This window comes from Sturnus vulgaris, chromosome 15, assembly GCF_052056855.1.
Source record: "Sturnus vulgaris isolate bStuVul1 chromosome 15, bStuVul1.hap1, whole genome shotgun sequence".
In the NCBI taxonomy this organism is placed as follows: Eukaryota; Metazoa; Chordata; class Aves; order Passeriformes; family Sturnidae; genus Sturnus; species Sturnus vulgaris.
In genome coordinates this window covers 6,288,274-6,349,221 of record NC_142257.1, presented here as the reverse complement: position 1 = coordinate 6,349,221, position 60,948 = coordinate 6,288,274, and the positions used below count along the sequence as shown (strand labels likewise).

Below are 60,948 nucleotides of genomic sequence, written 5' to 3'. Positions count from 1 at the left end.
AAAGAAAAAGAGAAGAAAATCTTCTTCGCCCATTTCTTTACTTGGCTACACTTCCCAAAGCAAAAGCCATCCCTGGGTGCTGATATGTGGATGTTGATACCACTCACAGAGACCCATAAATATTCCATGTGAGCCTCCCAAGTCCCTGTGGAGGCTGGATTTATAATGGTGTCTCAGACTCCATGAGTCCTTCTAATGAAACCAACTGGAGCACCTTTTTCTCCCACCACAAGTGTCCGTAGCTCCCAGGTGCAGCCCAGTGCCACTTGTAGGTCCTGTTTGGCTCCAGAGGTGACACATCCCCTAAGCCAGAGTTTAATTTGCTTGAGTCATAACCCAAGGAGTTGAACACAGCTGTTGAATGCTCTCTGCAGTGGATTAGTCATGGCTCGCATTGAAATTGTACTGCTGCTGGTTCTTCTCCTAAGGAAAAAAAAAAAAAAAAAGACATCTGGAAAAAATTTTAGAGAGGGAAAAAAAAAAGAAGAGAAAAGAAACCACGACTTCTCTAACTGACAACGTGGCAATTGCTCTGCACTGTAGCCTGAAGTTAAGCCCTCTACTAAGGGCTTAAACAAATGATAGTGCCACAGAGATAATTATAGCACGGATTTCTTTATGGATGTGGTGGCATAGACCTTGGTCTGAGCGAGAGCAAAAAGCAGTGATGCAGTCACATCTGGAAATGGCCCCCAAGCTCATCCAGCAAGCCCAGGGGGCTGGGAGTGAGGGTGCTCATCGTGATCCATGCACATGGTGGGGACAGCCAGGTCCTGCACCTTGGGAAGGACAAATTGCCAGGCATCAGCAGTGGGATGGAGGGGGATCACAAAGAGCCTGGAGCAACTGGCTGGCTCTTTAAACTCAGCAGCTTTAAAGAGCTCCAGAAATAACTGAGTGCTTGCAAAGGAAGTCCTGGAAAGTCCTTTCCACTCTTGTAAGGATTAGTGGGGTCATCAAAAAGGAGAATTTGATGTCAGGCTGCCAGAAGGAAAAGTGGATCTCACACATATTTAGAAAGCTGTCTTATGCCATCTGGGGCACTGGATGGGCAGGGGATTGCCCAAGGGGCCTCCTCAGCCCTGGGAATCCTGGCAGGGCTGCAGCAGGTCCAGCTCAGGCTCCTGGCCATGTGCCAGTGGATGCTCTGGGCACAGCAGATGAACCCCAGGGCTCCCGGTGCTCGCTCCCAGCTCAAGTGACTGCACAAACTGCGATGGAAAGAGCAAACAGGGCAAGACCCTTTGAGGCTTGAGCTCATTTTACAGCAAAGCCAAGAGGTCTGGAGGGGTGAGGTTTGAACTCCAGCTAACCTCAGTTCAAAATCCAAATTTCTTCATCCTGCTTTGAGCCAGGCTGGGCAGATCTGGGCTGGTGCAGTTGAGAAAACCTTGGTGCTTTCCAAGAGGGGAACAATTCTGCTGTAAGAGATGGAGAAAAAGGCAAGTGAGCAGCTCTGTAGGAGTGATACAAGTGTGGATTAATAATCCTGCTGTCCCTTGCTCACAAGTCTATCAGTGTGAGGAGCCTTTCCTTCCCTCTGCTCTGGGAGGGATTCCCTAATGAGTTTTCTCTAGAGGATGTGTCTGCATTAATTTCTGGTGGATGCTGCCGCAAAACAATGAACTCAAAGTGCATATAAATAAACAGGATGCCTTGGAACCACGATGGGAATGTAATTTGCTAAGTCTTCATCCCTGGGTGTATGGCTGAAGGCTGAGCTCCTCACACATGCAGGGCAGTGTGGGGGAAGTCAATGGCTGCAGGGGTGGGAGTCCAGCACTCAGCTCAGGAAAATCTGAGAGTAAATGCAGAGCAGAGAGGAATCTGCTTATCCCAGGAATTTCCCATCTCTCCTGCTCTCTGGGAGTGTGTCAGCTGAAGGGTTTCTGTTTTTTTCCATTTCAGCAGCAGATCAGAGGCAGAAGGGCTGTGTTCTCTGGGCTTGCACTAAGCAGATACAGGGCCACTGAGAGCGCCATCTGCACAGGGCAGGATGAACACAAAATGCCCTTGGAACACGCCTGAGAGTGGCTGTGAGAGTGGCTGTCTTTATCCTACATGGGGCAAGGAATTCTTCCCAGTGGCATGGGACTGTCCCTCAGCTGAGCTGTTGGACTGATGCCTGGTTCAGATGGAGCAGATGGACACTCACAGTCTCTTTCAATGCCTGCACTGGGGTGCTGGTCAGAAGCAGATCGAGAAGGAGAAGTGGATGTCATTGCAGATTCTCAGCTGTAATCCAGAGGCCAGCAGGGCAGGAGATGGAAAAGCAGCTGTGCATGGCTCTGCAGTGAGTCATGGCCTGGGAACAGGCTGCAGAGCTAGACAGCAGAACAGGATTACTGTGGGATGTCTTGTTCTTTCCATGGTGTGTGTGGACTCACAGCTATCCCAGGGCTCTCTGGTGGAAGGCTTTTCCATGCCCCATGGTGAAGGTCTCTCCTCTGCCTCTTTCGAACTCCTCCTGCATTATCATCTCACTCACTTGGAAATGTGTGGGGCTGCAGGCTTGGGAGAAGCCTTTCTGTCCTCCCTGAAACCAAACTGAGGCGAAAGAAGCAGGGGAATAAAACACCCAGAAAGTGTAGTGAATGGAACTCCTCTGGCTGTAGCCTCCCACCCTGTCCCTGTGGCAGAGTCCCCACAGCTCTGCCTGGAGACATCACACTAGGCACCAGCAGACAGGACATGTCCTCAGCTCATTTGAAACTCCCAGAACATCCAGCCTGGCTGAGCTTGGTCCCAGCCCAACACCTACAGTATCCAAAGAACCGGAATGTCTGTCCCAAAAGGGCTCTCCCTTGCTGCAAGGGGCTATTCCCCATCTGTGTTGGGCACAGGGATGTTGTGTGCCTGAATTACAGTCGGGTGTCTCAGCCCAACTCTACTGTTGCTTGAGACCTTGTGCTGTAGTTGTGCCTGTGACTTGCAGAAGGTGAAATAAAACTTCCAGGAGAGAAGTGCTGCTAACTCCAGGTAGTCCCACCTTGCTCCTGGTGTTTACCTACGATGCACTTTTAAGTCCTCTTGAGCCTGACAGATGCGGTTTGGCTGCTTCTGAAGGATATGAATAGAACTGCTTGAGGAAATAAACAGGAATCTATTCTCAAGCCCCTGGGACATGTGGGGAGGGGAGCTCCTGGGCTGCAGTGGCAGCTCTTTTCCATGGAGAAACACAGGCTAAAAGGCAGCTTTGATGGGGATACCCAGGTGAATCTGTGCTAGCCCCAGAATATCAAATGCCATCTGGAAAAGAGTGGCAATAACCATAGGTGAGGAAAAGACCAGGAAGGCAAATTCCGGGGTTCTCAAGGCTCTCTGGGGCCAGTTGCATTTGTTTTTTTGGGTCATGAGTGTGAGGTCCTCTAAGAGAAGCTCGATTCTCAGATGAGTTGGCCACTTACCCCACAACCCTTTTTAATTTAATCAGCCATACCAACTTACATCTAAGGGATGAAAGCCACGTTTTTCCTGGGCCATGTCTATGCTGGGAGCCCATTTACAAAGCTCCCCTTTAGGGACCTGATGCAGTGGTCAGGCTGGTGAGTGCCCGGTGGGGCCAAGCAGTGATGGGGCAGAGCTGCCACGGATTGCAGCTGAGGCAAAGCTGGCAGCAGTGTGTCCTCAGCATAACTCGCTGTCCCCAGGATCCAGCAGCTGAGAACATGGGCTGTAATCGAGGGCTGCCTTCGCTCCAGGCTTGTGCATTGCTGGAGGCAAAGAGGAAAAGCCTGGCTTGGTGAGGGCACACTGGTGACAGGCAGGCTAGAATATGAGTTAAAGCCTGGAAAGTTTAGCAGCTTCCCGTTGAAGCTGAAGTACAGGACTTTAGTGTCCTCCTGTTAACCCTCATTGCTGACAAAACCCTATGAAAATATCCCCTCTCCCTTACAGTACCTCGGTGTGTGCACACTCCGTGCCCCAGCTCTTCCCCATCCCTGCCCTCTGCTCAGCCCTGCGTCCTGCTGTCACACAAGCCAGCAAAGGCTCTGGGCAGAGCCATCCCAAGAGGCCACATCCCCTCCAGCACTGCTGGTGGATGAGCTGCTACAGCATCCCTGGGTGGGAGCTGAGCTGTGCTGGAGCTGTGGCTGCATCCAGGACACGGTGCTTGAGGTTCTCGAGGTGCCTGGGCCACCCCTGGCTGAGGCTGCACTGATCCACCCTGAGAATCCACATTTTTCTGTCTATTGCTCTGACACTTTCTACTCGAGCTGAGCTCACTTCAGAACAAGTCCTGGCTTGAGAGGTACCAGACGACTGAGCAAGGCTGCTGGATGCAGGAGGCTCCATAAACAGGGTGTCCCTTAGAGGAGACAAAATGGGATTGGTTTTGGCAACATGCATTTGGAAGGGTTGGGTACAGAGGGAAAAGCAAGCAGCTGTGTTGGAGCTTGGTTGCCCACTGGGGTTACACCACCATAGCTGGTCACAGGCAGCCTTAGAAGCTGGCAAAGAAGATATTAGGGGAGACAGTAGGAAATATTTTTTGACAAAAGTGTGGGCAGGATATCTTGTGAGCCTGAGCCACTCCTGTCATGCAGGAGCTGTGTGAAGGATTGTAGGGTCAGGTAGGCAGGGCTGGTAGGGGCAGTGCTGGGATTTTAGAATCTGGTGACTGTGATTACAAACATGGCCACTCCAGGCTAACACCAAGTGCAAGCACTGACTTCCACACCATCTCTGCTTGCTGGCTCCTTTCAAATCATCTCCTGTGCACTTTTGAACCTCTCTAAGCTCCCCTGTTCAGTATGGATTTTACTCTGGGGAGTTCAAATTCCTTAAAATCTTCTTACCTTGTGCAATTCAGATTTTTAAGGCCATGTACAGGCCCTTGCAAGGGCCAGTCACTGGAGGAATCATTTGCATCATCTGTGTGAAACTTGATGGAATTTCACTGACCAGGGAGTAAAGGAAACCCAAGAGGACACGACCCCCTTAGCTGGGTGAAAATACAGCGGACATATGTGGGCAGAAAATACCTTGTCCATCACTGCTTCGGTGTGATGAGTTCTGGGGATCTCAATTTAGCCCTGAAGCTTGTTTACTTCCCCTCAAAAAACCGCCATTCCATTTGGCCAGGGTTTGGCAGGAGCAGTGCTGTGGGCAGGAATAGCTGGGCTGTGGGAAGGCTTGGGGCTGATGCCACTCTGTGTCTGTGGGCTTGGGGCAAGGTGGGACGTGGGCAGCCCCAAAATAGCGAGGTCATGTGGGGCCCTGAGCAAACGCTGTGACTTTCCATCCTGTGCCTGGCCCAGAGCAGGGTCCCTCCCTCAGGACCTGCTGCTAAAATTAGCAGTGCTTCCCCAGGCCGTATGCCCTGCATATGTTATCAGCAGCTGTTTAAGGAGATGGAGGGACCAGAATCACGGTTTAAAAAAACCAAGCAGATTCAGAGAAGTCCCCTTTAAGCTTCTATTTTATGGGGAAAACAGAGAGAAAACATTCTTCCTGAAATGTGGGAGAGAACACTGGACTCTTTTCTGTGTGATGCTGCTGTGAAAATACTAATGAACATTAATTATATCAGGCATCTGCAAAGACTAACCAGAAAATTGCAGAGATGAGACACAAACATTGGTGATGTTACCCCCAGTCCCTTAACTTCAGACGTGCCCAAAGGTACCCACTGCATCCTCTCTCCTGTGCCTGCCCACGTCACCCCAGGGATGAAGATTGCCCAGGATTTACTACCAGGATTGATGGAGTGGATTTTTAATGGCATGAATATTCAAAATATTCTGTTGTTCACTTAGGGGGAAAAAGTGGGAACTGGGAAATTAAGGAAACAGCAGCTTTCTCAATTGAGTGGGGTGGTGCAGAGAATTGTCTGGGCCTCTCTGGAGGTACTCAGCTGCAGAACAGGAGGGAGACCACACTGTGTTTTTGGATTATTGATGGCCACCCAGCTGGATCTAGGCACCAAACCTGTTGTGGGGATGTTCATCTGTCCCCTTCACTAAGGCACACAGAGGCTGATTAAGCTGTGGACAGTGAGGGCATCTGGGCAGCTGTTGAGGGAGTTTCCAAGGGCTTCTTTCCTGCTTCTCTCCCCCAGGCAGCTCAGGAGAATCCTAGAACCATACAAGAGTTTGGATTGGAATGGACCTTTAAAAATCATCCACTGCAACCCCCAAGAACAGAGGTCCTCGCTGCCTGAGGTGTGCCTGGCCTGACACTGATGCCATCTCTCTCAAGGCTGGGCCATTCATGCTGTTTTTCCTCCAAAGTATTAGAAACAGCAAGTGCTACCAAGGGAATCTGTGCTGCTTCCAGATGGAAAGTGTGGGTGAAAAGGCTGGATAAGAAGTGACACCTCTTTCTCTGACCTCTTCTCAAATCTGTCTGTGTTCAACCATTTCCAGTGGAATCAGAAAGTTCATCCCTCTCCCTGATTTTCTGGAGGCTCTGAAAGAAATGGAGGAGTGAGACCTCATCTCCTCCTCCCTCTTTTTGCACCTACCAATGGACATCGGGAGTGTGGTCCCAGCCTGACGTGTCTGGGAGGGGGCTCCAGCTGCTGGTCCCCAGCCTGGGAGCAAGGTCCCTGCAAACCAGGGAGGGCACACTGCAGCTGGCACTGTGTGACCCTTTCCCTCCTGCTCCCCCACATGCTGTGAGGCAGAGACCGCTGGGGACAGAGGGACAATGCCTGCATGGGGAGCAACGCCTGGCTTTCAGTTCTACACAGACACACAAACAAGTTTGCAGCTCCGGCAGGAATTGGCTGCTCCTCTGTTGGGGTTACAAATCTGGAAATAACAGCTGGGGGTTTTCAGCATTAGCCAGTTCTAGGGATGAATTTTAAAACCCTCGGGCACTGGGTTGGGCCTATTGTTTTCCATGGCAAAGAGCAGTTCATGCCAGCTCCCTTTGCCTCGAAGTGGCTCTTCAGCATTGATCCAGAGTGCAGCTCCTGCTGTACATTGGATTTCTGGGTGGCCCACAGGGAAGGTTTGTTGGCTTCTTGCAAGGCCTGGGGTGCAGCTGAGCCCGTGCCATTCCACTGGTATGCTGAGACCCTGTTTGGAGGAATTGCGACCAGTTCTCTGCCAGGGAGAATGAAAACAAAGGTATGGCAGGAAGGGGCTGGAAACACTTTGCTGAGATGATTTCTGCACCTCATGTTTCTGGTTTTCCTCTGGACACACCAGGACTTGTATCTTCAGCTATTCCTAGCAGAGGTGACCAGCACTAGTGGCAAAGGATGATGATTCATACCTGGGGATACACATCTGTGTCCTCAGCACATTGACCCTTGGTGAGAAGCTCAGCACAAAGCCTTTAGAGTCAGAGCTGGCCTCCTGCCTTCCTATGCTCTTGCTTTGGCCATACTTTGACATATTTTGACCTCAGGGCAAGGCAAGCTTGGAGGGCTGCTCCTGAAACTGAAGAGCTAAAAATCCCCCAGCAGTTGTAAAGGCAGCTGGGAGGACTCTGGATGTGCCACATCTCTGCTTTTTTGGCCTCTTCCCTGGCAAAGGACAGGCTGAATTAAGAAAGCAAACGGAGAGGAAACTGTGGAGAAATAAGAGCGGCTCTGTGAGTCGAGGACACTCTGGACTCAGTCCCATCCCAGTTGCCCTGGAAATTGGATCACTCCCACCGAGCTGCCTGCTTTGCTGGCTGCTCCTGGGAGGGCACAAGCATGGAACACTGGACAGATGCAGGGGAAGGAAAGACCACAGGGAAATAGAGATGCAAATGCTGGTGTCAGAGTTTTCTCCACCAAAGGGAGACCCTTTGAGGGGGATATAAAATATCCCCACAATATATCCCATGCCTGTGGGGATAACAAAATAATAATACAACAATAACCAGCTCCCACCAGCTGACAAAGGCAAGGGAAAAGCCAAAGGACCTTATTTGTAGAGGCCCAAGCCTGGTGTGTGGCTTGTTCATAGAACCTGGGACAGCCCCAGGGACCCCAGGGCTGTTCCCTGCTTGTCCACAGAACCCAGGACAGCCCCAGGCACTCCGTCCTGAGCTCTGGAGACAGCCTCGTGTCCCAGGCAGACTGGTGATGCAATCGGTGGGATCACCCTGACAATAGCTGTGTGGGCTGGGGTTTTTTGAAGCTGTGCACAACAGATTAAGCTCGAGGCCCCTGTTGTCATTGTTGGGCATTGTGCACCCTGCTGACATTGGCTTCTGCGGGCCAAGCTCTGCCCACAGCCCAGCAGGAGCTTCAGAGGGGGGGAAATTGCTCCATCTCAAATGGAGCAGGAGGGTACGTGCACACAGTGGATTCCTGCTCCATCCAGGCATCTCTTTTCATTTACAAGGGGGTGAGCTGTGTTTGTTGTTTTAGCATTTTCTCCCCCATCTGTTGAAAAGAGGTGAGCAGCTCGCATATGGTCTGAGAGGGATGGTCCTGCCCTGGGAATTTCAAGCCAGCTGGAAATTGTGGAAAAGTCTGAAATGCTACAAGATCTCTCTTCTGGCTGTGTCTTGCCCCAGTGACAGTAACCCTCTAGTCTGGACTGGCTAAGAGGAAACGTGAACCCAGCTCTGCAGCACCCAGCAGGGCTTTGGGAGGTGCTCAGGAACAGACCTGATGAGCAGAAGGACAATAGCAGGAAGGGCCAGGCTGAAGGCTCCCATCTATGCAGACCAGTTTCCCTCATTCCTTCAGGGGACCTGGAACAGGCCCTTGTAGCAGGAGTCAGAGGGCAGATCTGCTCCCCCCAGAGCAGCCAGGGTCCTTGCTTCGTGTCCTGTGTATCCCACAGCACCTCTGAGGGAGCTGCTCACTTATCAGAGCTGGCTCCCACCCACTCCCTGCTGCTGCCCCAATGTGCCACTGCCTGCAGCAGCTGTGGGGCTGTGAACCTCGGCTCTCCAGAGCCCAATAAATTAAACCTTAGTCCAAAAGGGGCTTGGGCTGTCTTTTGCAAACAGAGGCTGCACAAAAGCTGCCTTTCTCCCTCTCGTTTGACTTTGTTTTCTCTCCCTCCCCATCTGCTTTTAGCCAAATGGTTGAATAGCTTCAGTATATACTGTGGGAGCCTAAAGCCAAAGCCTGGAGCATGGGGAAGGATGCAGAACAGCAGTGCCCTGTGGCCGCTGCCTTCCGGAGGGGCTGGGAACTGTTTGCTACCCTTGCTCTGTAACCCAGCCTCGATCACCTTACTGAACACTTGGAGAAAGCAGCTCCAAAAGAAAATATTTGTGCTCTGGCAAGCACACGTGTGCACATTTCCTGCTCTTGAAGTCCTTAATTAAGCCTGGTTTTTGTTTGTTTGATTTGTTGGGTGTTTTTTTTTTTCTATTTATGCTGCCACAGTCTTGGAGGGGGAGTCTGTCAGAACCCTGTGTGTTTTCCTGTTTTGGAGGGGGAGTCTGTCAGGTCCCTCCGTGTTTTGCTGCTTTGGAAGCTGCAATGTGGAAAGCTGCCTGTGATAATCACTCAGGGAATCTGCATGTATCAACAGGGGAGTTGGGAACCAGCCAGGCCTTTGATATTGCTCTGTATGTCAGTGCTGCATTGGGACAGTGCTGCAAATCACAGAGGGGCCTCGGCCCAGCTGTGGCCTCATGAGGAGCTAGATTGGGTCTTTGCAGACCTTATTGAAAAGATTCAAGACCAGCACATGTAGTTCAGAGAGACTACTAAATTTTTTCCAGCCAGTTTGGAGTCCTTCTGAGGGACCATGTCATTTACAGAGATGTTTGACCACTTCGGGTGATGCTTTTGACTTTGAGCACCCAGCCCAGGGCAACTCCAGAGCCAGATGCACAGTTTTAGCTCAAAGAGCAGCTGTTCAGGGCAATGTTGCTGATGTTGACCCTAAAGTGTGGGGGTATGAGCCTCCCCATCAGTCATGGTGCTCATCACCTCCCAGCTCTGCCACTGCCATGCCTGGGCTGGGAACAGGCAGGCAAGCCAAGGTGGAAGCCGGGGCTGGGTTGTTTCTTACAGCAAACATTTAAAAGCACAGTAAGACTAGAAAATCCCCATCTTTCAGTAATGAATCCTCCGTGTAACCATGTAACACGCATCTTAACACCCAGACACACCACGCCTGTGAAATTCTTGAGATTGTTGCAAACTGAACCCTTCTTTCCCACCCTGAAATTTCACAGCAATTTACTTCTCCAAGCCACCAGGAATCACCATTTGCAGGCACTCAGGGGGACCTCCTGTCCCTGCTTTCTGCAGTTCCGATGCTATTTTGGAAATTCTCTCATTTACTGGGTGGTTCGACTGAGTACAACTGCTCCTTTGGCTAAAATCATCCCCTGCCTGTCATCAGGTAATTAGAAATCACCCAAAAGCCAGTGGTGCTTAAGGCGGCCCTGGGATAACCACGACTTTTCTTTTGTGGACAAAGGACTGGCCTTTGGAGGCTGTAGACTTTTCCACCGAAATTAAGATTTTTGTTTAAAAAGCGGGGGAAGGTAACATTGAGTGAAAAATGACACCCAGAGGCACAGCAGCAATGCTGCAAACACACAGAGATGGGTGAGAAAAGCAAATGCTGTCTGCTGGAAACAATGTGGAGGGGGGTCGGGGGGAAAGATCATTTTGAGGCAGGAAAACAAAGGAACTTTTAAAGCTTGTCCCTCAGGATTTGCCCAGTTCTTACTGGTGCTGCAGCTAGAGGCAGTTTGTGGATTCTCACAGTTCAGCTGGAGATGGGCTGAGACCCTTCAGAAAAACACAGAAGTGAAGAAATTAAACAAAAGAAAAAAGAAACGAGCCGTGAAGTCTCCCTGCAGCTGGGATGACATATTCATGGATGGCAATGCACCATGGACCTGGCCAGCTGCTGCTCATCCTGCTGACACATCACTCTTCCAGCAGGTCACTGGGATGTCCTGCACAGCCTGGGTGTCTGTGGTATAGGAAAGCTCCCTTTCCAAGTGCCACCCTTTCCTGTTTGCATTGCAAACTGAGCATTTCCTTGTCTGAAAACAGCCTCACAGCCTGTCTGGAATATTGTTTCCTGTGGAAAATATTGTGGCCACGTTATCCGTGTGGGCTTGTCAGGGTCCCTCTCCATGAGATGCAGTGAATTCAGGCTAACACGATAAATGAAGATGTTGCAGTTTGGGCAGTGGTGGAACAAAGAAACTCTGCTTAGGTAGTGGTTCTCTTATTCTTTTAGTCTATGAAGTTGTTTTTTCTCCCAAAGCTTTTCCATAAACCTTTCAGGCAGTCACTCTGCAGGCCTGCAGCTCTGTTCAGACTCAACTATCCTGCCCCAACTTCCCTATCCCATCTGTATTCAGCCCAAATGCAGCCCACACTCCAAAGTGAGGACTGTCACAGGGTGTCATTACTCAACAGGCCAGAGTCTTAAAGCAGTGTCTGGCCTCTCTGCCTGCACTGAACAACAGTGGGGAGAGCTGAGAGACTGCAGCCTTGCAGATGGGTGCTGGAGCTTCAGGTATCTGCATAAAGCTCCTGGCTGGCTGTGGGTAGAAACCTTTCTAGATATTTACCCAAAGCAGAGCAAGGAAAAGGGAGCAGAGCAGCCAGGGGAGCGTGGACAGCATAAGCTGCACTCCAGATACCAAGGACAAGCAGCCTGGTTTCAGCAAGACAGAGTGGGAGTTGTCCTGTGTGGGCACCACACTGCCACCAGCCTGGCAGACAGCAAGTGCCACAAGGACTGCTGGCTCCAAGGCCACTGTGCCATCCAGCTCCTCACCAGGCTGCCAGCACACGTCCTCCTCCAGCCACTGCCACCAGAGCTGAGCCACTGGCTGGGCACTGGCCAAGCCTGGAAGGAAGATGAAAGCAATAAATAATAACTGAGATTGGCAAACACCAGCTCAGGTGTCTAGGGAAAGAGATTCACTCGCTCCCCAGGACCCTGGAGGAGTCACACCGAGCATCTGAATGCATGGACAAGAAGCAGAAATAGGTTGTGGTTCTGGGTCTTGGCTCTGGAAATTTCCTGCCAAACTGGGGAGACTTTAAGGCAAGAAAATAAAGCAATGATGTTACACTTGTAACCTTTAGCTTCCCTTAATTTAAACAGTAATAAAAGGTGTCTGCAACACATTCCTTGAAGTGCCTCTCCAGCCCCCTGCAAGTGCATCTACAGTAATTAATCATGCTTGGATCAAAGGTAAAGAAGGACTTTGAAGCAGTAAAGTACTCTAAGAATGAATAAATTGCGATTATGTCAAAACTAATCTGAATTAGTTCCAAAAAAATCTCTAAAATATATAGTAACATTTTACTCCAAACTTTAGTTGCTTTTTCTTTCTGTAGAACAAGCTCTGTGTGAGTGGTAGGTGTAGGAGACATCCCCCATGTTAAACAAGAGACAGCAGACTGGGACACACACATGCAATCTCTCTACTGGGCTGAAAAATTAAATGAAAGCAACAGTACAGTCCAGAAGACTAATCACTGGGCCAGGAAATAAGAGACCTTGGATATGCCCACACCCTTCTCCTTCCTCCATCCCTTCTGTATTTCTCATCAGCTCAGGCATTCTCTTTTGCACACTTGTGCCTGAAGGCCACATCGAGCTCAAAAGGACACTTGGTTATTCTGGACTTACAGGGGCTGCAGAAGTCCCTTCTTCCCAGCACTTGTATTCCAAATGGAGAGTTCGTTTGTTCTTTGATGGAAAAACAACTTCCAAGATGCAGATTCCCTGAACCTAAGTGACGTTCAAGCACAGTTCTCCTGAGATGTGTCCCTCAGGCAGAGGTTGCAGTCAGCTTCTAGGGACAGTTGAAATTTCCTGGGAGACCTGTCTTGCATGGAAAGGGGAGTTTTCCATCCCTAAAAGCCTCCTCTTTCACAGAAAACCACTCAAAGCAGTACAAAGACACACAGGACACACAGACATGCACTGAAAGTTAAAAGCAATGCCTTGATTTACTGTGGGACTGAAAACACAACACAACCTCTTCCTCCAAACCCCTCCACTTCTAGAACCCAAGGCCCAGCTGTCTCCTCCTGCCAGCCCTCTGCTTTCCAACATCTGGCAAAGGTCAAATGACACAGCAAGTTGGGAGACATGCAGACAGTTAAGCCATCTTTTTGCTGAAGTTATGTGTGAGTTCCTGCAAAATAAATACATAAGTGAATAAATGAAGGGAAAAGAACAGCAAGGCTCAGAGGAGATAACGTTATACAGAGATGCCCTCTGCCGGCCAAGCAGGAAGAGGGCCAAAGGAAATGTATCCATCAGAGCCAAGGGTTTGCAACTTCCCTCCCTCCTCTTACAGATGGGCCCCTAAAAATATTCCCTATGTGGTGTGCAAAATCTAAATTCAGAGGATTTCTAGCCTGACTGCTGAAGTGATCTTGCAAGGGCAGCCCAGCCCCCCACTCTCCTCTGTTCTTGGTCTTAAGATACTTGGATAAGTCAAAGAGCTTCAGTTAAAATGCAACAGGAAAACAAAGGCATCCAGAGAAATGTTCTGCCACGCTGGCCAGCTGAACTGACTCACCGGCTGCCTTGATGTCATATAAGGAAAGAAATGGGAAAATTGGGCCAGGAAAAGAGACACATTCCCATTATTTGAGACTGACTTTGCTGTAATTGTTAAATTCTGCAGGCACCTGACACATAGTCCACTCCACAGGTTCCTGCAATTTTAACAGCCCTTGCAGTCAACACTCAGAAACTGAAATACACTGAAAACTATTCAATTCAAAGCATGCCTCCCTCTGTTGAAGTGGGGTTGTTATTTGATTACAGCTGTGATTTTAAACCGTTTCTAAGAAGCACTGATGAGAGCTTGCTCAAATGATACAAACTGCAGATTTTAAATCTATTATCAGCCTATTAAACAATGCAGATCTATTGCACACACATCACTATCAGCTCAGCTCTTTCTTGTATCAGTTTAATTCCTACTAGTTTAAATCCCTGATTTAATTTACTGACTGGGAATTAAATCAGCATGAACTGGTTTCAGTGCATCTGTGCTGGGTATTTGTGATGATCCAAGTACACCATTAAAAAAAAGGTCACCGGATCAGAAAGCTCTACTCACAGAAATAAGTTCTTAGGAGATGCCATGTAGTAATTTTGCACACTAAAGAACAATACATGCAGTGAGTGGGCAGCCTTCTCCCACTTTGTTCTTTTCCACTGAAATTGAACCTTGTCTGCCAATATATTTTACAGTCAGCAGAGTTTTGTACATGTCTTCATAATGCTGGAATTCTGGGAAAATTGACAGGCTGCAACAATCAGGCTATCACTGGGGTAGACAGCTGGGGAGGGAATGTGTGCACTGGGAGTTATTCTGGAACCAAACATTTTACATCCAGAAGAGTGCCAGGGAGCTGCTGTTTCACTGTCCTTGAGTTTAGTGGAGGATTAACAGCCTTATCAAGAGAATCAGCTGTTGAAAGTCCTTGTGCTAAGAGCTAACCCACAGCATCACACATCCAAATTTGTCTTCCATCACCCTTCCTGCTATTGCTGGGGCCCACCACTCTCTCTGGCTAGCTGTTAAGTGTGTTTGAGTTTTGTTTTCATGCACAATATGCTCTGGCAAACTCTAGGTTCACCTGGGAATGGCAAGAGGCTGTGTTCTACCTCTCCACTAGAGCCAAGGCTGGGATCACACAGGCTGTGCAGAACAGCTAAGGGGTCCCTGTGTGTGCTCCATCTCCTTCTCTGATATGAGGGGTTTGCTGAAGCTGGACCTGCAGTCTTTTTAAATCTGTGCTTTCCAGGAAGATGCCTGTTTTACTGGGAGAGCTGGAAAAACCTCAGATATCTCTCTTCCACACTGGATACAGCTGGTATATACCTAACTCTTCACACCAGGCAAGGCTACTGGGCAGACTTCTCCCCGAGGTAGGAAGCATTCTTTCCAGTCTTCTTGAGGGTTTCCAACAGGGTGTCAACATTGTGCTCTGAGTCAATATACACCTTCTTGTTGGGCAGGTCAATATCAAAGCTGACACCTATGAGGAAAAAAATTTTGCATAGTTAAAAGCATCCAAATGGTGTAAGCACAGGGAAAGCTCACCTTCACACATCTGTGCTCCCCAGGGCATCAGTCAAACATTTATCTCCTGCCAGCACACTCTGATACCACCACCAGCCAGCAAAACCAACCTGGTGTCCTGCCAGCAGTGGTATGAAGGAAGTCAAATCTGCTCTAGCTCCACATCAGGCACTACAGTCTCTCAACTGCTTTAATCTGCTCACCCCACCTTGGATCAACACAATCACTCATGTAGGAACCAGGGTAAGCTGAGTTCAAACCAACCACTAACATTTCTATCCAGCTCAGTCTGTGCTCTGGTTTAGTGTGGACAGGGCTAGGAAAGGCTCAGGACAAGATGCCTAAATTGGTAGTACCATCTAACAGCTGCAAATAAAAGGAAGTACAAGTCATTTTACCATGTGGATTTCCCAGTGCCTAAGAAAAGTGAGCCACTCTCATCCCAGTGAGAGGAACTGGACATGCAGTCTCTATCCAGTTATGTATTTTCACAAAACGTGTAGGTATGTATCAGCTTTGAGAACTCTGCCACATCATCACATGAATCTGACACTGGCCAGTCTGTTGAAGAGTGATGGAAATGCTGACAACCATACACAGTGAAAATGTAATTGTCACAGCCTGGTAATGGGGTCTGGAAGAAGTTGCAAGGCCTTTGCCTTGGTGGCTGGAAGCTGTTCTCCCTCACAACTGATGAGTGCAGGCCAGATCCTTCTCTCTTGGAAATGCCAGCAAACAGGAGACATGGGTTATAATTTTCCAGGTGTTATTAAAAATAGGCTATACAGACAACCACCAAACACTCTGCTCAGCAGCTCTTCACTGTGACTGCCGATGACAAATCTTAGGCAGCACCACAGACACCCCAGGCCTCCTTGGAAACAAGGCCAGGCAGGACATTCACCTCCCTTCCCTCTGGCAGCCTGAGTAGGGGTCTACCAGTGTCCTTCCCAGAGGGTTCAGGGTGGGGCCCTGGTGACTCAGAGCCACCTGCAGCCGTGGCAGCTCCTCCCTCCCTTTACACTCCTCTGCAAACAAACCAGCGACTTGTTACCAGCTAAGGAGCAGGCTCAGAGCAGAGCAAGGAGAAGTTTCCAGCTTTCAACTTTTACCCACAGTGTTATCCTTCAGGATGGAGGTCCCCAGGGCACTGGCCCGGAGCTGGCTGTCCCACACCCAGCACTGACTCACCTCCCAGCCTGTGCAGGACACGGGTGACCGCATTGGAGCAGCCTTCACAGGTCATGTCCACGAAGAACTCGTGTTTCTGGAAAGAAAAGAGGCAGTCGAGGGGTAAGGGAGAGCACAGCTGGAAATACACCATGAGCACTCCATCACTTGCCTTTTTCCTTGGGGAGGTGAGTTCAAAGCTTCCCAAGCCAAAAGGACCATACACATCCCACTAAGGGATCCTCAGCAAAACAGAGACCTCTTGGTACTCCTCCCTATGGTCCCCCACAGCATAATCCTGAGAGGCCTTTGGAGATGGTGTGGCTGCCTCCAGAGTCAGCACAAATCACCATCCCCATGGCCTCTGCTGTACTTATTCAGCTTGTCCAGGGGAGCCAAGGAGAAGCAAATCTCCTGCCTCCAGCTACTCGCTGTCCTAACTTAAGTCTGAGAGGTTTTCAGTGCTTCCCCATCCTATTCCTTGTGTGTCTACAAGGCTTCTGGTCCCCAACATAATAAAAATACAAGCAAAATAGAAATTTAATGAGCATTAGTGCTGTTTTTTCACCCCTCCAGTCCACTGGGGCCCCAGTGATATCTTCACTACTTGTGAGCAACACTGGGTCAACAAAATGCTGTTTGCCTGTAACTAAGCACTGCCTTCAATCTTTGGCATCAGATGGGTCCTAATTTCCTGGTCTTGTACGTGCTTTTTACTTTCCTCAAAAAAGAAAAGTAAGGCTATTGTTCATTTGTTACCTGCAATCCATATTTCCTTCTATTCAGAACCACCCTGTGCCCCTGCCACTGCAAAGCTAAAACCCTCTTGGGATCATTGACCCAGGAAGGAGCTTGGGATGGAGGTTCCCATTAGGGCTTTTTCAGTATAATTGCTATTTTCTTCGTTTTTATTTCCCAAAGGCCCTGGGTGCTTTGGGGAGATGTGCAGGCAGGGGGGAAGGAGGGTTCCATTAATGCTGCCCTTCTGTGTCCAAGCCCTGGGAGCTGGGGGGGGCGGGTGGGGCTGGGTTTTGGGGGAGTTTGGGACCGGGGGTAGTCTCGGAGTTTGAGGGAGCTGCAGGATCTGGGGGAACCTTGGGGGGCTGGGGGAGCCTTGGGGTTTGGGGGAGTTTGGGACTGGGAAACTGGGGGAGCATCGAGGACTGGGGGATCCCTGGGGGCTGAGGGAGCCTTGGGGTTTGGGGAAGCTGCAGGATCTGAGGGAACCTTGGGGGGCTGGGGAAGTCTTGGGGTTTGGGGGAGTTTGGGATTGGGGGAACCTCGGAGTTTGAGGGAGCTGCAGGATCTAAGGGAACCTTGTGGGGCTGGGGAAGCTTTGGAGGGCTGGGGGAGCCCTGGGGAACTGGGAGATCCCTGGGGGAGCCTCGAGGACTGGGAGAGTCGGGAGGCTTGAGGGAACCCCAGGCTGGAGGAGCCTCAGGGGGCTGGGGGAGCCTGAGGGGCTGAAAGAGCCCCGGAGGCTCGGGGAGCACCGAGGGTCGGGGGAGCCCCGCGGCCGCTCCCGGCAGCGGGCAGTGCCCTCCCTGCCCCGCCACGTCCCCCAGAGAGGCCTGGACCCCCGCGGCCCCCGCACCCACCGGCATGGCGGAACCGCGCTCCCGGATCCCGGATCCCCGCTGGCGGCTGCGGGCGCGGCGCGGAGGAAGGGGCGGGCCGTGCCCGGCCCCGTGGCGCGGCCGCGGCCTCGGGAGGCGGGGATGGCACGGAGGGTGAAGGGAAAAGCGCTGGGGAGCCTTGGGATGGTGGCTGGGCCGTGTGGTGCTCTGCTCGCTTCCAGGCTAAGGATCAGCACGGAGAAATGGCTGAGGGAGGGAGGTGGGGAGAGCCATGAAGATGGGGCCGGGCTGATAAAGAAAGCTCGTTCCTCTCTATCGTTTGAGGTTTTGAGATTTATTGGCTTGGGAGAGCTCCGGTGGACTGAATATTGAGGGCGGGAGGATTGGGGGGAGTCTCTAGTGCAGAACAGGCTGAGAAGAAGGATGCTGGTCTCTGAAGATGTGTCTGCTTTGGTGTTTTTTTTGTTTTTTTTTTTTCCCTTCCCTGGCTGTATGGCCCTTTGAAGGAAAAATGAGCCCTTTTCTGAAAAAACTTGAGGAGGTGGAGGAGGCTGTGGTGGGGGCCGGGAGCAGCTCGGGTGCTTTCACGGGGAAGCTGGAGAGGGGACAGAGCATCACATCAGGGCTGACAAAGAGCTGGTTCTTCTGGAGCTCAGGTGTGTGTGACACTCCTGACCACGTGCTGGGTGTAAGCGTCTTCCCGTTGAGAAGCCCAGCCTGTAGCAGGGAATGTAACCAGCGTGTTTCTTGTTTTCTGCCACACCAGCTGGGGGTCAGGGCATTTCTTTGGAGGTGCACAGCACATGCTGCTGCTGTTACCGGTGGTTTTATAAAGGAGGAATACCCTGCCCCACTATTGCAAAGAGATGCCCTGGATCCCCTGGCAGAGCTTATTTGGGATGGGCTGTTGTGCTGGGTCACTGGGCTCACGTTAAACTTTGTAAAAGTCTGCAGTGCTGATTTATGAACTGGCAGATTGCAGCGTGGCTTAGGCTAAAAATAGCCAGGAGGTATTGGGGGAAGATATTAATGCTGAGCGTGGCCCCATGCCAATCCGCTGTCTGTATCTCTTGCTGCAAGGCATGGCAGGGAAGGGTTTAGGCAGAGCTCAGGGATGTGGTGGTGGGCAGGAAGTCATTTTTATAGGGTGAAATCTAACTCTGAGTGCTTCATGTCATAGATACATGTGGGATGGGACGTGATACAAACAAATGGAAAGCTGTGGCTGACTGGAAGCTGCTTAGCTCTGGCTCACTGCCTGCTCCCATTCCCTCCTGCTCTCCAGGGTCCCTGGACCAGCACCTGCTGCTGAGCTAAAGGATCTGAGAACTTCCAGGCCTTTCTCCTCCTTTGTGGGTGTGTTAGAAAACACCTTTTCTCTGGGGCAGATGATGCTGAGTCTGCTTTGCTCAGAAGCTGTGAGGGAAAAGCAGCAGCTGGATGAGGCTGCCAGGATGGGCAGGGGTCAGTGACCACCACCTTCTGCTTCGCGGGAGTGGCCAGGGCTGTGTGGTGGAGCTGTCTTGGGTGAGCAGCTCCTTTTGCCCACCCCCACTGGGGGTTTCTCTCAGATGCATGGGCCAGGTGAAGTCCGAGCAGCCTGTGGAGACACAGCCAAGGCGGGTGGCCACTGCCAGTTCAGTGCTGGCAGTCCGCATGCCTCGGCCCCGCACATGGCACCCGCCGCCATGCTAGCGCCGCCCTCCCTCCAGCAGGGGGCGGTGCGGAGCGCGGGACACCGCCCCGCGTGGCCGCCGCCTGCCCCTTTAAAAGCCGCGGCGGAGGCCTGTCCGTCAACGCCCGCCGCGCCCTTCCATTGGCCGCCGCTCCCCGCGGGACCCGCCCCATCCATAACGGGGTTTACCAACACCTTCTCAAGGGCGCTGCAGTGCGGCTCAACCACACTGCGGCGTCCGGCGCGCGCCGCCTTGCGCGCCTGCTGGCGCGGGGACCGTCGTCCCATTGGCCAAAGGGCAGATCTATCAGCAATCACCCGCCGCCCATTGGTTTTCCCGTCTGTCAGTCACTCTCACCGCCCCGCGGAGTGTTGCCGTATGGTTGGCTGGTTGAGCTGCCCCTCAGCTCTCCGCCCGCCTTCTCAAGACTGCGGGCCAATCGGCGTCCGAATGAGAGCGAGCTCCGCTCTCTGATTGGCTGAGCCACGCCCGCTGGGGTAGGCTGCGCGCCGGATATATGTAGCCGGCGGCAGAGCACGCCGCTGCGTGAGGCGCTTCTCGTCCGCCGGGCCCTGTGGTGAAGCGGCGCCTCCGCTCCCGTCCCGCTCTGCCCACAGGTGAGGGGGATGGGGGGCGCGGGGAGTTACCGGCGCGGCTGCGTCTTCCTGGGGGAACCGCGGGCCGCACGCACCGCCCCGGCTCCAGGGCGCCCCCGGCTCTCAGTAGGCCGCGGGCCGTGCGGGACGGCGCTGCCGGCGCTCTCCTCCCCCCTCCATCCCGCCCGGTCTCCGCGGCGCTTTGTGGCGGGCGCTCTCCCGCCTGACCCGCGGCCGCGCAGCCCCCGTGGGCGTCCGGAGCCTTCGCTCGTCCTGCCGGTGCCGCGACGGCCTCGGAGCTCCCGGCGGGAGCGGTGCGGGGCAGGGGGGGCGGCGGGGGATCGGCTGCTCGCGGGCCCGCATTGTGCGAAGCGAGGTGTGCGGGTCGAGCTTTGTTCTCGGATTTCCAGTGTCGGAGGCTTTTTCGCCCTCTGCTTTTGCGTTTTGTTATGGGCATGTGGGGCCGAGGAGTAGCCCACCCAAAGCCAGTGGTGTTCCCGCTCCGTAGCGAGTTTTAAGTGAGGATTGAGGGGCAATGCTGGGTGCTCGCACGGCCCATACCTGGCTATGAGCTCGAGGTAGGTCCCTTGGTGTTAACTTTATTGGTGGAGGAAGTTATAATTCGAGCAGGAGAGCATGGATAAATCCTGTTTTACCGCATGACCTTGGCTGAATCCGAGATTAGCTAAGACTTAAATGCGAACTAGTGCTTGTAATGAGACTTTCCAGCATCCTGTAAGGCCCCAGATGTACGTGCTGGAGAAACCCCAGAAAAAAGGTTTCGATTCATCTTCCAGTACCTCCTAATGTTGATCTGGATCTTCTAACGTGTTCCTAATTCTCAGGGGGCTTACCTATTGACTTTCTATGTTAAGGCTTGCATGCATATAATAATTACTCTTTACCAAAAAAAGGATTTTTTTGTTCCACCATCGCAGCATTTGCAGCAAGCCGCCATGTTTCCAGTGTGTGCTATTTTTGGCAAGCCCCTGCTCTCACAGCCAGGAGTGACAGCTTTAGGAAATCTGGACACTGCTATCAAGCTTTGGAAGCTGATGCTTCCAGATGCCATAAATCAAACGTGGGGAGGGGTGTGTTGGATTATTTTTTTTTTTAACGAACAAGGCTTGTTAGATTGATGTCATAAAGGGAAGTGCAGAAGTTGACAGACAAAAACTGCATTTCATACCTTTCCTGATACTCTTCCCTCCGACCACATTTTCACTTTTTATTCTCCTATTCTCTATCTGTGAAGAATAAGCCGAATCATTTTGCTAGATAGCTCTATGATACTTCTGTGATGCTGATGATAGCATCTTCTCATCCTGTGAACTGAACTCACCTTTCCTGGGTGTTTCAGGCACCATATGTAATCATGTAAAGTTGTGAGTCTCGATTTTTGCTTTTTTTTTAAAAAAAAGCTTAGTGGATGGCATATGTAGCTAATTTGAAGGTTGGCAGGAATTATTCACGTGCTTAAAGTCTTACATCCTTTTCTTAATGATGGAGATCTCACGACCTCTTTGACAGCATCACATGTTGCAGGGACTGGTTTGCCTGAAAGGCAGTACTGAAACTTGCTAGAAAGTGTAATTGTACAAAGATTGTTAGGAAAAAAAATCAATGCTGGGACCTTTTACAAATGTATATCATCATTTTATGAATATAAATATTAAAAAAACCCCTTAATCTTGTATACATCAGGGGGTAAAGAGTGGCCCCAGTTCCTGACTGATGTGAATTTGCCTGATTTTTGTAGGTTTTGTTCTTTTAAGTGTGGGCTTCTTAAGTTGAAAGCAAAATTAAAGTAGAAAACCTGATGGACAAGACTTTGTCTATATGTGCCAAGCACATCAGGATCTTCTGTTGGGAATCCTTGCATTTGCAGTCTGAGAAACAACAAAAGCACACAAGAGGATTTGTTTGTGCTGTGATGGTAAGGGCACTGCTCTGCTGCTCACTTTGCTGCTGGCACAACAGCATCAGTAGAGTTCAACCCAACTGATGCAGTTTGAACATCTGAATTTTAAACAGAATGTTTATGCACTCAATGAAACAGCAAATTCTTTGTTTCACAGCTTTATTTTTCACCTTGCAAATTGTTAAGCAAACATACAGTGCAACACTTTTTCCTGAAGGGAAATAAAGGAAAGGTGATGTTGCTTTAAATATATCTTGATATTTCTGCTGAAAACAGTAGGATCTGATGAGAGAGCACTCACAAGACTGGCATAAATGGCGTGATTGAATTAGAAATCATTCTAGTTTTTAATATTAGCACCTAGGCCTTTTTATCTGACTAAGGTGATGACTGACGAATCAAAGAGGAAATCCAAGCAGAGCAGGACTTCAGCAGGGTGGTGCTAGTTGCTGTGCTGGCTGCAGTCTGCTCTACTTGGAACAAACCAAAACCAAAAGTGATGATTTGCTCTAGAAGACTGGGTGGTATTTTTTTAATGGGTGCCTATATAAAATGTGCAGAGTTGAAGTAATTATTTGTCTTCCTGGGGTACCTGCTAGTAGACTTGATAGCCTTAAGCAACCTCATAGAGAAATTAAAAAGAAAAACTGAAGTCTGATCCTTAGGTACTGTAAAAGAATCCTTAAACTTTGCAGGCAGTGAGTGTTGTACTGGCTTGAGGTCCCAGTTTTGCTATATTAAGTCTGGACCTCTTCCAGGAAGACATGGCTGGTGCAGTGCTGCTTTCAGAGCAGGAGCCTGGCTGCTGTCAGTTACACAGGAGTGATCTGTGATGAACCTGATTCCTTGCTGAGGCAAACGTGCAGCGCTGCACTGGAAAATGCTGGTGCCCATCTTCCATTTTCATCTGCTCTGCCCTGTGCTGTTTCCTGGCTGCTGCTGGGCTGGCTTTCTTTTGTTTTTAATGTAACAGTGCTGTGATGGGTCAGTCCTGAGTGCCAGGATACAGCTGATACATCAAGTTTAAGTGTCTTCTGTGACCTAAGCGGGTAGAGGTGAAAGAGTTGATTCTCTTTGCAGTTGTCTGTTGCTTGGCATGCAGAAAATATTTTGAATTTTAATCTTGGTGATTCTAATCTGAGTGGCATGAAGCTTGAATTTCAGTGTAGTGTTAGTGTAGCTCAGGGTTCTGATCTACCTCTTCTGACTGCTGATGAGTAACGTTTGCTTTTTTACTTTAAGAAGCTGCACTGGAGCCAAATGGAAAATTTGCAGACCTAAGAGAAGATGACTGGACCTGCTGCCAACTTCATCGAGATGTTGGAGCAGCTCTTGGATGTCAAAACAAAACCTGTTCTAATGGCAAAATCACAGGGTCTAAATAACTGCTTTATCATTAAGTAGTCTGGAGGGCAGTATAGGCAAAAAGCTGACTTACTTTTTATTAAAGAAAGAGTAAACAAACCATTCAGCACAATCCTACTGTCTTTTAGGATGAAATTTGTGTGTTTAAAATGTAATTTTGCAGAAAAACATTACTTCTAGTTGAGGGGTAAATGAGGTAGAAATATGTTCAGTTAGAAAGGCAAGTCCTTCCCTCACGTTTGAGAGCCCTTTTAGGATAATCTGATTTTAAGATTATTAAAAATGTAGAAATATTTCTGGGAATTCTCAGTTCTTTGAATTTTCAGAGAACTCAGATTTTGAAGAGGAGTTCCTTTTGGACTTTCGTCATATCACAAGGGCCATGTGTTTTTCTGTAGTGCTAAGTGCAACAGAGCTCTCTTTTTGTGAGGATATGAAATGTTGCTTGTTAGGCTCAGGACAGATCACCTTAGCTTAATGTTACAGCAGATAACTGCTGAATAAAAGTAATGATTGAGTGATATCAAGTAGAAACTTGGAAGCCAGGTGAAAGGAAAAAAATGCAACCCCTCACTATATTAAGTTCAGCACCTAGGGAAGGCAAAGTTTTCTGAGGGATGAATAAAAACCCTAAGCACCTTGTTGAGAATTTCTTACTATATCACTTAGTTTTAATAGCAAGTTTTCAAGATTTTTCTGGGTTAATTTTTTTTTCTTCTCTTGTTAATAGGACCTAATTTGCTGTTTGCCTTTGGTACTTTATGCTCTTAGCCACAGGAATAGTGTGTGATATAATTTTCCTTATCCAGATGAACATTCACCCATCACTGTAGGGGTATGGATGCTGATCTCAAATGCACTAACTTACACTTCAGATGATCTTTGTGTTTTTAATCTGCTTTTGAGCTTAATGCCCTGGAAATAACATTTCTCCAAAATGATCTCTTTTCTTTTAGATTCTGACTGAAAACATTAGAAGTCTTCAGTTTGTCTCTTTCTTACTTGGTAGGGCTGGATACAAGAAACGCTCAATTTTGTCTAAAAAAATGGCAGACTCCATCATATCCATCAACTTGTGGATCACACTTAGGTTTGTTAGCAAAAACACAGGCAGGCTTCTACACTGACAGCTCTTCAGCAATTGCTGGTTTGTTTATTTGTATTCTCCCAGTGTTTGAAGGGCTGTGCATTGCTGCTGAGTAAGGCTTCCCATCTGCCACTGGCAAGCAGAGGGATTTTTTGGTACTGGCATAGGCAGTGCTGAATGTAATTCTGAATTATTTTTTAATCTTGTGATGAAAACGTTGGGGTTTTTTTATTGTGCTTAAATTTTGTTTGGTTGCTTGGATGATTTGATAGAAAATAGTTAATCTTGTAACTTAATTTTTCTTATCCATATGTTAGTGTAATATATGGCTTTCTAGAGTGTCCCTTGTCAGTGTGTCTCAAAGCCTCAGAAGAGGCTCAGGTGTTGCTCTGCCTTTTTGCTGCATCTGGATAATTAAACAGAGAAGGCTGTTTGCCTGGTGATTCTGGTTGCTGTGTGATTATTTTTTTTTAGGATCTAGTTCCCTGTAACACCTCAAGTATCTTATGAATGTAGGCCCTGCCTGTCTCTGTAGGTTGTGTGGGTCATACAGTGGAGATGAGTCACAAGTGAAAGGAGAAATAGCTGTGCTAAGTTGGACAGTCTAGATCCACGTTTTATTAGGTGTTGGTTTGGAAGATTATTAAAGACTCCTCTGTCTGCTTGATCTGTCTGACACTTCATTCACACTCACACATTCAAGTGCCTGCTTCTGGAAGCTCCTGGTGAATACACTCATCTTACAGACTATCTCAATGTTTCCTGGAGACGCTAGTAAGAATTGAGTGCTGCTAACTTCCAAACTTGTCCCAATTTGATCCTCAAATATTTATTTATTGCATAACTTATCCCATTATTGAGCTTCCATTGACTGTGGCTACCAAGCATCTTGCCTCCTGTGGAATAGGGCTGACTTAGGTAACTTCTTCCAGGCTGAATACTTTGCCTCTGAATCTGTCAAAAGGCAGAAAAGATGAACTGTTACAGGTAGGCAGCTGTAATGGCTTGTGTCTGAAATACACAGGGCTGTGCTGCAGTGACATTGTCTTCCTCTGCATCCAGTGGGAGGCAAATAATGAGACCTGTTTTTTAAAGCAGATTAGTGTTTTGGGACTTCATTTGCCTGCTTATTTGAGGTGCATATTCAGCTCTCTATAATTTAGGCTCAGGTCAACAACTGGATTGTTTTGAGTTTCTTTGTTCCTCTTGGATAGTTAAAGCTGTATTAAAATAAGGGTATCTCAGTGTAGCTGCAGTCTGTGTTTTAAATACACATTTACTTAATGTCACTCTTCCTACTTGAGAGCAAGCTGGTGTGATGATATTAATCCCCAGCTGGCATGGGCCCTGGAATTTGCCGTGGGGTGCAAGTTTAGCTTGTGTTCCATTGTTCACTTTAATGTTTTGCATCATGGTTTGCACAGGTACCAGCCTCATGGGTTTTTTTTTTTTTAATTGCTTAGTCAGCCTCAGAGCAGATGCTAGTCATGTAAAATGTGTGGAGAATTGGAATTAACTGTATTTGTTGTGTTGTTGTTAAACTTTCAGTCTATATCATGCCTCTTAGAGGCCTACTGGGCATTTTCGTTCCTTTCTTTTTGTTGTCCGTAACAGCAACAGTAACTGCTTCTGGAGCTGGTTGTTCCATCTAGATAAATGGTCTGTGGCTTTGAGCATGCTCACCTGTTGCTAAGCAACTTGGAGAAATCCCAAATTACACTTAATTATGCAATCCTATTAGCTATTGACCAGACCTTTAATTTCCAGCAAAATTGCTGTTTGCCACATTTGTGGTGTGTTGTGCTTGGATACAGACACTTCTTTTCCATGTGAGTTTCTCCTGCTGTTTCTTTTGTTTCCAAAAAGCCTTTTTAAGTTAAGGGATTCACTGATACCAAAATGAGAGAGTGTGGTAGTGTGAAAAGTTCTGAATGGCTGTTTTGGCGCCCTGTAAACTCTACCAGTTTGTAGAGATGGAAGGAATGGAGTTCAGAGGGTCACCTTATAGCACTCGAGTAGCCAAAGGAGAAGGGGTGAACTGCTGTGTAATATTCCAGAATGCATTGTAGGAACTTTGGGTTTCTTAAGAAGGTTCCTTGTATTGAAATGCAAGTCAAAAAAGGTAATTAAAGATGGCGGAGAACAAAGAAACAAGGCTAATGTTAAAAGCACATCAGAGCCTGTTAAAATTATGATTCAATTTTAACTTGTCTTCTTGTTAGTTCTAACTTTTTTCTGGACACAAGATGTTTAAAATTGCCACACTCATTAGGAAGTGAAATGTGGATTTTGGTCCTTTGGCTCATTACATCAGGCCAAGGGGCTTTTGCATGAATCTTGGAGGACTGTTTGTCCTGAGAGTCCAGACATCGTGTGGTGTGCATAAGACACAATTCTATTGTGTAGGAGGTCCAGTAGAAGCAATATTCAGGCTAAACTTGTCTAATTCAAAAATTTAAGACAACCCAAATCAACAAAAAAACCCAAACAAATTGAGTTGGGACAGCAATGATTAGTTTGCTTTCACCATGTTGCAGTTTGGTAAAAAAACAATAATCAATGCTAGCTGTGAGTGTTGAGTCCAGTTTTCTGAACGCTAATGTACTAATAGGTTTTGTGGACCTAAATCTGAATTTGCTAATGTGGAATTTACATAAATGGCTCTAATTTACATAACAGTATTTTAGAAATTCAGTGCCTGACATTGATTTTCTGCCAAGTGGGAACATTGTAACAGATGGTGGAATTTTCCACCAGCCAGGTGATAACCACTGTTAAAGGAGGTATTTGTCTTCCTCTAAGCCCTTGGCTTAAGGAAGGGGCTCAGTTATGCTGCAGAATTGTTATGGTGTACTTGTTATAATTTGACTTATCCAATTTGTTTTACATATGGGATAATACGAATGCATGATTATGAATGAATCTTAAATAATCAGATTTTCAGCTTTTCCTGTCAATTTTCACCCTTTCATCATTATGTCAATTGACAGGAAAATGTGTGGATAAGCTTTTATCAGGAGTAGTGTAGTGACAATTCAAACATTTGGTGCTATTATGTGCTGTGCAATAAAAATGTAGTATAAAGTACTAGCAGTTTTTCTTGGATCAGGGAATAGTGGAGTAGTAAATTGCTCATGAGAGGTGGGGAGTAAATACTCTGAGGAGGTGCTTGGCTTCCACCATTCAGGTTGTGCTGGCTGGAGAACAAGAGCAGATGGCACCTGGCAACGTCGCAGCAGGTGCAGCAGCAGTAAAACCAGATTGTTGTCCTCTGATTAGGTCATGTAGAGGTTTTTCCCTTTTCATATCTGCTTGGGAACAACTGGGCATTCAGCAATTCCTCTTTTCATGTTAGGAGTTAGTTCTGATAGACTTTTTTTTTTTTTGACCCTTAGCAGGAGGGAAGTAGTTTTATGTATATTTTTAAGCATGTAAGTATGACAGACCTAATCAAGCCACTACACTTCCAATATTTCTTGAGACCAGCATGGAAGATGATCTGCCTGTGGGTTATTTTAGGTGAGGGCTTTCACTGAAGAGCAGAAATCTGAAAGAGCTGTTGGTAAATCAGTTGTTGAGATTTGAGTGCTACAGAAAGATTTTGCCATAATGTGAGAATGTCAAGCTTTGTACATTGGTGTTCTAGGAAGCACTTGAAAATAATTATCAGAAGAGCCCAATTCATCATTTATCAGAACGGAACAGAAAATCTGCCTATTTACAGCTGTAGGAATAAACTTGAGTTCCAGTGAAACTGTATATTCACAAAGAAATGAAATGTACCTCCTGTCATTCTCCAAATAGTGATCTTGGTATATGGTAGGACTGGCTTCCTGGCTGTAAACTGATAGCACAGAAGCAGATTTTTTAACTTGTGGAACAAATAAATCCTGCATTGTCAGTTAAGCTGATTGGAGCTAAAAGTGCAGGTTGTGTCTGCCATCTCCCACTGCTTTAGGGTTGGCCTGCTCCTAGAGCTTCTCAGGTACTCAAGAGGAAACAAAGTTGGATGAGGAAGTCAGCAGCTGTAGCCACCACTCAGCTGTACTTTACCTTTGCTGTGTTTTCTTATTGCCTAATAATATTTTATGGGGATCTCATTTAACATGCAGTAGAAGGCGAGAGTTCATCTCCTGGAGGTTTTGTCACCTCAGATTGTGCTGGGTGTTGGACATCTGTATCTGTAATGCATTACACTTAGAGGTCAAAGGCTTCTGCAAAACCACAGATGGTGGAACCTTCCTGAAATGAAAGTGATTTGCAGAATCTGAGCATTTCCTCCAGGCCAGACCCAGCCATAGACTATTTCTTCCTTTCTGCATGGTTAGCTCTTGAAAGTATTATCAAACAGCTGAAAGCTTCTGAATGTTTGGAAAAGCCTCTTTAAGTTCTAGGTCATATTTAGTCTTATTTTTTTCTGCACATTATCATGTGGGTAGCATTTCTTTGTGTGGTGGTGATAGACACATGTCCTGCTGAAAGAGGGAATTCGTGGACACAGCCTCTGGAGCCCACCAGATCTCTTTCCCTGTGTTTAAACCTAGGAAAAAGTGTGTTTTTAAATAGAATAGTGAGATTTCTCATTTATTCTAGACTTAAAAAGAGATAAAGTATGATTGATGTGTTTTGCTCTGCTTTTAATACAATGTATACAAAATTACAGCTCTGCTGTTACATTGTCTGGCATGAATTTTAGCTGCATTCCTCCAACAAAGCTGGATGCAGTGCATTCTGGTCACTGCTGGGAGTTTGGGTCTGATCACATCCTCGGATCTGTTACCTGGCTGTCCTGACAGTGTGGCTAAACATTGCCTCGTCCCTTGATTATCGTGTGTTGGACCATTGATTAAGATATATGAAATTTGCCAGGTTCATTTGGATGTAGCTTCACCCGAAGTACCAGCTTCCATGGCATCTTTTTTAGTACATTCATCTCTTTGAGGCTTAAAGCTTCTAAATTTGCATTCGTGGTCCATCCAGCAGTGTCGTTGTGACTTTCTTTGCAGCCCTGTGTATGCTGTGTGTTTGAAATTGTCACTGCAGTCAACCTGGTCACCTCTGTCTTCTGAAGCTCTGCTGTCAATTCTTGGTGTCTAAAGGACAAGTTCTCTGGAATTCATTAAATACAGTGGATATCAAGTGTTTAGGATCCTTGGATGAACTGGGACAGGGCTTAGTACAAGTAGGTGGGAAAGCTGATCTTTTTCTTTCCCTTTGCTATGCTTGAAGGATAAGTTGTGGGCAACTCGGTTTTCCCAGGATGTGGGATGCTCTTGGATATAGTGACAAGAGAAAGCTTGTCCTAAGACATACCTGGCTTGGCATGAGCGTTTGCAGGCTCCATCTGGATTAGTCTATGCTAAAAGACTACTTAATTTGGTTTCTTTTTTTCCCCTTCCCCATTCTGTGTTCTGGCTGTGATCCAGTCTGTTTTTCCCCCACTTGTTGATGCCACCATTTCTCATCACTATTTATAATTATCAGTATTAAATAAAAGCAGGTAAGTAATCCATGATTCCTGAATAGCTTTTTAGAGGGCTCAGCTGAATAGTGTTAGTTTTGAATTGCACATCACACCTGGAGAAATGTGCATATGGAATTTGAATACCATGTCTTTGGGAAAAGGGCTGTGTAGTGAAGGAGATTGAGGGTCAGTAAAAAGAACTTTCAGTTCTTTCAGCTAAACTGCTTGCTAAGCCTCCATTCTCTACTGATTGGTACAACTGAGTGTGAAGCAGAAAATCTGCTGTTGGTTCTGCATTTGGTACCAAGAGCGTGCCCTGCTATTGATACTTATCCCTGTGAGTTTAAAACTATTTTGAATTAGTTTGAACGGTGTTTGAGTAGTTAATAACAAGGGAATGTGCTTTGATTTGGGCTGGCCTGTCTTGAAGATACGTGTATTGTGTAACCTACCTGCAAAGACTTTATTTTTGTAACTAACAGATCCATGGAAGGTAGGTAGAAGGTACCCAGATGGATTTGTCCCTGGGCATGGCTGATGCTGTTCACTTGACTGGTGGTCTGAATTTAAGTGAGAAGTGACTTGCTGAGATTGGTGGAAGCAGGGGAAGAACAGTGTGTGTTTGTTTCTAGCATAATAATTTTGATATAATGTAATATTCCTCCAGAGTGCTTGACACTCACAGCAAGTAGTGCTGTGCTGCTGATAAAAATAGGTTGGACTTATTCTGACCTTCTAAAAGTGTCCCTAATACAGTAGCACAGGCTTTGCCTGAGAACATCTGACTTTTAATTCTGATTGTGAAGTCAAGTGAGGTAAGTGGAATTTGGATCGACTGTAAATGTCTTAGCCACTTAGCAAATCCTCTTGAGGAACCTCTCTTGCTGGCCACCTGCTTTTTACTGAGGATATGTGGGATGATGAACTACTGGCAGGTTATGAGGTGACCTCCCTCGGCCTTGCAGCCTCTCCCACCTCTGGTTTGGTACCCAGGAATCCTGTCCCTGGCACCAAAACTCTGATGACTCTGAAAACACATTGCTTAAACTGCTTACAGGGGTAAAACAGAGCTGGTGCGTGCTTTCTGCTGTGATTAGGTGGCTTATGCAATCGGGATGTGAACAGCCATTTGAAATGCTCGTGCTTGATGGAGCTTTTGTTTTTTTCCATAGTTTTCAGTTGACCAAAGAAATGGTGATGGAGAAGCCAAGTCCCCTGCTGGTCGGGCGGGAATTCGTGAGGCAGTACTATACCCTGCTGAACCAAGCACCTGACTATTTGCACAGGTAAAGCTCTGCTTCACTTTCACCTGGTTTTCTGTGTGACTTTCCTAGCTTTTGTGCTAAAATTGGTAAATGATCTTATTTCTGTGTCTTAGCTTGTGGAATTTGGTCACTTACAAAACTGATTTATTCAAGATGCTGAGCATGGTTTACTTTTGGTTTTGATCTGCTGGGTTAAAAGATGGATAACAAAGATTACAGGAATTCTTTAAATATCTGAGTTCTGGTTCTAACTGAAATGCTGCTTGCCACTTCTGCTTGTAATCAATATAAATTGAAGTTGGAGAAATATTACTTATTCAAGTTTTTCTGTAGTTTTTGCCTTGATAAAGTGCCCCCTGACTAGGAGGGAACATTGAATAAGTTTTGTGCTTGTGTGCTGGTCTGTCTTGGGAGTCACACCAGCTCTTTCTTAAAGGAAAGTCAGGAAATTATGGATATGCAGCAAACTGTAATCCATTATCTTAACAAATGGGTCCTGTTTGGTTTGACAGATATCCTTCCTGACACTAGTCTTGTTTATGAAGATGCACTTTGTTTTGCTGTGTTTTGAGTAGCCAGATAAAGTTTCTGAAACCCTCCCCCTTCCAGTCTCAAGAACACTTTTACTCAGAGTGTTTCTCCATTTAGGTGGGCAGCTGACCTCATCCCTTTGGGTCAGAGGACAGTTGACTCTGTGCCATGGAATCCATTCCAGTCTTTTATGTGCTGGCAGAGTGCAGTACCATGGTGCTTAGGGCTTTTCAGCTGGTAACCTCTCAGTTACAGAGAGGAAGATTTACCTCCAATAGTTTTTGGTTTTTTTACTATAGAAAAGCAAAACAGTCCTGTTGCTCCTTGCTCAAGCTTGAAATCAGAACTTGAGGGGGGCCCTTCAGTATTCCAGATGTTCAGGGTGTTGCTTTGGGGACCTTGTGCAGAAAGGAGACAATGGGATTGAATCATGAGCTGCCATGAGACTTTGGTTTTGGCTGTTGGTGCCTGGGTCTCTGACACACCTGAATGCTACAGCTTACATGAGAGAACTTTGTTTTCCCCCCACCCCAGATTGGTAACAGGATTATGAGATTTTGTGGGTCTAGTGATTCAGACAGGAAACTTGAAAGTGTGTTATTCATACTGCACTCTAATGTAGAGGCTCAGTGTTGTTACACAGCAAAGCTTGGCATTAAAATACTTCTTTCCAACAGGTTTTATGGAAAGAACTCTTCCTATGTCCACGGTGGCTTGGATTCCAATGGAAAACCAGCTGATGCAGTCTATGGGCAATCGGTAAGAACTTTGAAAAAGAAAGCTGTTCTGTTTTGTCACCTTTATGGTTGAGAAGAGAAATGTATCCAGTTGTGATTCACCCCCACCCTGTTCAAGTGCTTTCTGTAAAAGAAAAACAAAATGGGGAGGAAAAGACCCCTCTTGACTGTAGACAGCAATAGTTAGGCAAAACATGCTTCCTTTATAGAAAGCTCATAATGTAAAATTGCTTGCAAAGCCAACTTAACAAGCATCCTGCCAACTTTCTCTCCAGAGTTAGGGAATGTATCTTAAACTAGTTTTTATGGTTTTGTTTTCTCTGAAATCTGTTAATTTGGCAGAAATGGCTTCTGCAGCATAACCCACATGTCCTGTTCTTTCCTAGGATATTCACAAGAAGGTGCTGTCACTAAACTTCAAGGATTGCCACACAAAGATCCGTCACGTGGACGCCCACGCCACCCTCAATGACGGTGTGGTGGTGCAGGTGATGGGGGAGCTCTCCAATAACATGCAGCCCGTGCGCAGGTTCATGCAGACCTTCGTGCTCGCTCCTGAGGTGGGTGTGCTGGGCTGCCAGGGCCTTCTCTCTGCCTCACGGTTGCCATCTGAAGGGCTAGACTGCCACAAAATTCAGCAGTTCTATTCTGAAAATTCCTTTGGGAATTATACTGCTTCTGTATGATTGTACATTAACCTTGGATAGCGAAATCAGTTATAAATATCCTGACTTTGGACTCCAAGGTTACTGCAATGCTTTTTTTAAAGCATATTAAAATTATGTTCTTTGATTTGCTATCCTAGCAACTAGTCGTTTTACTGAAAAAAAAGGTAGTAGAAAGAGGGGAATGCTTCCTGTAACTTGAAAATATGCATTCCAGATTTTCTTGTTCATGAAGTGCTGACTTAGCATTTGAAGTGGCATTTTTAAATAGACTTTTTTTTAACAAAGCAGTTCACAGAATTGAAAATGATAGTGAAAAAGATGTGTTGCAATGTCACTCTATTTTCCAATATGACTCGGAGATAATTGATACTTTAGACACTAGGAATTTGTCACTCACACTTCTTCAGTGTTGTGAGCTATTGGAATTAAAAGCACGTCAACAAATGTTTTTCATTTGTTCTACCCATACTTGACTTGCTAGGAGTGATGTCTTTTTTTCTTTCTTGTTTTCTTGCCCCAAATAACATCATTTTCTTTAAAAGAGGCAAATTTGTATTAATCTTGTGGGAAGGATAATTTGCTCAAACCTTTCTTGTTTTTACATTATTTCAATTTTTACATTACTGGATTGTTGTAGTTGATTCAGTTCTTCCCTTTGATTTGCTTTTAGGGCTCTGTTGCAAACAAGTTCTATGTCCACAATGATATCTTCCGCTACCAGGATGAGGTTTTTGGGGACTCTGATACTGAGCCTCCAGAGGGTAAGTAGCAGAAATTTTCGGGTGGTTCTGTTGGTGTTTGGTTCTGGATCTATATCAACATTCTGTTCTCAGATCCAAGGAAATCATCTTGCTGGGGAAGACAGATCAGTGTTAAATTTCATGTGCTTGTAGGTTTCTTCCTTGTCTGTAGTTCTTTACAGTCCAGCAAGGAGTTGTGACATGCAGATGATTATTTTTCTGGCATAATCTGTTTCTATTACAGGAACTGTAAGACTTATTTTGGCAGTTGCAGTCAGATTGTAGGTTATAAATCTGGTTCTCTGAAGTATTTGGAACATGTTTTTTAACCTTGGTTAAAACTGAGTAACCCAAGTGACAGTGGAAATATAAAAAAAGTCTTTTTTATGTCACATCTGAAAGTGCTTCCTCTGTGCTCTTTGGTAGAAACTTCACCTGTATTTTGTGGTAGGTGCCTTGTGTTTGAGCCTTATACTAAAGATGTGTTTTATGGTCTTTTTCTTTTCTAACCTTATTTAGAATCAGAGGAAGAAGGAGAGGAACCTGAGGAAAGACAGCAGACACCTGAGGCTGTTCCTGATGATAGTGGTGCTTATTATGAGCAGACTGTCAGGTAATAATTAATACATTTATAGATGAAGTCAGGTGTTATGTGGAATAGACTGCTTGTAGAACAGATCACATGAATCTATTGCTATTAATAGTTTTCTTCCGACAGTCAAAATATTTCTTTTTATTGATCAGCTGAAATCAAAATGCTGTTAGGCTGAACATGGAGACTCTGGATTTTTTTAAAAAATTTTTTTGCTATTTTATAGTGTACCAATGCAAAATTTGGATCCCTGTGCAATGTGGCCTTACTTGGCCTTGTTCTTAGCACTGCTTATCACTAATAATAGAATAAATAAAATACCACCTCTTTTTCCTGCTTTTTGTGCTGCTGTATAATAGCAATGACATTGAGGAACACCTGGAAGAGACAGCTGCAGAGGCAGAGCCTGAGCCAGAGGCAGAACCTGAACAGGAACCTGAACCAGAGGTGCAGGAAGAAAAGTCTGAGCCAGTATTAGAGGAATCTGCTCCAGAAGAGACTGTGGAAAAGAGTCCTTCTCCAGCTCCTGCTGATCCAGCTCCTGCAGTGCAAGAGGACTCCAGGGTAATGACAGTGGATCTCTTTCCTCTGATATTGTTTCATCAGTATTGCTCTCCTGTCTATTCACAGAGCTTTATTTTTTCCTGGGGATTTTTGTTGCTTCTCAGGGTTAAGGAAGGTAAAAGTGGACAGATTGTGATTCAGGAATCCAGTACTTCAGTTAACTTTGATGTGATACTTGGTGTTGGGCCACTGCTGTGTCCTGTTTCAACTCTGGAATTCAGAAATAGGGTAGAAGTGTGATTCAATTGTCATTACACTGAGTCTTTTGAATTTAAGTAATTTGAAGGAAATTTTGGGGAAACTGCTATTGGCTGGCTCCTGATTTTCAAGTATAAGTTAAAATTTGTTCCTGTTACCCTGTGTCTGTTAGCTGTCCTATCAGTAGTGTATTTCAGGAGGAGATACAGTTATGTTATTATCGTTGTCTTTTCATTTTTTTAAGACATTTTCCTGGGCATCAGTAACCAGCAAGAACCTTCCTCCCAGTGGGGCTGTCCCAGTATCAGGAATACCACCTCACGTTGTGAAAGTACCGGTCTCACAGGTAGGAATCCAGCACCTGGAGAAGTTTAAGCACTAAACTGGTTGACAGGGGAAAAAGAGTGAAATCTACTTGCTTCTGGTTTGACTTCCCTGGCCCCAAAGACTTCAGCATTCTGTGATTCCTGATCAACTTCATGAAGATGTTACTCCTTGGTTCTTGGGTTGAGAAATAATTCTTTCTCTTTGAGGAAAACAGGCAATGTTCATGTGAATGCTGCTTGCTTTTAGCATAGAAGCCAACATGAGCTAACATGCATTTTAGTCACAGGTGGAAAAAACTATTACCTTTTCCTGGTTTTGTTTTTTTGTTCTTTATTACCAACTTGACAGCGAGCTCTTAAAAGCTGAATCTGCTGGTATGTCTGTCTGACTCCAAACCGTTTACTCTTTTTGAATTGATACAGCCCCGCCCTGAGGCAAAGCCTGAATCTCAGACCCCTCCTCAGAGACCTCAGAGAGATCAGCGAGTGAGGGAGCAGCGAACGAGCATCCCACCACAGCGGGGTCCTAGGCCAAGTAAGAGAAGCTGCAAAGAAGCTGTTTTCTGTTGCTAAAGGTTTTGGGGAAACAGTGTGATAATTAAGGCTTTTAAATTTTTTTTTTTTGTCAGTAAGCAAGCGATTTTTACTCAAGTAAAAACTCAAGCTTGGCTCAGCCAGGTGACAAAAAGCAAATCATTACACACTTGCTAGTGTAGAATGCTTTCCTTTTTTTATATAAGAATGGATAGGCAGTGTGAATTGATTCTTGTTAATGGTGATAATTCTGACCGTGCCTTTTTTTTTCTGTTTGTTGTGGGGACTGACTTTTCTAAAATCAGTTTTGCTTTTCTGTTCAAGTTCGCGAGGGTGAACAAGGCGATGTGGAAACCAGGCGGATTGTGAGATACCCAGACAGTCATCAGCTGTTTGTTGGGAACCTTCCCCATGATGTGGATAAATCTGAACTTAAAGACTTTTTCCAAAGTAAGTTGATTGCTTTGCTGTCTTCTGGGGGTTGGGGGTTGCAGCCATGGGCGTGGACAACAGAGCATTCTAATGTGTGACCCAAGAACTTGGCTTTTCTCTTGCAGGCTATGGCAATGTTGTTGAACTCCGCATCAACAGTGGTGGAAAGCTCCCTAATTTTGGGTTTGTGGTGTTTGATGATCCTGAGCCAGTTCAGAAGATCCTTAGCAACAGGGTAATTAAATAAATTTCTAGCCAGTGATTTTTGGTCTGTTGACAACAGACAGTGTTTTTCAGTTTAAGTGGAAGAGATTCTACTTGATCCCTTTTGGTTTTTCTGAGCATATTAAAGTAGGTGTGATGTTTTTCCCTCCTATTACCAAGATTTGTGCAGTCTTCTGTCATTGAAGTAGTTTGTAGCAGTTCATTACAGAGCCCTTTTCTAGTGGGAGGTTGCTGAACACAGGAAGTGCATAAATAGCTTTCAGGAAGACAAGGTAGAGAGAGTCTGATTCTATGGACAAGTAGAATCTTGTTTGTCAGAGGCTGAAAGGAGAAGCTGTATCGGTGTGCACTCTGTAAAGAATTTTGCTAACAAAAGGCAGGAGGTACCTGCTCAGCCTGTCAGCAGTGATTGCTAATGCAGAATGTGTGCCTATGGCTGCCTGCTGTGATAGGCAGGGACTCTGAATGCACCCTCACAGCCGTGCAGTGAGCTTGCTTACAGACCAGCTCTTTACTAAGATGCATCAGAGAATGTTCAGTGTTAAGCCTGAGATTTTTTTTTTCAAGGGTCAATCCTTCATACATTTATTTTCTCCAGTAAAGCCATAAGACTGGATGCATGATTTGACTATTGCCATTGTTGAGTAGGTAATCCTGAGACCCTTAAGTCTCTCATGGAGAGGGGAGGGTATGACACAAAGTTTCAGGAATCTGCTTGACCTTGAAGGGCTCCTAGTGACCCATTAATGACAGTACCTTCTCTGCTTCTGTTGCAGCCCATCATGTTCAGGGGAGAGGTGCGCCTGAACGTGGAGGAGAAGAAAACACGAGCTGCCAGGGAGGGTGACCGCAGAGATAACAGACCCCGTGGACCTGGAGGCACTCGTGGGGGGCTGGGAGGTGGGATTCGAGGGCCTCCTCGTGGAGGAATGTCCCAGAAGCCAGGATTTGGAGCTGGAAGGGGGATCGGGCAACGCCAGTGAATTCATCGTGGATGTTGACGTGGTGGCGCAAACCCTTTTTCCTGCAGATTTGTGAATTTCAGCCTTGGGTATCTTGGAATGTGGCCCTAGCCTGTTATAGACTGCTACGTTTGATACTATTTTGGCCCCTTTTTGTTTGTGTTATGGTTCTGTGATTTATTTTTTTCTAGTCCTTGTCCCAGATTCCAGCTTTGTGGAACAACGTTTTAGGAAAAGTGGATTTTAAAAAGAAAAGAACTGAATTTTCTTGTTCACCTCAAACTTACGGACTGATTTTTGGTTTTTTGGTACCAGTGGTTTTTCCTAAAGGAATGTCTTTCTTTTGTCTTTTGGTTTTTTTTTTTTTCCCCTCCCCTCTTTCTACTGAATTTGGGTGCAGTCAGCGGAATAATATTTCACGTGCATGCGTTCAAGAGCCTGTAGGAAAACATAGTTCTTGGCAAGTATTCCAAGGGCAGAAAAGCAAAACTTTGGGTGTTTCTTTGAGGGTCATACGAACATCCTCCAGTCTGGAGACATTGCCACTTGAAAAATTGACTTTCACCTTTCTCTCTGTGGCGCTGTAAAAGTGGAATAATGGCTATCCGTAGAATCTTTTTCCTTTTGATACATGATCACAGCAAGGAATTCGAACTACTGTTTTACCACTTTGAAATTTTGGATTGTGGGATAGGTTTTAAATGTCTAGAACTTGACTCTTCAAACACTTTTCCTGAACTTGTGAAATTTTTTATTGAAATAGGGAGTTTTTTTCATGTTTAGTTTGTATTTGTATAAAAAAAAGCAAAATTGTTGTGCCTTCTATTTATCTCTCATTCCAGTTTTGGCAAATTGTTTAAAAAAAATAAAAATAAAAAAGGTCTAGATTTGCTTTATCAAGTCAAGAGTATGTTGGAGTTTTTCCAAGGGGAAGAGGCTCTTCAGTCACTAGGTTTACAAGGCAGAGGTGGTTGTAGCTAAAGCTTATAACACCTGTGCATCACTTCGGCTGCATTTAAATTATTGAAAACAAATACTTTTTGGATGCAGAAGTTAATAACTTGAACTTGAAGCTGGGCAGATCCTGTTGTAACTATTGCAAAGCAGAAATACCTGTCACATCTTTTACAGTTCCAACTGCTGTAAGTAAATAGTTATTTTTACAGTACTTCATTCCTTGCTTCAGACTTGAAGTGGGTAAGAAGGAATTTTTGTCAGAATATGGAAGGTGCTTGTCTGTCCTGGTATTAAGATGTTGAATGCATTCTACTGCCTCTGAAAGAAGATGAAACTGAAAATAAAATACAAAACCGGGAAATTTCAATCCAAGAGATCCTGTAAGATGGTGCTGCACAAAGCAATATTCCTGTAATGCCTGGTGTTAAACATCTGGATAAAAATGGTGGTTTTGTGTCTACACCAGACCTCCAGGTCTCTTGGTAGCACAATAGAGCTGCATAGGAAGTTTGCTAATCTGTGTCAGATGTCACTGTTACCATGTGTCTTGGTTCATGACTATAATGACTGTGCATATGCAGTGTGTCATCTCTTGACCTGTGCTTGCTGTAAGCTCTGGAGCAGAGCTGCCCTCGGTATTACCTGTCCCCAACAGTCATGTTTTGCCTTTTCCTTGCCAGACTTACTGGTTGAAGCTGCTTGTAGTAAATGTTGCTAGAGTGTTGGTTTTTGTTTTATTTTTCTCTTTGCGTTTGTTACTCTGTTTGTCCCTTCCCTCCTTACAACTGTGTCTCAGATTGGCTGCTTACCATCTGTACCTGGAGATTTGATTCCTTAGTGAACTGGAGGGGAGAGTGTGAGCTGTGGTGTGCTCTCACAGCCAGCATTCGGGGAAAATCTGCTGCTTCCTCTTGTGGTGGTAACTGGTATTTTTTTAAAAAACAAAAGTTGTCTGCATTTTTCCTATCAGGAATGCCTGTGAGCTGAAAGTATGCAATGGAGATCTTTCACTGAACCCTGTCCTTGTTGTTTGTGATATGTTTTTTCCCCTTTGGGTTTCTACTGTTCCTGACATTATATCCGAAGACTGCAGTAACAGGTTGCACTTCAGACTTATCAAAGTGCTTTTAATAGAAGCTTTTATAGCTCTTAGCCAAATCTGCAAAAGCATCCATAAGCTTGAACCCCCATTTCTGTAGTGGGAGCTGGACAGTTCTGGCTCATTGCTGTCTGATTTGAAAGAAGAGTGTCAGTAAAGAATTTAAAAGGGTGAAGTGTGTGCTTGTTCTCATATGAATCATACTCAATATGTTGACCCAGAAATTCATGTTCTTGTCTCAAGATGACAGGCAAAATAAAATATTTACGTAAAATTCTGTTGGAATGTCTTGTAAAGAAATACTTTTCAAAAGCAAGTTATGATGTAGAGTGACTCTTGGTGGTTGAATTTTGGTGGTTCTGTGACTTGCTAATAACAAAGTCTTCTGAAGAGACCTCTGGAAGATGTTGCACATTGGTTTTGATGTTCAGGCTTTCTGTAGCCTCCAGCCCTTCTGGTTTCTGCCTTGCTGTACTGTTAAAACCTCAGTATCTCTTGTGTAAGGCCTCCAGTGCTTTGCATGCATTCTTGAAGATGACGATGAAGAAACCACGATTTGATTTGCCTCAGCTGGCTGCAGTGGGCTACATGGGCTCCAAGAAAGCTGACCTCTAATAACCAAGGTAGTCCAGCTCTTTCTAGGAGCCAAATGCTACAGTCTGAAATGAATCAGACTGTGTACGTGTCTCTTTTCTAGTGCCTCCAGTCAAGACAAAGAGGTGGTGGTACTGAAGTGCTCTTAAGTGTCCCAGTGCTCTGCAGGGAGTTGGGGAAGTGAAGAAAAGCTGTCTAGAGCTGTCAGACTTTTGCACCCATAGCAGCCACATGGACAGATTTGGAATAGCCTTCAAGATCATGATACTTTGATCTGTTGTGAGAGTACAGAGTTTTTCATCTGTGACTGATGTGATCTGGCCTCTTCTGGCTGATCTCAATAGTATAAGACAAGTAGAAATAAGGGCATTTCACTTGCAGGGGTGTTTTACCAGAACTGGAAGCCATGCTCTGCCTCTGCTGCCTTTTCTTCCTTCAAGAGCATTGCGCAGTTAAAACGATTTAGTTACCCCTTCAAGCACAGAGGAACATCTGGAGTGCTGGGATGTACCAGCAGACTTGTGTGGGGCTGTTTTGTAAAGCTGACCTGAGATTGTGTGTTTGGGAATGCAGATGTAGGTTTTCCATTTAAGGATTCAGACTGGGATCACTTCTTGCTCTGTAAGGCCCTATTTTCTTATTTTTCTTTACATTTGCTCAGACTGAAGCTAGGATGTTTTGGATGTCCATAATCCACGTACAGGTGAGTGTGGAAGTGGTGAGCTTGCTGCTGGAAGCGGAGCTTGGCAGAGGGGATTTACTCCTGAGATAGAAAACAGCCTGTGTGGTAACAGTGAGCTCTGACTTGAATCTGAGAATCTTCCCTCTGGTGCCACTGCAGAGATGTCCTTGAGACCTGGGAGTTCACTGGCCATAGTGAAAAGAATGGTTCTGGGTGCAGGTAGGAAGATCTGCAGTTGATCTCTGCAGCTGCTTATTCTGCACGTTGTGGAAGGGCATATTTTTGAACAAAGTGTGTTTCTTAACTGTTTTTGCTCCATTACAAGGTTTTTCTTAGGGATAGGAGCACAGGCTATGCAAAGTTTTAAGCTGTGTGCTGTGGGAGGAAGGACTTGCCTCATTGACAATTTAATTTCTCAACAGTATGATCTTTATCCTTATTTACATGTTATATGGAAGAATGGGGCAAGGTGGTCCATTAACTTCTTTGGTTATGGGGCATGAAACTGAGTAAAAATTCTTTCAAACTCCATCATTACTTAAAGGCAGATTTTTAGAGTAATGGCATGTTCTCAGAATAGATTTGAAGGGCAGGATGCTGCCCTTCTATTTTGTCACAAAATGCCACTTGCCAAGCCAAGAGAGATCTGCTGTTCCACTGGTGATATTTCAAACTTGACAAAGCACCTGACAGTGGAATGAAAAATACTTCATTGTGACCATCTTTGTAATTTCAGTGTGAGAGACAGTCTTTCTGCATTCTGAAATGTCATTTTGGGTATTTGCACCAAGGTCACTCCATCTACCCAAGAATTTTAAACCTATGTATAAATAATGTCCTAGCTTGCAAACTAGTACAAGAAATGCATTATTTTTTTTGTGTGTGTGCGTTTCCAGCTGCTGTGTGGAACCTCCAGCAGTAAAAATCCATGGAGAGAAATTTCAGAAAAATCTTTAATTTTTTTTATTGGAATCAGCATGAATGTATGATTCAATAAATATATTTTATATACATTTAACAGCAGAAACTTTACATTCCATCTTCAAACTGCTGAAATAAAACTTCTGTTTTAAAATTTTTTTTTACAAGCCAGAAAAATAATTTTACCCTGTGGCTGTGTGGTCATGCAAATTGTGTAAATTACAGATTTATGTCTTCATGATGTAAAAATACTGATTTGAAGGAAGCAATTGCTTTGCACTCTGACCAATGTAGCAAAATATCCTTAAATGGAGTGTAAGGCCATACCAATTTTGTGTATGTATAGATTTATACATATGTATAGACAGTAAATTCATACAGAAAATACAAGGACTTCTGTTTTTAAGGTGGGCACGAGAAGACATGTAAGTACTTCATGATTAAGCTGATTTATTCCTTTTGAAGAATTTTACATCTTGCGTTTTAAACATGACTGCACTTTATATTTTGTATTTCCCACGTGCTTCCTTTGTTCTTGAAGGGAGAATAGCATGAAAAATAAGAAGCACTGACTTTTCCATTCTTTTTTTCCACTTGTATAAATGAACCAGTAGAGGTACTCAGAGAGCACTTGCATTGCCCACTGCTTTCCTCCTTACATTAACTCCAGGGATTCTTTCTCTGAATATTTTTCTGATTTTCTCCTGGGAGATGTGGATATTTCAGCACCCACTTTACTAAGAAGAAAATGAAGACAGCTGCATCTGCAGCTCTTTAATTGTCTGTTTTAAAGATGCTCGTGTGAAGAGCATGCTCATGTGAAGGGAGATGAGTTTTGCCCTATTAAGAGCAGCTGCTCCTTTTTCCTATGCTGAAAAGTTGATCAAACTGGGCCAATTTGATGTCACTACTTCTGAGATCTTGAGAAGATTGAAGAAGGAAAACACTCTGACCTTGTTGCCAGTCTTTCTTGTTGATGAACAAGCTTGGGAAAACATCCCTTTTTTAAAATTTTTTTTTTTTTATTTTTAGCAAGCACATGAAAACCCACATCAATAGCTCAAATCTGGATTTGGTAATTAAAAAAGAACACTGATAAAGGGGCTGTGATGGACACTTGTGTCAAGAGGGTCTGTCCTACAGCCAAGGTTTGGGTGTGTGTTGGCAAACCCCACATTCTTCCCTGACTGGTATTGCCCTCCCGGGGGACAGGGAGTGCTGATGAGGGATGGGACACCCTGTAACATCTCCCACTGCTGCTGGAGCAGCCCAGCCTTTGGCTGCCCTGCTGTAAACAGCATCAAAGCTCTGTTGTGTTTGGGAACAAATGAGCTTTAGGAAGCCAAGCTTTGGAAACAAAGATTTTCTTCATGCAAATGGATTGCAGATGGGAGAGATACAGAAAATGAGGCAGCACAATGCTGCTGCTTAATAGGCTTTTTTCAGAAGTTTTTGTGAGGTATTCTTCCTAGATACCAGATTTTGAGGGTTTGAGTAGTGAAATAAATGGTGAGGGAAACTGAGATAATGTTTATCAAGGACACAAGGAAAACACTGTCTAGGTGCTGAACTGTTCCCACTTCTATTTGTTTTGCATATTTTCAATTGAAAACCATTCCTGCTGTGTGTTTGTATCTCCCCTCCAAAGCAAAACCAAATGTGCAATGGTTGTCCTGAAGAGAAATAGCTTAATATTTTTATTTTTCTTCTAAATTCATTTACAAAACAATGTAAATGGGTGTGCGTTTATAGTTGCATGGGAGAAATTTCTGGGTCCTCCCCCCTCTTTTTATGTCACTTAAGTGTAAGTTTTTCATTACTCCTTAGTTGTAATATAACAAGCATGATATTCTGTACACTGTGGTAGAAGGTGAGAGACAACACAGTCCATAAAATGTCACTGTCCACGATGTTTAGCCTGCTCATGGCTGTGGTTTGATCTCGGGTGGATGGTGACAAACAACTGCTTGGGACAGGCTTGTGCATCTTCAGGGTTCCAAGGCTGCTTCCAGAGTGGTGTCACCAATGCTGCAGGATGGCAAACTGCGATGAAATGCAGTGACCTTTGCATGTCAGGCCATTTTTGGGTGAAGTCCTCTGTGCGTTGCTTTGTCTTTGCATGTCTCAGTCTCTTAATCCGCTGAAGTTTTGCTGTATCTCACGCACACACAAGTGTGAATGGCTTTTAGCACAGTTACCTCCTATTTCAGTTCTTTTGAAACAGTCAAACCTTTGCTGCAGCTCGATAAGTCCACGAAAGAAGAGGTGAGCTCTGGCCATGATTAGTGCTGTCAGTATGTCATGACCAGACTTGGGAACCACACAAGCTTCTCTTTTTGTGTAGGAATTCCATTTCACAGTAGGCTTGATATGCTCCAGGTGGTGCATTTTTCAGGATCATTCATTCCACATGCATGTGGTGAGGTAAGTCCCTTGGCCTTTGTGCCTCATGTACCTCTAGAGCTGCCAGTGTCCCCTGAGCCCCTGCCCTGGTCACAGGGAGCACCAGGCTGGTTGTACAGTGAGAAGGAGCTCAGAGGCAGAGTTCAAACACAACAGGTCACTCTTCCCAGCGAGGGGAAGGTGTTAGCTGCTTACCTGCCTCTCAAATTCTCACATAACATCACTGTTTGGATCTTCATGTTTGTTTCCCAAAAGTTACAATTCCAATGCTCCCAAAGCTGACAGATCCCCAGATTAACCTGCTGTTGTGACCTAAGGACGGATGTACCAGTTTTGCTTCTGAAATGTGTCTTTTAAATGCCCTGTCAAGTTAAGGGGCACTGATCAGGGCTGGAGGGCTGTGAATGGGGTAAGGTGGGACATCAGTCTGGGTGTGGAATTGTTTTTACTATTCTTTACTCTGAATAGGTCAAGCTGGGGATTTGTCAGCTTGGCCCATGCTGTTTCTGAGCTTATTTTCTCTCTGATCTAACCCTGGAATTGGAAGAATGACAGTGTTTTGGACAAAAACATAGCAGGTATGAGAACACTGGAATAGAAAAGAAAATTCAAATTCAGTGTAGGCAGAGCAGAGTGTATCATACCCCTGGTTCAGATGTTTCCCTGGCCTAGATAAGCACAAGGCAAAGGAACTTCTGCTCCCTTGTGCTAAGATTTTCTTGGGCCAGTCTCTAGCTGAGCATCTCTTGTACAGCTGAGCTCTACTGCTGTGACCAAGGGGACTGGCCATGGTCACTTAAAATGATAAGGAGAGGATTAACAATAGCCTAAATCATTAGTGTTTGTTTCTGGTTGTTTTTGGTTTTGTTTTGTTTTTTTCTTGGTTTTTTTTTTTTGTTTTGTTTCTTTTTTTAAATTATTCTAGCTATCCTGATCAAAAGAGGGATTGATGGCAAGTGGAGGCATGCATCTGACCAAGGTCTTGCCAGGATAGTTGCACTCCTGCCTGTGAAGGATGTACCTGAGTCCCACACCTTGGCATGCAGCACGATGCATCCCCAGCACCAATCTTACATAACAGAGGTTACCCCCTCTCCATTTCCTTTCCATGCTGGTTTCTTGAGCCCCGTTTTTAGAAGTGACACTGCCCATGCTGACCCATGTCTCTTCTTCCATGGGACAAGTCCAGCCTCCTGAATTCTCTTTCCAGCCCCTCAAGGAATAAGCAGCAGTATTTAAAGCCTTGACTCTCAGGAAGACCATATTGGTTGCAGTGACTGCACTTAAGTACAGCAAGGAGTGAGTACTACAGGTTCCTCTGCCTTACACGATCCTTAATCTGCTCTTCCTTTCTTTTCTTGGATTCTTGCCTTCGCTCTACTCCTAGGACTCTTCTACTTTCTAACAGTGCAGCCTCAGCAGAGCAGACCTGGCTGAGAAGCTGTGGTCACAACATGGTTGTGGCACATCACAAGCTCCAGAGCTGGCCCTGCTTCTCAGGAACTCATTGGTTCTTCACTCCAGCACAAGTGACTGTGGTGAGGATACTTCTGAAAATTTGTGAGTGCATACCCAGGAGAGGTGGCTAAGGCACCGCCCGTGGCACAGTCTTCAGTATTGCATAGTTTTCATTCAATAAAGGTCAGTGTTTGGGGGTTAGGTGTCAAACAAAAAACACTGGAGCCAGGCCCCAACTCTGTTATCATTGCAGGTCATGCCCTGCTGATGTCTGCAGGGCTGTGACAGGGCAATGCTGCTTTAAGCAGTTACCATGTCTCCACTGTAATTGTGGCTGTGATGGTATCATCACTGCAAGGTGGTTCAGACTTGAAGCTGGAGCTGTAATTTAGTGCCCAAATTCTGTGGTGTGTTTAACCCAGGCCATCTGGCTTAGCTGGTTTGCAGCCGAAGGCCTGATTCAGGTTTTTGTCAGACAGGTAACCCAGCAGTGCTGCAGTGTCATCAAGTGCCTGGATAAGGCAGATGTCCTCCCACAGGCCCTCTGGAGAAGGAGATTTGGCTTGCTACAGTGCTAACAGTCCTGGGCCCAGCTTCCCAAGAGCCTTAGCAGTAAAAACTACCTGTGAGCTCTGTGTCCCTCAGACCTGGCAGCTCCAGGCAGCTCTGCCTGCCCCCGTTTGTGCCAAACTTGACTCATCTGGCACAGCAGTGACATGCTCACAGCCTGGGCACGTGGTTACTGATGATACCTCATGCCCCAGTTTCCTGGATAGGTGAGGAGGGTGTCCTTGTTTGACTTAAGCTACTTACGCAATTCAGGTGGCAAATCTGCAAATAAAAGCTAAATTCAAGCTGTGCTGATGGCTTATTTATGCTGGTGTCATCCTCTGCCCAGGAAAACATGGATGATTTTGTACTGGAAGTGCTGACATACTTGATCCTCAGTCTGGGGACAGGGTTTGAGTCCCTTCTCCTGGCTGGGAGCTGCTGCTCCCTCTCCCTTGTGCTTTTTGGGGCAGTGATGCTCTGAGGACTGCAGGGACTGTTAAGCCAACATGCAGCAATCCCCCTGCCTTTCCCCAGAGTGGGAACATCAGCCTGTGCTGCATCTGGTCCATCTGTTCCCTCTCCCTGTGCATGGTCTGGATCAAACCATGGCTGACCCAGCTCCAGCAGTGCTGGGATCCAGTCCTATCCCAGGCTGGGCTTCAGCACTGTTTGTGATAGACCCAGGAGCAGGAATATCACAAACATAAGACCTTATTTCTGCTCAGAAACCTGGCAGTGAAGTGCACAAGGACTGCATCTTGGGTTTGCCAGACTTGATGGTCTTATATGATTGTATTAAAATAATTCCTGCTGCCTTGCACCATGCTTGATGCCACTGTTGGCCTTGGATGGCAGGAGTGATGTGGCATGCAAACTAAACCTCTCCTACTGCTTTTCCTAGTGCTTTTCCTCTCCTAGTGCCCTGCCACTCTTTGCCAGGATCCTCATTTAATTTAACCAGTAATTTCCTCTGCTGGGGGCTGAAATCATCCCTCTGCTCTTTCCTGCCCTGTGGTTTGTGTCCTTTCCAATGTTAGAGCAGCAGGCAGAGTGATGCTGTGTGCTGAGGTGAGGGAAGAGCTGAACCAGGAAAGCTGCTAACAGAGAGGCCATTGTTCCTTGGGGGCTCTCAGGCTGTGCTTCCCACTGCCACACTGCCTCTGGCACATCTAACCTGGGCTGTGTCCTTCAGTGCCCCTGCAGCCTGGAATCACTTGAGGACATCACCCCAGGGCTGCTCCTCCCAGCAGCCCTCAGAGAATGTCTCACCCACTGCAAACACCTGCAGGCAGAGCTGGAGCAGCTCTGAGTGGATGCTCTGCTCAAAGTGCAGCAGTTCCTTCTACCCTGCCTGGTTCACAGCAGCTGATTTCTTGTGGGGCCCTCTGCTCCACACCATGGTAGGAGACTGGGAATGGAAGGGTCTGATTTCCTATCAACAGCTGCTGTACAGCTGGATCAATGTAAAACAGGGAGCTCTACAGGAGTAACAGCCAGAGACTGAATTTCCTCTAACTGATGCTGCTTTCTTTCACAGAGCACGGTCAAAAAAGCCCTTAGTGGCCACCTTGGCATTCCCCAGGGGTCCCCTCCATGCCTGACTGGCCATGAGAGCACTTCCCTGGGAGCTGTCACCATGCCTGCCTTGGGGAATGGTTTAGTGCTGTATTTTGCCCTGTATTTCCCAAGACACAGATCCCAGGCCCTTCAAAGTTTGCAGTGCTGAGAACTGAACCCCTCAGGAATTAAAAAATGGGAGATGAACACAGAAAAGTGCATTAGACTCGAATGAAGTGAGAGACTCGTGTAGGTTCATTTGAGCAAGAGATGTGCAAACGCCCTTAAGAAATAATTGTTAAAGAGGAAGAGAAGGGAATGGGAAGACTTAAAAGAACCTCAAGTAATTTAAGATGCTAAAATTAATGACTTTTAGCTTCTGCTTTGGTGCTCATCCTACCACCCTGAAGAACAATCAAGTATCTCAATTTTCTACTTAACTAGTACACACTCTCCATGCAAATCATGGAAAACTATTGATCCAGGAGCAGCACACAATGCCCCTTCCATCCACCTCCTTTTGAGAAGACAGGCATGTGTGGGTGCTTCCAAGATGGGTCTGAATTAGATAATTCCTTTACTGAGCTGAACTCTGTGGGATGCTGCAGCAGGATTGGGGTTTGGGGTCCACATTGTGCTGTCCACTGCTGCCAGTATCAAGGTTTTGGAGTAAGGAATGGGATATTGAAAGATATTGTCTGTCTTTGGCACAGGGATAAGAACTATGTTTTATTAAGTAATGGTAGTACAGTACAAAAAATATGATTGTATACAATCTGTGAAAAATATGGCACCGCTGAGAACAGCTTTTCTCCTTTTGTATGTTCATTTCTTTTCATAAATATACATTGTAAATGCTTCTAATCTTTTTTCTACCAGCATTGGGAAATGAAGCAAAGTCTTTAAATCACAGTCAAGATAAAGGGCAGCCAACAGTTTAATTTGAATTGTCTTGGCTTTGCTTTAAAATGAAAGATCTTCAGAATAAGAAAAAGCTTCCAGAAAAGTGAGAGAAGTTCTTGTTTGGAGGATGTGAGAATATTAGGAGTTTGAAATTGTTTTAGGAGCAAAGTCTCACAGCCCTGACAAGCAAAGGCTTCTAGGACAGGAGAATTAGGGCACCACCAGAGCCACAGAGGCAATGACCTGAGTGTTCCCAGGCAGCTGGTGCTTGGCCAAGGCTGAGTTCTGCAGTTTGCAGCAGCCCACATGTTCACTGCTCTCTCCTGGACCCTCTTCAGCACCTCTCTAATTTCCATGGCACTGGGATCCCAGATGGATCAGGTATTAAAGTGGGAGAAACTCTTCTACCTGATCAAAATATAGTAAGCTGGTGGTTTTTTATTCTGGACAATTATATTTATGTGTAAGGAAAAATAATTCCTGCTCACAAAGCGTTATGTCTCTAGCAACATCTGGAAATAATATTTGGGATAGAGCTCTCTTTTTTCAAAGAACCCTAGTGAATTAGGACCCAATTTTCTCTCTTTACTGCCAGACAATTGTTGTTTTATTCAGAGGTTTTGCTTCTGAGCCTCATTCTTAAAAAGAGATAACAATGATGGAGTTAAATTCCATCAGTGTGCCTGGAAGTTACCCTGCAATATCAAACCCTGTGCATTCTTACTAATAAATATAATTGCTGGCACTATTAAAGCAGCCTACTTTAAAGATGAGATAAGCTATCAAAACGAGTTCTTTTGCAATACATGACTAAACACAAACCTGGTACAGATGGAGAAAAACCTTTGATTTTGAAAACGACCCAGACCTGCCAGAGGCTCATAGGAGAGTCTAAAGTCTTGTCTAGGTTGTGAAACTCTGGCAGGACGTCCCTGGGACAGTTCTCTCAGCACTGTCACACCTTCACCAAGATTTCCGTGTTTCCTGTTGGGATGTCACTGCTCACTGTCACCCTGCAAGCAGCCCCTGCTGCAAAATGGCCCAAATGGAAACTGGCTGCTTAAGGAAGAGAAAATAACACTGCTTAGGGTGGGCATCAAATGTGCCCAGAGCCTGGCAAAGCTGAACTGGGAGCCAAGGCAGGCTGGTAAGAGTGTGATTCTTATTTCAGTCTCTAAACTTCCATGGGCTTCACTTGCAGCTGAAGTGCTTCTGTATGGGCAAGAAACAGCCTCTTTCTGATTTTTCGTCCCTACATGCCATCCCCCAGCCTTATCCTGTGCCAAGAAGTGGCACTGGAGCTCTAGTGAAGCAGTAGCTGTGACATAACTGCATCTGCACCTAGGTGGTCTAGGATGAACATGAGATTCTTTGATGCACAGCTGGAGCAGAATGAAGTGAGGTGGAAATGTTTTCCTCCTCCTTGCTCTGCTCCTGCCCTTGGTGTTTGGATTTGATGTAGGACCAAAACTCAGCTAGGTGGGAAGATGGTGCATGGGATTTGTTGACCTACAGGCAGCTCCTTTAGGAAGGAAACCTGCAGCCCTGCTGTGCCCTGGAGAGCCACCCAGGTAGCCTGGGGGGATGGAAGGTGTGTGAACCACGGCCAGATTGCCCCACTCCAAAGTGCAAAGGTCCAGGCATGAGACAGGACATTTTTACCCAAATGACAGCAATTTGAGGTCATTCACCTGCATGAGGAAGGAGCTGTGGTATGTGGGTTGCCAAGCCTCTGCTGTGCTGCTGGGCAGGGAGGGAAATTCCCTGGATTTGCCTTTCATCTCAGACAAGGACACAGCGTTTGAAGCAATCGCAAACCGCAGCTGGCACAGCAGCCCTGGCACACGCAGGGAGAGTTCAATAATTCAGCAGAAATACCCAGAGCCAGCAGAAGACTTGGGCTCCAGCCAAGGCTTGGGACGTTGTCTCAGCATCAAATAACGCCTCTGCTTGGGAAAGCACCCTCTGCCAGGGGAAGGAGAAATCCTCAGCCCACAGGTTTTCTGCTGCTCCAGTGGAGGGAAAGGGCCGATGTGCTGGCTCCTGCCCCCACTGACTTGGTGACCTTGTGATCTTTCCTGTCTCAGCAGTACAAAGGGACTCAGAAAACTGGGTGGCCTTTGCCAAAACATTTGCTCTAGTCCACAGAGTGACCACTATGGTTTTAGTATTTTTTCTCCCTTTTTTCCTCTCGTTATTCTCTTTCTTTCTTTCTTTCTTTCTTTCTTTCTTTCTTTCTTTCTTTCTTTCTTTCTTTCTTTCTTTCTTTCTTTCTTTCTTTCTTTCTTTCTTTCTTTCTTTCTTTCTTTCTTTCTTTCTTTCTTTCTTTCTTTCTTTCTTTCTTTCTTTCTTTCTTTCTTTCTTTTTCTGTTTTTTGTTTTTTTCCTCTTAAACTAAAGTGTATTTAGAGCTGGTGAAAGGTGCTGAATTGGCAGCCTTGGAGATAGATGTCCCTGCACCCAGCCCCAGCCAGCCCTGGTGTTTTCTCTGGTGTTTCTCCTCCTGGCATCACCCCTGTGCAGGACAGCTGACAGGTCCCAGATTCCCTCGTTCTCTCACCTGCCTCTCTGTGCTGGTTGGGACACCCACGGCTGAGCATGACTTCAACCTCCCATCCCAGGCTTTTGAGTGCTGCTGGTCTGGGCCAGACTGGACGTGGCAGTGGCCCAGGGCACTTTGCTGTGAGCTATTCCAGCCCCTGCAGGAGGGAGCCTGGAGATCCACAGCCCAGCTCAGCTCTGCTCCCATCCTGAGCAGGAGAGGGAAGACAGTGGATGCACCCTGTGGATGCTGCTTTTCTCTCTGCCTTCTTTTGGTGCCTAACCCAGACCTGACCCCAAGTGCTTCAGTGCAGACTGATTGTCTCTTCCCTCGTGCTCTCTTTCACCTCTCTCCCTAAAGTGCAAACAAACACAACGGAGTCACCCTGGGTGCTGCAGCCAGCTCACACCCAGGGGCCCAGAGGGACAAGTGGGACATCAAGCCCTTGGCTTGCCCACAGGTCCCAAGCCAGGCTTTCAAGTAACACCCTAGAGACATTTGGCACATTTCTCCCCACCCCAAACACTAATGCCAACCTGTGCTACCTCTTGGGCAAAGAGAAACCCCTTTGCTCACCCCTTCCCACCTCCCTCCCCCCTTTCCCTATCCCCACCAAGCTGTGCCAGCCTCCCCCACATCTCTGCCAGGCAGCAGAGAGGGGCAAGGCAGCCTGCTCCATCTTCCCATCCGTGTTAAAGGTAAATGCAGCACCAAAATAGATACAAAAATAGAATTTTGGGTCCATTGGCCCAGCTTCACTATTAATATAACTATGAAATGTCAGAAAATAAAAGCTGCTCTCTCTATACACACCTGCCCCCCACCCCCCTTACTGACAATATTGCCACACGCCCGGTCCTGTCAAAACAAGGCATCAAAATGCCTGTTTTCTCTATATTTTAAATACAATTGCTTCCATCCCCCCATTGTAAACAAACATGGCAGAAAGGGGTTTGGAAAAAAAAAGAGAAAACAAACAAAAAAAAGCTATTTTAAAAATCTTTCATTGCTTCTAGTGTTCTGAATAATATTTCTGCCTCCTGGGACTCAAATCTTGCCAGGTTGTTTAAAAGGACAGAAGGTACCTGTGATTTCTGATGAAGGCTCTGATGTCCTTCTCTGGTTTCCTTTGGATGCTCTCTGGTGGGGATGAGAGAGATAATGTATTTGCTTTCCTCTATGCAAAAGTCACAAAGTGTTTGATCGGCAAACCCGTGACTAAAAAAAGTAAATATATAAAATAAACAACAATCCACAGCCTCTTTCTTAAGTTTCCCCGTCTATGCAGTTTTCAAAGTGCAAAACCTAGAGAAGCACAGAATGATTTTCTTGAGGTGCTTTTCCCCTTTTGTTAGGGCTTTTTCCCCCCACGTGCTTGACTGGAATGGCCTTTCTATAGCAAAAGTCAGATAAAGCATAATTGCAGTAGTTTCTGCACATGGAATCATGAATCATTCCAGTGACTTGAGAATCTAAGCTGTTAATAGGCTAAAAAAAGGATTTTTTTTTTGTTGGTCGTTTTTTTCTTTTGTTTTCTTTTTGCATTATAATTAAGCATGAATATATATTACTATATTACACTGCTTGGATTGCTGGAGCAATCCACACCTTCCTATGCTGTAAAACCAACTCCCACCCTGTGCTCCCCAGATCAAGAGCTTCTTCTCTCCTCCCTGTGCCAGTTACCCTCAGTTCACATGATTAAAAGTCCCTACCAGCCCCCCTTTTTTTTTTTTTTTTTTTTTTTTTAGTAGATATTGCCGCATTCTTAAACTCATGCATTGCTGCATTGCTATTGCACATATATAAAGGATTGCTCGCCGCCTCCCGGCTGCTCCCCGCCCCTCACTGGTTGTGCACATCCTCTCTGCGGACAATCTTGTAGATGATCCAGTAGAAAATGTTGAAGATGAGGAAGGCCATGGGGAAGCCGATGCGGGAGATCTTGTCGATTTTCTTGGCTCTCTGGATGAAGAGCTTCCTCATCTCCTCGGGGGAGCGGGACGGCGGCGGCACCGGGTTGGCCGTGTTGTTGTTGTTGGCTCCCTTGACAGAGATGCCATCCTTGGCTTGTAGGCAAGCTGGCCCCATCCCATAGGCAGTGAAGTTGAACCTGCCTTCACCAGCTTCGTCCTCCTGGAACAGATTGAGCATGGGACTCTACTTAAAATGAGATATAGACAGTGCACCCTCGCTATAAGGCTCTCCGCTGACAGCGTCCTGCTCTGCGGGAACGATGCCCCCTCCGTGCCCCGGCACCCTTGGGCAAACCCCTGCTCTTGGGAGAACAGCCTTATAGAGGGGTGCCAGCTGTGTGATGCACAGATGCAAATCAGGGGATCTAGGCACCCCATGGAGAACAGGACTGACTTCCACCCCGTTGAGGTCTTTGGCATATTGAAGGGTTTGTGGCACGGCTTTCATTTTTCCAATTGCATCCCCTGTTTTGCTTCTGCCTCTCCCTACCCCCCCACCTCCTATTGGCACCTTCTTTGCTTTGCCTGTGCAGTTTCAGCTTGCCCAGAAGGAGTGGGCTCCATGTAACTCACATAGCCAAAGCAGCAGCTGCTTCCTACAGAGTTACATGGATGTGCAGGAGCCAGGAGCTGTCCAGGAAAAGAGCTCTGCAGGCAGCGTGCAGCCAGCCCTCACTCGCCTGCCCTCGGCACCCCACAGCCATCCCCACCAGCCAACTTTTAGGTGAGGAGCTGAACTGCCCTTCTGTGGGTCAATGGTAAGACATGGCTGCTTGTGGTAATGCCAGTTATTGAGAAAATACACAATTTGTGTTCCAGTGTAAAGGCAAATGGTGTTACTGTTTTTTGCTTTTATTTTTGTGAAAGCTTTGCTGGAATCCCAGAATGATTTAGCCCTATTTTATTGAACACAGGGATGTAATGACAGGGAAAACTAAGTTTGGCCCAAGTAATGCAAGCAGTGAGTTACAGAGGCAGAGTCAGAATCTGAAATCTCTTGACTACAGGTCATCAAGGCTAATTGTAGACCAGTAGCTCTAATTAATCATTAGCAGAGGCTGATCCATGCTGTGTCCCCCAACACTGACCTAGCAGCTCCCTTTCTTGTAGCTGCCTGCCCACTGTACCTTGCTGCCCCTTCCTCTGTCCTTTGAAGAGTGTCTTTTCTGGATGGCCCCTGCATCCCATGGGCAGCTGTGTGGGATGGAGGAGCAGGACACAGAGGACACTGGCATATCTGAGCAAGGCAAAACTACCCAAATAAAATAAAGAGCTGGCTTTCTATGATACTTAGAGCTTATGGACCTTCTCATCATGTCTGTAAAACGGGTCAGGTAAAACTGCCTCTGCTCTTTTCCCATTGGACAAACATTGGCATTTGTCTAAACCACTTGATCCTTAATTTACTGGATTGTTTTCCTTCTCATTGAAGGGCCACTGGCTGTGACTTTGTTTTGGTGAGTGGTGTACTGGAGTTAGAGAAGACAATAGTGCCTTTTCAAGGTGTCATATCAAAGGAAAAAGGCAAAGCCAGCAGCCACACTGGGAAGTGTTTCCAAATACATTCCATGTGGGTCTGATGATGGTGTCATGTTAACCAGACTGGTGCATACCACTGCAACATCTCACTATTTTTTTAGCCTAGTGTGTCATGCCTAAACCAGTCAGAGGTACTCAGACAAGTCAGGACATCAGGACAGAGCAATTAGTGCCTTTGGCAGCTGCATTATCCCATTTGCATATTAGCAGTCAGCTTAGTTTTCTGATGAGCCTGCAAACCTTGTTCATTTAGCTTTTGCAAGTGTTTTTGTTTATGCTTTGCTCCAGTTAAATAAGTGTGAGATTGGGCAGGGACTGTGCTAACAGCCTCGTGTTCAGTGGAACAGCTCTGGCAAATATCTCTTAAATTCGTCTGTGTATTAATGGCTTTTTTTCCCTTCTTATTGTTTCATTAACAGACTGATCTGCATACAGCACAGATCCAGAGACAGGATGTCTGAATCCAGATGAAGAATCACCCATGTGAGTGGGTGTGGCTCTGCCTCTATTCAGCAGGCTGCATCTTCTGAACCAAAGCTTTGTTGATTTTGGGATGGCAGAGTCATGCTCTTGTCAGACAAAACCAGTGGGTGCTGAGGGTCTCATCTGTTACTTCTTTTCCCTTGCATTTGTCCAATACTTTTCATCCCTGGTCCTGGCTGGGTTGAGCACAAGTGAACAATTATCTCCTGTTTTGCAGACAGGATGACTAAAGCAGAGAGAAAGAAATCTAGAAAAATATAGGTATTCCTGCTCCTCAGCCCCTACTTCCTCCTGGAATGGCAGCAGTTCTGCAAGCACACACTGTGAAGTGCTGCAGGACAGGTTAGACCCTGGGAAAGACTTTTAATGGCTGGAATAGTGAAACAATGGAATGGGGGTAGGTTTCTGGATGGGATGGATCATGGAAAGTGCGCAAATACCTATGAGAAATATTTAAGGCAGACCTCGGTGGTCACCTACGGGCTTGCTTGAGATTTTCATCAGCAAAATTTTCTTTGTTTTTTCTCTCCTAGCAAATGTACTGGTTTTTAATAGTTTCCTGAGGGCAGCCTCTCAGGCCTGGTGCCGAAAATTTCCTAAGCTCTTTCCTGATTCTACCAGTTAATTAGGGACCATTTTTAAGTGCCTTTGGCCGTGTGATCACAAACACCCTTTTGTTCTTTCTAGTGTGTTCTGTGAGGTGAAATCTTTGCTGTGGCACCTCAGCCTAAAAGCTGTTAGAGCCAGGCTGGGGAGCCATTGGAGCTGCGTGCATGCTCGGATTGGGATTGGGATCAGCCATGGCAGGTAAGCATGGAGCAGAGCATGAACACGGAGATGGCAGAGACAAAAGAGGTGTCACTTACCTCTGGGCTGCTGCAGGCTGTCGTGTTGGGGGTGCTGCTCTCTGACAGACACCACTCACACCTCCCTGCCTGCCTCCCCCCAGCCCTGGCTGCAGCTTCTGGGGAGGAGAACTCACACCAGAACACTGCTGTGTGAAAACTGTCCTGTTGAGAGCAACCCTTTTGGCTGAGACCACTTGGCTGGCTAACAAAACCCAGCTTGCTGGACTCCTGGGGTCAGCAGGCTATTAGAACAGACTCCATTCATTGAGCAGCCCTGTTTTTTGGTGTGTGAGCCTCCTTAACATCTGACCAGACACTGGGGACTTGCCTGGGGGCTAGTGTCTTGGTTCAGTTGATCATGGAGTCAGATTTCAGCTGTTTCCTTCATGCTTTATGTATTACCTTATGATGCCTCCTCTTCCTCCTGAACCTGAGCAGCTCTTTGTGCTGCCGAGACACGAAGTTGACAGCAGCATATTCCAGAAGTGCAGAGAACACAAACAGCAAGCACACAGCCATCCAGATGTCTATGGCCTTCACGTAGGACACCTAGGAATCAGAGAAAGAGACAGAAATGGGCTGGCTTCCTTACCCAAATGCATTTTTATTTGCTGTTTTACATGGCTGACATCTGTTCTTGGATACCAGAATCTCACTCATTTAATATGAATGTGTTATCAGGTCACTGAAATTCCTCACGGGTTCTTAAGTAGCAATAACTCCACAGCTTTTAATTTATCCAGGCTGTATTTATTGACTGTGATTATTTATATGCAAGGAAAACAGTAATCCACCCTACCAGAAGCCCTTCATAAAGGGAAATTCGGTACTATTATAAAAGTAGGATGGTCAAGTGACTAAAAAGCTAAAATGTAGAGTGCACATCCATGTGTGGCTGTTGCAGGAGTTTGTAAAGTACAGAGCTCCTGGTTACTGGGAGCTGTTGTGAGTGCTGAATCTTAGGGAAAGTTTTGTTGCTAGTCATAGGGAATTTAAAATTTTTTTCAGGATGGGACTGGAATTTGTTCAGTTTGCCCTTAAACTGGAATGGTGCAAAGGCAGCAGGAGGATCTGTGTGGGGATTTACTGAGGAGCCTGATTTCCCTGGTGAAGACAAGGGTGTTCCCTACCTTGGGCAGTGATGCTCGGGAGCCAGAGCTCTGTGTGGTCATGGTGAGCACAGTGGTGATCCCCAGGCCCACACGAGCAGGTGCAGCATCCATGTTGATCCAGAAGGAGATCCAGGACAGAATGACAATGAGAAGGCTGGGGATGTACATCTGGATCAAGTAATAGCCCATCTGCCTCTCCAGGTGGAAACGAGCTTCTATACAGGTGAACTTGCCTGAGGAGGGTGGGAGAGACATGGAAGGTTATTGGTAAGGCACAGTCAGCCTCCTGTTTTCAGCCAGAGTCTGGGGATTTTCCTTGCATTGCCTAAACCAGAACCTGCTTAGGGGAGGAAATGAGCAGCTGCTGTCCAGGGCATGTAGTGATAGGACAAAGGGGAATGGCTTCAGACTGAAAGAGAGAAGGTTTAGATTAGATATTAGGAAGAAATTCCTCCCTGTGAGGGTGGTGAGGCCCTGGCACAGATTGCCCAGAGAAATTGTGGCTGTCCCATCCCTGGAAGTGTCCAAGGCCAGGCTGGACAGGGCTTGGAGCAACCTGGGAAAGTGGAACATGTCCCTGCCCATGGCAGGGGGATGGAGCAATATGGTCTTTAAGGTCCCTTCCAACCCAAACCACTCTAGGATTCTATGAACATTAACATAGCAAAGAAAGCCCTTTGGCAATATGTCCTTTGTCACTTAAATTTCATAGAAAAAAGAAGGTTGTAGGAGAGAAGGTCTCAACCAAATACCCTTGAATTGATGCAGATGTTACCAGGCACAAGATGGTTTTACACATTTTTGTCCTTTAGCTTTTAATTTGCTAAATTTATTTCTACATGGCTGTTACCTCTGGAAGTGAAGGACAAGGATAGAGTGCCATCAGACAGACCAAGAGACTGGTAAATGCACAATTCTGAATTTCTCTCTACTGAACCCCTCAGTTAAGGGTTAGCAGCACTGACCTGTGTTGTAGTGCTTTGTGCAGTATCTTAAATCTTTTTCTTCTTTGAGGATAAACTGAGGCAATGTCAGCCCGTCAGCAACTTGCACTGCTCCTTTTTCTTGCCACTCAAATATGAGATCATTCATTGTGTAGCCAACTGTTGGGAGGAAGGGACAAACGTCATGTGAATCCCATTAAATACTGATCTGGAAAGGGACAGTGTTGCAGGAAAGAGCTTGGAGGCAGGGGTGCATCCTGGCCTTCCCTGACAGTGCTGTCATGAATGGGATTTGGGTTGAGACAAAACTGCTTTTTCATGTGGTAAGAGCCAGGGTGACAACCTTCACTGGAGCTGCAACGGATTTTCTGCAACAAATAACATTCTTTTCTTGAACTTGGTTTGCTGAACTGTTTTCTACTGTTTCCAACTTGACCTCTTTCTCTGGAAGAAGCTCATCTTTCCCTCCTTTGGGATAAGCAAACATGTACAAGTGGCAGATGTTCATCCAGAGAGAAAAAATCCCACTTGCAGCTGAAAGCACTTTCACCTCTCTCTGCAAAGTGAAAGGCCAATGTAAACACAAGCAGGCCAGGGCTCCTCACATGGGATCTTTGGAGGTTTGGCTTCTCTAGCAAATGTCACGTGTGCTGAATGAATGGAAAATCCTAAGCAAGAGGTTCTTGAGCAAGCTGTGAAAGCTGGGCTGGGAATTGGTTGCAGCTGGGAAAGGAGATGGCAGGGGGGAGGCAGAGGGAAAAGAGATGGTCTCCCCTCCAAAATGGGGGCGTGCACAGGACTCACAGCTTTCCAACTGCATGATGCACGTCTGTACATCCATGGGGAAGTTCTTCAGGTCCATGGGGCAGGCCAGGGTCAGCGTGATCCTGAGGAGAGAAGAGAGCACATGGAATGCCAGACAATGGGCACAGCTGAGGCTGAGCCCTAAGGCACCCTGAGCTGGGGGTGATCATCCATCACTCCCCTGCCTGTGCTCTCACTCTGGAAAGCATCAGAGATGCTGAACATTTGGGTCTGTGACACCACTCTCAGCAGAGCCTGCTGCAGATGGCATTTCACTGCAATGCTGTTTGAGACTGTGTCTGACAAAGGGTTCCCTCACCAAACACTTCTGCTGCTTTGGTTTGCCTCAGGTTCACAGAGGCTGGATCAGCAGAAAGCCCAAGACCACTCTCTGGAACCCCCAGATGCATTTCTAGAGACTGGCACTGTTTGTAAATCTCTGAACAGAACATTTCTGTGTCATTAAAAAAAAAAAACACCAAAAGAAGTTTGATCAAGATCATATGTTTGTTGGGGGAGGGAAGGAAAGACTTCAGTGGGATTTTCTGCAGGGAAAACGTCTTTTGCTAAGCCAATATGAACTCCTGTATCTTCCCAAATTCCTGCAGAGCCCTTGAGACCTCTATTTCTGTCTCCATTTTCCACTAGGTGCAGGCTGCATTTTCTGTGTTATATTGCTATGCTGCTCTGTACCATGATCCATGCTTAAAATGTTTGGTGGATTCAACAAGCTGATACTAAATGATTTACTCCAGATAGTTAGACTTGAGTTATTTGGTTTGATAATGTTGAAAATGCTGTTCCCTGAAGTGTTTAGGGTTTTCAGCTTTTTGCCTTGATGTAGAAATAGCAGAATTACCCAGGGGACAGAAATTGAATTTTTCTATCATCAGACCAACAAGAAACTTATCAGGAGGGAAAGATACTTTAATTTAAAATCTTATGTTGTTAGAAATTCTCAGCTTGAGTTTAGAGGCATATTGGGACAGAAGATGTGACAAAGTCCACCTTCTTGTAAATGCCTTGCCTAGAGTTTGACTATTGCAAATAGATAGTAGTAGCAAAGAACCAGTTAGAAAATGGCAGAGCACCTTAGAGAGATTTTATTTTTTTAAGGGAAAGACTATTTCTCCTCCTGGAAACTGCATTTACAGTGTGCTCTTCTTAAGCAATATCTTCTTTCTTTTTAATTTTTCACAGGAAAATGTACTTATAAAGAAACCTGTATTTTCATTTGGAGATAAGAGAGATAGGAAAGTTGTTCTTTTTAAACAAGACTGAAATATTTTCAAGTTTTTGCCTTGCAAATGGTGATTTTTCCATGTTCCCTGTTGAGTCATTGCTCTGTTTGGCAGAGCAACCCCAGGGCTGCAGACTCTCCTGGAACAGGACTCTGTGCCACGCTCACTACAAAATTGCTGCTGTTGGTTTTGCTCCCTGCCTGATTTTTAAAATTAAGAACTGTGAGGTTTCCCCATTCAGCCAACACACAATTCTCTTACTGTTTTGGCCATGAGGGAGCTGGTCTTTGGGCTGGAACCACCTTGGTGTTTGATGGAGGCCATCTCCCTTGTAGCATTAAGCTGTTTATTTCCCATTTTACAGCTCCGCACTGCTTTTCCTTCCATTAGCTGCCACTGGGAGCTGCAGTGTGAGATGGAGTGTGTGTTCCACAGGCAAATTTACATTATTCATGAGGTGAAAAAGTCTTCAATATAGAGTTAAACTTTCCCAATCTAAGCCTGTGAAGTTAGATCTTAATTTCATTGGTTTAAAATAAAGTGTGAATGGAAGTGAAGGTGGAGGCTAAGGTTGATTTGCCTGGAAAATTCAGTGCAATTAGTTCAATTTTGCTGATAGATTCTTGGAACTAGCAATAATGGGATAACTGGGAAAAACTAGGCTGAGACAAAGCCATGGGGCTCTACTTAGCATTTTTCCTGCTTTTGTTTTTTTAAATTTTTTTAAATTTATTTTTAAATATTTTTTTTTATTTTTTAAT

At 45.9% G+C, this 60,948-nt stretch overlaps 3 protein-coding genes and 1 long non-coding RNA gene across 9 annotated transcripts in view; 1 reads left to right on the top strand and 3 right to left on the bottom strand.

Annotated features, from left to right (window-relative positions):
• Positions 1 to 291: 291 nt before the first annotated feature.
• On the bottom strand, positions 292 to 2,269 carry LOC148221965 (uncharacterized). Its single transcript, XR_015806969.1, has 3 exons — positions 2,156 to 2,269; positions 1,314 to 1,418; positions 292 to 423 (listed from the first exon to the last, which is right to left on the bottom strand). It is a non-coding gene; the product is annotated as an uncharacterized LOC148221965 (long non-coding RNA).
• A 10,548-nt stretch (positions 2,270 to 12,817) lies between these two features.
• Positions 12,818 to 17,798, bottom strand: ATOX1 (antioxidant 1 copper chaperone). Of its 2 annotated transcripts, none has more exons than XM_014886989.2 (4): positions 17,712 to 17,798; positions 16,135 to 16,210; positions 14,743 to 14,899; positions 12,818 to 13,035 (listed from the first exon to the last, which is right to left on the bottom strand). In XM_014886989.2, the coding sequence occupies exons 1-3, from the start codon at positions 17,715 to 17,717 to the stop codon at positions 14,766 to 14,768; spliced, it is 216 nt and encodes a 71-aa protein (XP_014742475.1). In that variant the 5' UTR covers positions 17,718 to 17,798; the 3' UTR covers positions 12,818 to 13,035; positions 14,743 to 14,765. The 2 variants fall into 2 exon arrangements, with proteins under 2 accessions (XP_014742475.1, XP_014742476.1); XM_014886990.2 differs by having other exon boundaries at positions 14,748 to 14,899; positions 17,712 to 17,783.
• Positions 17,799 to 19,577: 1,779 nt separating this feature from the next.
• On the top strand, positions 19,578 to 38,473 carry G3BP1 (G3BP stress granule assembly factor 1). Of its 4 annotated transcripts, none has more exons than XM_014886950.2 (12): positions 19,578 to 19,983; positions 30,972 to 31,085; positions 32,273 to 32,354; positions 32,719 to 32,892; positions 33,671 to 33,761; positions 34,260 to 34,353; positions 34,692 to 34,896; positions 35,339 to 35,440; positions 35,844 to 35,955; positions 36,279 to 36,404; positions 36,491 to 36,621; positions 37,388 to 38,473. In XM_014886950.2, exons 2-12 carry the CDS (start codon positions 30,991 to 30,993, stop codon positions 37,592 to 37,594), a joined length of 1,419 nt encoding a protein of 472 aa, XP_014742436.1. In that variant the 5' UTR covers positions 19,578 to 19,983; positions 30,972 to 30,990; the 3' UTR covers positions 37,595 to 38,473. The 4 variants fall into 4 exon arrangements, with proteins under 4 accessions (XP_014742436.1, XP_014742437.1, XP_088029697.1 ...); XM_014886951.2 differs by having other exon boundaries at positions 19,830 to 19,983; positions 36,512 to 36,621; XM_088173571.1 differs by lacking the exon at positions 19,578 to 19,983 and adding an exon at positions 20,385 to 20,540 and having other exon boundaries at positions 36,512 to 36,621.
• A 5,021-nt stretch (positions 38,474 to 43,494) lies between these two features.
• GLRA1 (glycine receptor alpha 1) overlaps positions 43,495 to 60,948 on the bottom strand; it is a 47,225-nt gene continuing 29,771 nt past the window's right edge. Inside the window, exons 5-9 of one of the 2 annotated variants that reach the window (XM_014886899.2) lie at positions 58,947 to 59,029; positions 58,164 to 58,301; positions 57,217 to 57,431; positions 56,489 to 56,635; positions 43,495 to 53,400 (exon numbers count right to left, since the gene is read on the bottom strand). In XM_014886899.2, coding sequence (XP_014742385.2) covers positions 53,086 to 53,400; positions 56,489 to 56,635; positions 57,217 to 57,431; positions 58,164 to 58,301; positions 58,947 to 59,029 — 898 coding nt within the window. In that variant the 3' untranslated portion in view covers positions 43,495 to 53,085. The remainder of the gene's footprint in view (positions 53,401 to 56,488; positions 56,636 to 57,216; positions 57,432 to 58,163; positions 58,302 to 58,946; positions 59,030 to 60,948) is intronic. The other variant, XM_088173572.1, reaches the window with a different exon arrangement.

Bases quoted from the DNA above. Each gene is read 5' to 3' on its own strand.
- G3BP1 (XM_088173568.1), top strand. The intron at 32,355-32,718 runs GTAAGAACTTTG...GTTCTTTCCTAG, and splicing joins ATGCAGTCTATGGGCAATCG to GATATTCACAAGAAGGTGCT. The intron at 36,622-37,387 runs GTAATTAAATAA...CTTCTGTTGCAG, and splicing joins AGAAGATCCTTAGCAACAGG to CCCATCATGTTCAGGGGAGA.
- ATOX1 (XM_014886989.2), bottom strand. The intron at 14,900-16,134 runs GTGAGTCAGTGC...TTTTCCTCATAG, and splicing joins TGTCCTGCACAGGCTGGGAG to GTGTCAGCTTTGATATTGAC.